General features: G+C 38.6%; 1 pseudogene; it reads left to right on the forward strand.

Moving 5' to 3' along the window:
- Window positions 1–10,899: 10,899 nt before the first annotated feature.
- LOC149263953 (protein NRT1/ PTR FAMILY 2.13-like) lies at window positions 10,900–51,573 on the forward strand (annotated as a pseudogene).
- Window positions 51,574–72,089: the final 20,516 nt, after the last annotated feature.

Genomic DNA, 72,089 nt, shown 5'->3' on the forward strand with positions numbered 1-72,089 from the left:
TCATCATATAAAAGGCGCCAATTTGCAAAAAGTCCATATTTTAGCCAAAAAACGCGTTTTTTCATACTTTTCGCCCATTTGCTATTGTTTCCTCTGCATGCTATTTTACGTTCTGAACTGCGCCACCTGCGGGAAACGTCCGGAAGACCTCCAGAGCATCAATTCCACCCACAGCTACGACCTCTGTTCGCGGTTAGCCAGGTATTTCTCATAGTTCATCCTCCATACGCCTGAAATTCACTGTAAATTGCTCAGAACGCTTAAGGAACGCTGAAACTCACCATTTCACCGACAGTTTTCCTCTGCAACACTTCTAAATTACAACTGCAACCTTGAAACCTCCGGCTGAGCCTTCATTTCCCGAGTTTTGGTCGAAAAACTGTAAACTGCTCGCGCAAACGTGAGACAGTTGGTCAAGTTATTTTAAACCTGCCATAGAAGACAGAGGGAGACCAGGCATTGGTCTTATTCATAATTCGAGCAGTATTTCAATTGCTGCGTGTCCACTCCACCCTCTGCTCCCCATAAATCACAGTTGCATTGCAAAAACTCACCTCTGTGCTGTACTGCTCACTTGAAACTAATTCACCTGCAAGACAGAAATTGAATAGACCATGGAGACTCCAATTGCACTGAACATCAAGCCTCTCAATGCCCCTCACCAGGAATTAGAATGGAAAGCCCTGGGAGATATGGATTATCAAATGTTAGACTGGTTTCCATTGGGCTCCAAATATAATATTCAGATGCTGAACGAGTTGAGAGCCCAACACCTTAGTGGAGCAGACATCTTAGGGATTTGGGACTCAAACTTGCCCATCTACAACCTCCCACAGGTAAATCCTATGCCAGAGTTGATTTACAGATGCCAGGAGTGCTATGACCCAGGCCAAAGAGCTGTCATCAGCCCTACAGGCTCAGTCCTGTTCCATATCACCCCAGAGAGTATAAATGAGATGCTGCACTTCCATACTGCAAAGCCATTGACCCCCCTTCACATGCAGGACTTGATAAAGAAGGGGAACAAGTTGTCAAATGACCAAGTCATCAAAATCAACCAGCTGTTTGTAAAACCAGGCTCTGAAGCCATCAGAACTCCTCCTATTGGATATCAGTACTTGAATGAATTGGGGAAAATGCTAGTAGATTTGATCAGCTATGTCCTAGGGTTCAAAGGGCTGGAGGATGTGGATGAAATCATAATGGCAATGCTGTCTATATTCTCTCCTGGTAAGCCCCCAGCTGTACATTATGATTATGCTACATTCATTGCAGATAAGATCCATGACCAGCTTATGAATTTGAAGAGGGAAAGACTGTTCAGGTATACTTCATACATATACCACCTATTCTTGTTTTATCAGCCAGCCAGCTTCTCTATTCCCTTGAAACAAGTCAATGCCCAGGGGAATCCAAGGTCAGTTGTGTTTTGGACCTCTATCTTTCATTGTGCCTCTGTATCACCATATACATACTCTGAGTTCATTGACTTATTCATTCATCCAGCCATGACAGTATTGTATGGTGTTCCTCCTCCAAGGTTAACTGATGACATGAGGAGAATTCTCCACCTGAACAAAACCTACAGCATTGGTAATTGGTACCTCTACCAAAACCACACAGTCATCAGAATATATGGCTGTGAGTTGAAGCCTTTTAGGTTGCCAAGGTATGTCCCCATGAGGCTTTTCGCCTTAGAATATTTCAGGCAGTTTGGGAATGCTGATTACCTCCACTTTCAAAGCAAGAACAAGAAATCACAGTTAAAGGTAAGGAGCCAGCTGGGCCCTTTCCTATACAACAGAAAAGAGGAGGGGTGGAAAGAGGCAAACAGTATCCTAGAGGCCCTCAAACTGCAAACTAGCTTTGAATGGATACCCTATGACCCCAATCACTTTGTCTCCCTCAGAAGGATAAGATACAAATTGGGCAGCTATTCACACGTGAGGCAGCCTGAGATTGAGCAGTATGCCAATGAATTAAGCTGGGAAGAAGGTACCCTAGAAGAGGAAATAACTAGTGAAGAGCTGCTAGAGAGAGAGGCTAGAAATATTCAAAAGGAAGCTGACTTAGAAACTTGTGGACAGGTTCCCCTCTCATACAAAAAACAACTTGGAGCAGCTACTTCATCATCGACAACACATCAGCAAGCTGCCGGGAATACTGCAGAGACAACCAGCAAAGGCAAAGAAAAGCAGGTGGAACAGCCACCTCCTTTGACAGAAGACCAAGTGGAAACATTGCTGCAGCAACAAGAAGAGATGGAGAAGCAGGGGGAAGGGCAGCAACAAGAAGGAGAGAAACATGACAGACAGCAGCCCCTGCAACAAGAAAGAGCAGTTGATACTCCGAGTTCCACTGAGCAACAGGCCCAAAATATAGTGCCTCCTAGGCCAGAGACTACCTTTGATGCCTCGGTCCTCCAAACTCCCCAAAAGGAGGATACATTTGTTTTTAGAAAAAGGGATAGAGAAACTCCCCTGACATCACCTATAAACCAGGGAGAGAAAAGGCAGAGGTTGAATGACTCTTCTGAAGATGACATAGCAACAAGGCAAGCATTGGGCATGGGCCCACCCAGCAGAGAAGTTTCAGCTAGTTCCTTCCAGCAGGAACAGGACAGAGCTATAGGAGGAGAGGTCAGCTCCTCCAACCAGCAGAAAGAAGGACAAGTAAGCATCAAACATCAATTTATAGACATCAAAAGGAGGAGTGATCCTATCAAAATACAGCTGTACAATCATCTGCTAAACTTGGCTCCCACCAATCAGCAAAGACTCATGTCTGCCTTTGATGTAAGTGAAGGAAAAATGGTCATGAGTCATTTTATGCCCACAGCACTGCATCCCCAATCTGCCTCAGATTACCTCAGGACCAACCTGGAAGTCATGGCCAAAGACATACACCCAATGGACAAAATTGAACTACATAAACAGACTGGTGAGATGGTGTATGCCTCCTTGGCAGATGAAACATTAGAAAATTACAAACTAAAGAGCAGCCTTAATGCTACAGCCTCTCAGCTAGAATTGGAGAGAGCATCATCACAAGCTAAGGACAACAGAATCAAATCCTTGGAAGATATAATTATAGAGATGGGACATGATCCCAAGGATGTTAAGGGTATCCAAGAAATATTGAAGTTGAGGGATGCAGATTTGGCGGCCTTAAGGAAGAAAATCAAACTCCCAGCCACAATCCACCCTCAAGCAGATGATGTTGCCCAACAAAGGCATGATCAAGAGGCCACAACCCTGTTGATATCTCTATACAAGGAGCTAATCCGGACTCAAGACAAACTAGGAGAATCAGAGGCTGCAAAGACAGCACTACAGGCAGCATTGAAGCAAAGAGAAGAGGGTCAAACCTCCCAGCCTCCTCCTGAAATAATCAATCTTGAGGAAGCTCCTCCAACAACTGCCCCTCCTCCTCAGCAAACAGGGCCTACAGCACCAACTACATCAACAACTGCACCAACAACAGAGCAGACTCATAGTCTGGATATGCAGAAGCTCCGAAATGAAATTCAAGTCCTGGAAGCTCAAATGTTGGAGCTCAATTCAGCCAAAGAATCTTTGGCTAAAGTAAATGAGAGATATGATAAGAGCAAACAGAATGAAGCTGTAAAGGAGCGAGAAATAAAAGCTCTAAAGAAGAGGATAACTGAGCTTGAGAAGGAGCTCACACTGGAAAAGGTGACAGCAGAGCTAAAAGCAGTCCTTTGGGGCAATATTGGCCGGTCTATCACCAATCAGTGGCAGTATATTGAGACCATGGATGAACAATCAGTACTCATTGCAAAGGCAAACAGGGAAGTGCACAGAGCTAGAGCAAGCCTTGGCAACATGCCTGATGCTGCCACCAGAATGATCAATATTTTAAATAATAGGACAAGCTCTCAACTGGCCACCATGGGAATTGCTCACAGGACTGAGACAATCTCAATGGTTAAAAGGGTCCTCACACTACGAAACCTGGTTGGAACATTGGAAAGAAGAACCCAGGATATGCAGACTGAAATCAACAAGTTCATGGACAGATTTCAGGCATTACAGAATAGAGGCCTCCCCAGCATATTAAGCAGTGTAGGAAGACTGCTTACCCTTGAAAACTACACTAAGAGGGTTGATGCCTATGCCGCAGAACAAATTGCAAGACAGCCCAGCACTTCAGCAGAATCAGGGCCAGCATCAGGGCAAACTTTATACAATAGGGTGGACAACCTATTTTTTATTATGAATGAGATCAATCATCTGTTTGATGTGCCTCCAAATTTCTTTAAGTATACAGAAGCAGATGAAACCATAGAAGCAATTGTGAAGCACCAATTGCCCCCACAGGAAGTCTGGAAAAATTTGACACAGATAATATTATCAAGCCAGAACCTGTAAGTGATAATTCTTCCAGTTTATAAGTAATTCATACACAGGTAGAATTTTGATATATAAGCATACAGAGCAAAGATGTAAGGTTGAGCCAACTCAGCAAGGCTATTCGGTCGCCACAGCAGCAATCACAGTCACAGATGGCAAACCTGAGAAAATACAGCGCAACAGACATAAAGACGCATTCGCCAGCATTAAAGCAGAGCGGCTCAACCGACTCAGTGATCTCCAAAGGTCAAATTATCCTCTGACAGACATAAAAGGCATTTATGCGGCATTTAAAGTTGTAATAACTTCTTCTCTACTTTCTGAACAAACTTATGAAGATATTTTCTCTCTCAGATGACTCAATGCCTGAGATATTTTGTATACGCATTCCTATAAAGACCCCTTCGCATGAGCTTGCAAGGGTTGTTGTTGATTTCTCCTGAAGAAGTTCTTATGCTGTAATCCTTTCAGAAGTTAATAAAGAAAGCAATGGAATTTCTCGGATTTCTGAGGTGTTGGATGCGTTCTGGTGTCTGTTGATAACTGCTGGATTCCTGTGTATTTCACTATACAATAAGTCTCTGTATCTCTCTCTGTTAATCAGTTGTTTTGTTAAAATCCATATATGTTATCTGATTTCAATACTAAGCAACAAAGAAAAAGAATAGCTTTCAGGATTTATTCGCTGAGTACCCTGAGTTCAATCTGTGTTGTTTATGAATGTTTTCTTCAGCTGTAATCTAGATAAGTGTAATTCTTAATTGCTGCACTTTCAGAATACACCTTTCACAGTGACCTTTGTCACAGGAATTCAAGTTTTTGCTCCTGTGCAGTGTGTTCACCTTCACCCCACCAACTTAATAGAAAATTCTTAATTGCTTTCTGTTGGTTGACATACATCACCATTTGATCTAATTTTGTTTGTCTAAAATACACAATAGGCCCTGCAGTTTGAACACCACCAATCCAGCGTATCAGATCATTTCACAACTCCAGACTCCATTGCCCAATGGTATTATACTATCTAAACACTATATCATAAGACCTGAAAGAAATCCTTCAACCAAAACATAAACCAAAACCTGAGCATAATAGCTAGCCTAAAACACCATCATAACAGAGACAAATCATAAAGAGAGAGCCCTCTCTGATCACAGTTTGGCTAGAAGCTGCGATCCAAAGATTGGTTAGTGGTTACCCCGGCCGTATTCCCTTGGGAGTCATAGGGAACAACCTGGGTGTTAACATGTGGACCCTACTAAAATAGCAGCAATCATCCACATGGAACTGCCCCACAACATAAATCAATTAAGAGAAACTTTAGGCCATACGGGGTACTACAAAAGATTCATCAGAAACTATGCAACCATAACAGCCCCAATGGAGAGATTGCTAAAGAAAACAAAGGAATTCATCTGGACAATAGATTGTCAAGCAACGCTCGACAAACTAAAAGAAAGGTTAGTAAGTGTGCCCATCTTAGTATACCCTGACTGGAACAAAATGTTCCATGTACATATTGATGCATCTGGAATAGCACTAGGAGCAGTCCTGGCACAACCAGGAGAGAAGATGGATCACCCAGTATACTACGCAAGCAAAAAGCTCTCCACAGCAAAAAAGAATTATACAACAACAGAACGAGAGGCTCTAGAAATGGTCTACTCTCTCCAAAATTTTAGGCACTATCTGCTGGGGGCACCATTCAAATTTTTCATAGACCATTTTGCACTAAAATACCTAGTAAACAAGCCCGTACTCGAGGGAAGGATATGCAGATGGCTATTGTTGTTTCAAGAGTTCACATTTGAAGTAGTTGTTAAGTTGGGCAGACTGAATGTAGGCTCGGATCACCTTTCTTGTTTGGAGACAGGGGAGAGTGAGAGAGAAATAGACGACTGGTTACTCGATGCCAATTTATTCAGGATAGAAGCTATACCCGACCACTTGCAGGAAATTGCTACTCTGCTCACAACAGGAAATTATCCATAGAACTATACTGCAACGCAGAAAAGGGACTGGTGTTCAAAGCAGCGGATTACCAACTCATAGCAGGACATATTTACAAAATGGGTTTAGACCAGATACTCAGGCGATGTTTCCTACAACATGAAAGGGAAGATATCTTATGGGAGTGCCATGCAGGGGTTGCGGGAGGACACCTTGTGGGTAAGGAAATGACAAGGAAAATACTACAAGCGAGACTGTGGTGTCCTACGGTACATAAGGATTCAAAGGCATTCACCAATAAATGTGATGTCTGTCAAAGAGTTGGAAGGCCTTCCCGATGCGATGAGCTACCACTACACCTAATCCATATAGTACAAATATTTGATAAATGGGTGGTAGACTTCACTGGTCCAATATCCCCACCAGAAAATCACTCCAAAGCCCGATACATAATTACTGCCACAGAGTATCTGTCAAGGTGGGTAGAAGCCGTGCCAGTAAAGACTGCATAGCAGAAACAACAATGCACTTCATTTTTTGAAAATATCATCTCAAGGTTCAGATGCCTAAGAAGTCTCATAAGCGACCAAGGTACACACTTCCTGAACGAGATGATCTAGGTACTATTAACAACTTTTATGGTACAACATCACAAGAGCATCCCTTACCATCCACAAGCAAACAGTGCAGTAGAAGCATTCAACAAGATACTAGAAAAAGGGCTAACCAAAATTGTATCAACCAACAGAGATGACTGGGATGAAAGAATTTCAGCAATGCTCTGGGCATATAGAACAATAGTTAAAAGACTACACAAACAAACTCCATTTTAGCTAGTATACGACAAAGAGGTGATGGTGCCAGCAGAGTTTGTACTACCTAGCATGTTCATTTCAGAAGCAACAGAAATGGAAAATATCAGTGCCTTGTGGGACAAACTGAGCCAGCTGTTAGAGCTTGACGAAACACGATTCCTGGTGGAGTTCCATCAATCTGTCGAGGAACGAAGACAGAAGGCTTGGCATGATAGGAACATCAAGAAGAAATCGTTCAGCGTCGGCGACCAAGTGCTCCTCTATGACAGTAAGTTCCTCAAGTTCCCAGGAAAATTACAGATGCACTAGTTAGGCCCGTTCATAATTTCACATATAAAGGAATTAGGTGTGGTGAGACTCGCGCAACTAGATGGAGTCCTACTGCTAGGATGGGTGAATGGCGCATGCTTGAAACCTTTCCGTAAGTAAAAAAAATAAAAATAAAAAAATTCCTTTAGTATTCCTAATAAGGTTGTGATCAGTAGACAGATACGCTACCCATTTGTGGTCGAGGGGAGGGTATAGTGCCAGTAGAGTCAGCAGGCCTAGTTGGCAAGAATAGTAGCCATGCATGTCAAGCACTATCAGCAAAATCCTCGTAGGTTCGAACTTTTTCCAAAATTGATGACCGCGCACGCACATGTCCCATCCATCGTACCAGTAGTTATTTCATGATTAAGTAATCAATAAGGCAACTGTCATGATAGCATCGAAAAATATTTCCCATTAAGCATAGAATTAGCTAATAAATAAGCCCATCATGACAGAATAAATACGCCATGCAGTCCACTCTATACTTGCCAAGCCCACATCATTGTTGGCACGTACCAATCAGCCGGTGGCGACAAAAAGATAGCTAGAATACATGGAAAGTTTGCTGGAGTAATTAGTTGATTAAAGCCTTGTCAGTCAGGGCATGTCATGTCAGAACTGGCTACATAACTCTCAAAAGAATGCATGGAATAGTAGAATTTCAAACACCGGAAGGATTTCAGAAGAATGTGGAAGAACAGGGGCAGGACAAAAGAAACAAAAGACCACCAGTGCAAATTTTCTATAGAAAAAGGGGAAAAATGGCCAAGAGAATCACATCAGTCCCAAAAATTTCTCTAGATGCAAGAATCGAAGTTATGGATGACCTGTATGGGAAATACGACTGGTCGAACCTCATCGACAATGACTTCACAGATGGGTTCCAATTCCCGGCCATGAAGAGGGAGGTATATGCAGAAGAATTTCAATGGGAGGACGACACCAGGGCCTCCAGAATCAAGGGAGACTTCAAAGGGCTACAAAAGTCCACACTATTCAACTTAAGAAATCTTCTTGTGTTCGACACCAAGTTGGCCGCCATGCAGTGTACCAAGCTGTTGGCAAGCAGGATGCATGGAGGTTCCCTATGGTTGGACAGAGAATACCCAATCCATGCCGAGGATATCTACCGATTGACTAGGCTGGAAAACATGGGGAATGCAGTCAGCACAACATTCCAGGTTGGGGCCAAGCGGGGCAAGAAACCCACAGAGGACAACATCTACACCCGATATGGAATAGAGTGGGGGGGAAAGGTGCAAAGCTAGATAGAATTAACAAGGATAACATTTGATTTTCCTGCTACCTGATTGCAGGAAAGACGATGAGGCACTTCACAAGAAAGGAGTGCACCCTGGACACAGTCTCCATAGTAGAACATTGCTTCCAGAGTGAGATACTCAATTAGGAAGCCTTTGTACTCAATGAACTCTTTGAGGTGTGCAAAGACGTCTATTGGCAGAGCACTGGATTTGTGTTTGGATATTTGGTAATGACTTTGGTGATGTGGAAGTGGAGGCCACCCCCAGAGAGGCAGATGGCAACCATTGCTGAAGATCAGCCAATTGCACTCAGATATGAACCATGGAGGGCATCGGGAGATCCCAACATCAAGGAAATCAATGAAGTGGCCTTCAGGAGCTGGTACGCCCAGATGGTGGATGCCATTCAGTCTACGGAGTGAATACCCAAGACTCTCCTGGATGAGTTCTCAGGTGACCTCTGGTTCGGGGCTTCGCACGTGCATACGTACCTCTAGCCACGGTGTGTCAACCCCACCACATTTAAGTTAAGGCCACAAAGATTTGGTCTGACAGAGGAGGCTTTGCATAGAGAAGTAGAGTCATGGCCGGGAGTGGCCTGCGAAATAACGAAGGGAAAGCCCAGGTACTTATTCGGAGCTATGGTGCCATAGAGCAAAGAAGAAGAGGGGGCAGAAAGCATCAGAAGGGTGGTAACAAAAGTACTCCAACCAATGCTACTCCAAATGGAGGAGAGAATGTTTGAGGTAAGGAGGACAATTGCAAGCTTTGAGCCAGGTGAGGGTGAATATCCCGAACATTTTCAAGGTTCAACTATGTTGTTCCCAATTATCACGCCACCCCTCTCAGTGACTCCTCCCATGGGTGTAGCCCAGACGCCATCCATGACCCCAGTGTCCAAACCACAAAAGAAGCGGGTTATCCACACCCCCCAAGTCAAAAAGCTGGCTACCAAAAAGCCAAAAGTTAGCACCCCAACCCCAGTTGGTTGAACATCAAATTCCCACAACTACCATAGTTGAGGAAATCCAAAATATCGCAACCACTGCAATACATCAGTTGTGGGAGTCATCCCCGCAAACAACTTCCACCTCTTCAATGGTGTCCGAGCTCTTCCCCTTTGGCCACAACAGAGTAGCTGTGGACGCAGAAGTTCAATCAACTGGCTGGAAGGAAGGTGCCACCTCGACTTTAGAAATGCTACCTACTAAGAGTACAACACCAATGCTAGGACTAGACCCACTGACTAGAAGACGCATGGATTCCATTTGGTAGGGAGAAAGGAATGACCCATACCTACCCACGCCCCCTATAAAAATCATAGTCCCCCTGAACCCTAGTATCACCCCAACCACACTACAGTTCACCTCGCCATCACAACAACCATCCTAGCAAGAGCATTCACATGCCTCCCATTCTGATAAATCCATTGCAAGTGGCCTACCCCTCCAACAACAATTTCTGGAACTAGACACCATGAGGACTAATACGCTGTATCACTGGTCATCATCCCAGTTATTTTCTTTCATTCAGCAAGCCACCCACAAGGTCGAGGGTCTGCATGAGAAATTGGTTAAGGAGCACGAGCAACATACGATGTAATTTCTCACAGTGACGGAAGAACGCAATCGCGTGAAAGAGGCAAATACAGGGTTGCAAGCACAAGTGCAACAACTTACACATCGATTCCAAGCCATGTGGACAACAATCGTGGAAGCCAACATGGAAGCACCAATGGACATGTCCACGCCCTTGATCGACTGTTGCACTCACATACAGATGGTGTGTGTATGCCTGGAAACCACAAATGCAGATATGAAGAAGAAGCTAGAGACCGTAAGATCTGAATTGCTAGACCCTGTGGAAATATATGCACATTTAGTTGAAAGCAAGATGCGAGAGCTAGAGACAAAGAAACAAGCACTACCTAATGCCCCCAACGATGGATACGCCTTAATGGGAAAAGTCCACGACCGGTTGGGCATTATAGCTCTGAAGAATCACCAAGTATACCCATTGCGAGAGCAGATTCAGTTTCTATTTGCCAGCACAAGGGCATGCACCGATCTTGTTCAGATCCAGCAGCTAACCGAACAAATTGATGTCCTCCAAGCCCAAGTTGACGCAATTGAGGAGGAGTCGGCCATGACAAAGAGGGTAATCTGAGACTTACGACCCCCAGTGCAGATGCAGGTCCTGCAATTGAAAGAGGCATGCGACTCAAGCAGCCAACAACTAGACGACCTACAGGTCCAACGACCGACAACCCTGACATCACAATTAGCCAAGACATTTACACAAAGGGCAGACACGATCCTCAAAAATTGGAACTTGGCTATCCAACGATATAGCGAGTTCAGGCAACAGACGACAACAACAGTCCTCGAGTTGGAGCCTTTGTTTGGGACAGAGGAGTCACAAGGTCAGGAAAGGGGAACGAAAACAAATGCCACAGCACAGGCTAGGTTGGAAACGGAAGGAATGATTATTCCACAAGAAGGTATTACAGCAACAGAGGTGCTGGCACAATAGACAGAGGAAATAACACTAGTAGCAACACAACCGCCACTTGTAGAATCCTTGGAGACAGCACTAGAGCCACCAGAGGTCGAAATGACTTGACTCGGGAATGAGTTAAGAAATTGTGGTTGGGGCCTGTTGGAGCCTTCGTTAATTTTGAGGTGATTTGACCAGTTTTGACCAACCGTAGGGTGGGAAAGGACAAATGGTAGCAACGGTTGGGTGGCAGAACTATTAGAAGGTGATGGCAAGGTGGCAGTGGAAGGCAAAGGAAGCCGAGGAAACGGGAAAGCGCAGAGGCAACCAAGGAAGCAAGCAACCAAGCGAGAACTGGCAGTCTAGGAAGATGAGAAGGATATAAAGAGAGGAAGAACAGAAAGGAAGGGGAGGACGATGGATTGTTGATGGTGTTGCTATTATTGTTACTAAGTTTCATTGATCATCAGGGCTGTTGCCGAGACACTGAAGGATCGAGCCATTGAGGAGGTACACAGATACCGGAGTTGGAGCAGGAAGGGCTAAGCACTAAGGAACTGAGTTGCGGAGCAGATCTGGCCCGAGCTACTAAGTCGAGTATTCTCTGTATTGTTGATGGCCAAGAGCCGAATTCTAATGTCTTCTGCTCTAATTGTAGAATTTCCCACTGTAGATCAACAGATTATGCAATATACTAAAGCAAAATACAAGATCTACTTCTACAACAAACTTTGTAGAAGCTTAATTGAATATGAGCAAGATTAATAGAACACATATAATTGAGAATGAGAAAGCAATCACACATGAACACAAAAGAATACTTTGGGGAAAGCCTCAGCCTAAAACCCCAATCTCTGTATTATCATACAAGTGGAAAATAGCTCGGATTACACAAAGCCTTAGCTCGGAAGCTATCCAACTCTTAGTACAATCCCTCTACTACTCATAGGCAGTCAAAGGCTTCTCACAAACCTTCTCCTTTGCCCTCCAAGCCTCCTATTTCCTTGCGCAGTTTCTCCTTGGTCCTCAAGCTACCACTTGTGTGTAATAAACCCTCACACACTGCTATGACCTCTAAAATAACTGCACAAACCTGAAGGAGATCATTCCTTCTACATGGATGAGTTTCCTATATAGGAAAATTCCTCCAAATGATAGTACACTGTCCCTTCCTCTGGTCTCAACTGGGTCTCTGACTGAACTGACATGCATGAGTTATTTATGAGAGAATATTCAGTTATTTGGAGAGCAGTAGTTACATGCATGCAAGCATTAACTAATTGGACTCACAATTAATTCTACAAACTGTTAGAACTAATCTAACTAGACTTAACTCAGATAACGGAGCTAACTAATTACAACTCATCCTCATCTCCTTAACTAAGGGATAAATTCCTTAATCAATGGAGAAACTGTTGCATGTATTCACATAGACTTCATGTTTTATTTTCTCTAATTAATTAACTCAAGATGAATTAATTAATTATTAATCAAATAATTGCTAAGAACAAATCCGAATTTTACTTCTCAATTTTAGTTCAGGGACTAACTAAAATTGGAATCCATCCCGAAATGCTATTTATAGCAAATCTATTTTTAGCACTTCCATTTTTCATTCCTTGTTGCTATGTCCAACACTGGTACCTGAACTGCTATTTATAGCATTTCTATTTTTAGAATTTTTTGTTTCCATTTTCAACACTCCCTCTCAACAAGAAAGGCATTCAACTCGAACCTGATCCTGAACCTTTGGAATGTTCTGCGTGCAACACTTCTTCCAAGTGTTGTTACTCCAGCAACTCTAGAAACAAAAAAAACTCCCAACTGACCTCTCTGTTGGGCTAGAAACATACTCTGATGTTGAAGCTTCCTTTGCCGCTGACAAGTGCTCCCTCTCTAACCTCTGAGCTGCTGCAACACTCCATGCATCTCGCACCATTGCACACCTCTCTGTGCCATCCTGCACTGGTGCAACACTCCTGTGCCTCTTGCATTGTTGCAACCTGCTAGCTTTGCACAGTCTTGGGACTCCTGCATTGTAGCTCTCTCTATCGCTCCATCCGCATCTGTCTCTACCCACTCAGCCAGTCCTGCTACTCCTTGTTGGGGCTCCCGTAGCAAGGTCTAATCAAAGAGGTTGGGTACCTCAATGATCCTGCCCCTATTCCAGCCTTCTTGGGACTGTCACTCCACATCGCCCCACCTCCGACTTGGAGGTATGGATGCATGTGATCCCTCTACCCACTTGGCTCGAAATTTCCCCCTACTGGAGGTCTTTGAATGAGTAGATGTCTCTACTCGATCTCCTCTCGGCTTCTCTAGTTGTGGTTGCTCCATAACCTCCTGAAGCTACTTCACCAATTGTGACTCCTCCACAATTGTCTGAGACTTCTTCTGGCTCTGCATGTTGAGAGCTAATGTACTCTCCCTCTCAACCACCAAGCCTCCAACAGTTTCCTTGCTCCTAAAGGCTTTGCATGCATCTTGAACCTAAAGAGCATACAGGTTCTTGACTTGTGAACTGAAATGCTTCACTTGTCTCATGGTGATGTGTCGAAGGAAAACCTTTCCCTTATTGAAGAATACATCATAGCCTTTGTCTTCCAGCATGGCGATCGACACCAAATTTTTCCTCAATACTGGTACATACTTGACATCAGTCAAGGTAATGCGAGCTCCATGCGCCCTCTGAAAAACAACCATACCTACACCTGAGACACTATACTTTTCATCATTACCCATCGCTATGAGTATCTGGAGATCTTTCTCCTCCAAGGTACTGAACAAACTCTTGTAACCGGTCATGTGGAAAGAAGCTCCATTGTCAAGAAACCAACCACATCCCACCATGGATGAAACCATGCGTTCGAAGAGGGGGAAATCCAACTCGAACTGTGAAGCCACTGCCTCACCTTCAGATCCTTCCTTGGATCCCATCTTGGATTTCTTCAGTGGACAATTTGTAGCAAAATGGCCCACCTAATGACAATGAAAGCATCACACTTTCGATTTGTCAAACTTCTTCCCACCATGGGAAGAACTCAATTTGGTATGAGAATCCTTCTCCTTCCCTTTCTTCACCTTACTCTCTAAGGTGCAATTTTCTTCATCCTCCTTGGATGAAGAACCATCTTTGGTGCTTCTTCTTATCTCCTCCTGCATCAAATCCGACCAAAGTCGTTCCCAATCTGGTAGTTTCTCTCTTCCATTTACCGAGTCTTGGTAGCTATGCTAGCTTTTAACAAGATCGAGGAGAGCAAGACTCACCATGTCATCATCGGCTGTCGTGATCCCTACACTTCCAAGCTCATCCCTGTAGGTGGTGAGCTTGTTCAGATATGTAGAGATTGTGTCGCCCTTTTCACACTTGATTTTCCGAAGCTTGTCTTTCAGCGCCAGCTTCCTCTGATCGATGCTGTTCTGATATAGATCTTTCAATCTTTTCCACATCAAAAATGGTGTCTCCTTCCCATGGAGACTCGAGACTATGTGGTCTTGAACTCCCTGCAGAAGGATTCTCCTTGCTCTAGCCACACATTTCTTCCATTCCACTAATTTTGTAGCATTAGCCGCTGCAAGCTTGGGGACTTCTTGATCAATGAAGTCGTTTAGACCGTTATCCTCTAATACTACATCCATGAGATCCTTCCAGGCTATATAATTCAAGCCTCCACCAAGGTCATACTCGAGTCTTAAACCGTTGAATGCCATTGGTGAAATTGAGATGTGATAAGAACTCGATTTCTATATTCAAAAACTTCAACCTTCGAACTTCTCCCTTCTTTGTATACTGTTCTCTCCTTTGATCACCTTTGCTCTGATACCATATAGAATTTCCCATTGTAGATCAATAGATTATGCAATATACTAAAGCAAAATACAAGATCTACTTCTACAACAAACTTTGCGGAAGCTTAATCAAATATGAGCAAGATCAATAGAACACATATAACTGAGAATGAGAAAGCAATCACACATGAACACAGAAGAATACTCTGGGGAAAAACTCAGCCTAAAGTCCCAATCTCTGTATTATCATACAAGTGGAAAATAGTCTGGATTACACAAAGCCTTAGCTCGGAAGCTATCTAGCTCTCAGTACAATCCGTCTGCTACTCATAGATAGTCAAAGGCTTCTCACAAACCTTCTCCTCTGCCCTCCAAGCCTCCTATTTCCTTGCGCAATTTCTCCTCGGTCCTCAAGCTGCCACCTGTGTGTAATAATCCCTCACACACTGCTCTGACCTCTAAAATAACTACACAAACTTGAAGGAGATCATTCCTTCTGCATGGATGAGTTTCATGTATATGAAAATTCCTCCAGCTAATAGTACACTATCCCTTCCTCTAATCTCAACTGGGTCTCTGAAAGAACTAACATGCATGAGTTATTTATGAGAGAATATTCAGTTATCTGGAGAGCAGCAGTTACATGCATGCAAGCATTAACTAACTGAACTCACAATTAATTCTACAAACTGTTAGAACTAATCTAACTAGACTTAACTTAGATAACTGAGCTAACTAATTACAACTCAAAGTACAACTCATCCTCATCTCCTTAACTAAGGGATAAATTCCTCAATCAATGGAGAAACTGTTGCATGTCTTCACATAGACTTCATGTTTGATTTTCTCCAACTAATTAACTCAAGATGAATTAATTAATTATTAATCAAACAACTGCTAAGAACAAATTCGAATTTTACTTCTCAATTTTAGTTCAGGGACTAACTAAAATTGGAATCCATCCCAAAATGATATTTATAGCAATGCTATTTTTATCACTTCCATTTTTCATTCCTTGTTGCTATGTCCAACACTGGTACCCAAACTACTATTTATAGCATTTCTATTTTAGCATTTCTTGTTGCCATTTTCAACACTGATACTTTAATGTGATTCGAAGTTGATGACTGTTAAGGCCCATAAGCATACTGCACATCTTACTGTATGGCTTGTCAAATTTTTAATTAGTCCCCTTGTTACATGAGGATGATGCTTGATATATCGACACTAGTATATTGTTAAGTTCTGTGGCATACATGTTAAGTCTCTATGTATGAGTTGATGATATTATTATTTTTGTTCCATGTCGTGTGTCCGCATATGTATATGACTGCCTATGTATAGCTTAGACCCCTTCAATCCTATTCTAAGCCCTTCTCCCCTCTTGGTCGCGCCGTGCTTCAGGTGAGACTCTTTGCAGTTCAGGGTAAGGTGAAAATGCCAATGCTATCCTAGACTATAGCGTACCATTGTTGGCCTTCCGTGCCTGAACCGGGGGTCTTTTCCTTGATGACTCATTCAAGCCAACACTAAACTAACATATTACTTGTATCTTATGTACCAAGGTACATCTCTCTAGACACACTATTAGATCAAAGGTGTTTCTCCCATCTCCTAAGTAGAGTAATTAGGGATTATTGCATCCTCCTCCTCCATGATATAATATTGGCTCCAAGCTTTCAATTATGTCAATCAAGATCATCATAATATTTTTGTGTTGTAAGAGAGAATAATCCATCTCATATATGCTTGAATGAACATAACTCATATGTTGATCTACTTGAGCAAAAATACAAATAGAATTCATCTTGGTAGTGAAGTCATGGCTCTTCTCAAAGTCCTCATTACAATAAGATCTAGTCTTGATATAATGAATAGACATCCCATGTGTTGATATGTTACTACTTTATTCACAACGAAGAACTATTATCCCAATACAAACTCATAGTCATTCAAATGCACAATGGTGAAACATTCTCTTCCTTTCCAATCACCAATACCAATGGGAACATCATCAACCATCCAAACCAAATGTATCCCTCCTAAATTAATTTCCTTGAATAAATATGGGGTTGGATTAAACCTTAATCCAATTTGTATAGCCACATCATATCTCATGAATTTATAGCTCCACTCTCAACCATAGCTACCATCTAAACCCCAATGACATTTGTGCTAAAAAAGTTAAGCCAAGTCCTCTCCTAGTCATGTTTTGCAATAACCTCCCTCATAGAAGCTACTCCAAAAACCTACAGAAATCCAATTGTTAGCACATCCTCTTTCACCATAGAAAATAGGTTTTACTTTAATAGGAAATTATTTTCCAAATGATCCTTTGCACATATCCAACATGAAAGAGGACTCTTCTCCCTTGTGGTACCTATCTACTTCACTTTATCTTACTTTAAAGACTTGAGTTTCCCTTGGTCCTTCTTCTTCTTTCCCTTATCACCAAGGCCACCTTCTTGGTTCTTACTTCCAAAATTATCTTGACTCAGAGAATCCAAAAGTTTATCTACTGCAATGATAGGCTCTACTACAAGCTTCCATATATTTTTCCTTCTCTACTTAGTCTATGCCCATGGTTGCAATCCATTAACGAAATGGTACAACAAATATTCATCCATCTCTCTAAAATCCAATGTAAAGCTCAAAATCTCTTTAATGTATGCTTGGATCCTCCTTGTACACTTTAAATAGATAAGGTGATTCCTAGAAACTCATGCTTAGTGTGAGGTAGGAAAGTGTTCCCTTTGCGGACAGAGGCAACCCCTCTAGCCCTAGAGTGGGTCTAGTCACAGCAAAACAAAACAACAATCGATTTCCTTAAATAGTCATCGTTGGAGGCCTACCTCAAAACCGGTGTTTGGTGAAGCTTTCGTTGCACTGCTCCAGTTTCTGTTTCTTTCTCCTTAATGAGAAATTGACCTGAAACACCACAAGAAAACAATAGAGCATGTAACCGAGAACAACAACGATCTATTTACTTATAAAGTCAAGGAATTATAAGCTACCAAGTAAATTGTACACAAGATATAGGAAATCATTATTGATTGTATTAAAATAAATCAAGAGCAAAGCTTACAACCAAGCCTTGATGTCGCAAGCCTTCTAAGAGGATCCAGCCGGTATGTTCCTTCAAGCATTCACTCTCAAGAATGGGTCTCCCAAATGGGTAATCTCTCTCTCTCACTCACAAACTCTAATGCAAGTTTTGTTGGAAATAATACTGAGAGGTGGGGTGAATCAGTATTATCAAATCAATTATTTTTCATTTCACAATCAGATTTGTATACGCTACTTTAGTTATGGGAAACTACATATATACGCTACTGTGTCTAAGGCAACCAACGTATATCAGTAAACTTATGATTCATTAAATGTTGATCTTTAATCAATGCATCAGAACTTCATTAACCATAAGAACAGTAAACAGGTGCAGTAAAACAGAACAGATCATCACACACATGGACACAAGATATAAGGTGGAAACCCAATGTGGGTGAAAACCACCTATTGCAATTCGTCTCTATCTTCTTTTAATAAGAAACTTCTTTTTACAATATTTCTGTACTGGTGCAGTCTTATACCAGTACACAGGCTTCTACCTGCAGAAGGCTACAACCTTCTCTCATTCTCCAGCTTCTCCTGGAAGGGAGCTACAACCCCCTTAGCTCTTGTACTAGCTGATGTACTAGTACGTAGGTGCTGATCTACAAAAGGCTACAACCTTCTCTTTTCTTCAGGGACCACATTTCATAAATTTTTAGACTAGATCCATCAATAAAATCAACTAAACATCAAGTATATCTACATCAACCAATCTCCTTTGTACCAACCAAAAACTGAATCAAACAATCACTTCTCTGAATGCTGTAACCAGAAAACAGCAACGGTAACCAGACACCAATCCTGAACCTAGAATACTGTAGCAATAAACAAAAGTAGCTAAAACATATTTTATTAGACGTACGCTACTTCAAGATGAAGAACCTGCGTGCATACACTTCTGTATTAAGGAAAACCAATGTATACGCTGCTTTGAATTACTGAACCGGCGTGTATACGCGCCTTTGCTGTGCCGAACCTGCGTATAGATCTATAAAAGACAATTTGCCCTTTTAAAGTATTTAGACATCAGTTATACCCAGATTATCAGATTTATAGATCAAGTCATGCACGAAATATAATAGATCAAAATCATACAAAGATACTACTATTCAAGCCTTAAGATCTTGACCCATCAATAGAACTTATCCTTCTTCTAGCGCTCAGGTTCCTCCTTGATTCAGATCCAGCTATGCACGATTACCCAATCACCAGTATTCTAGATCTTTCTCTTCATTAGATATTCAATTCTTGAGTGAATACCTTTGCCTAATGATCTCCTTCCCCTTTTATAGTCTTATCCCTTACTCAATACCATGGTCCAAAACCACTTAGAACCAATACTATGGACCCAATACCTAGGTTCAATACTTTGGACGAGATACCATGGTCCAAAACCATAGGTCCAAATACCAAGGACTAAATACCATGGACCAAAAATAAGTTTTCCCACATGTACACACTTTTCCTTGCATGAAAGTGCGTGCATACGTATACATGCCTTTTTATCGTCGAACTTGCATGTATGCACGACTTGGTTAAGAGGAACCTACGTATATCTCTTTTTCTTTCATTCTAAGAGCCTGAACTAAGATCTTCCATCTGGGTGAGTTGCCATCAAGGACAACACCTATGCCATAGTGCCAAACCTGTGTCATAATGCCAACAATCTCCCCCTTTGGACTTGATGGCAACCCCAAGTCACTCAAAGTCATTCTCCCCCTTTGTCATCAGGGGAAAAGGGTTATGCTCCCCCTGAGTACATGCTAAAATCTCTGTTCTGTTGTGCTATCCATGCTCCCCCTGACTATAGGCAAGGTTTGCAAGAAGATGTTTTACAAGAAGAAACATGACTTTATACATCATAAATGACCTTCCTATCATCAAAGACTCATACATACATCCATCTCCCAACTAAGTGGGGATATACCAATATTGACTCATACACCCAACCAAGTGGGGATACACCAATAGTTTACACATGATGAAACAAGAACATTACATCATCCATCATAGGCATAGTGGGGAAACCAAAATAGGCCATTACATGACCTTGATAATAAAAGAAATACATGACATAGAGACAAAATATCTACAACAAGACTATGATAGTCATCAACAACTATCATCAGCAACATCTGTCAATCATCATTCAGACCAGCAACCATGTTCTCCCTCTGCACCTATTCCACCTGAAACAAAAAACAACTGTGAACTTGAACCAATATCTTCTAAGATAATGCCAACAATGCATTATTAGACGTATATATGTGCTCCCCCTGAACCTGTGCCAGATGGTCTCTGTCAGACCCATATCAGACTCTTTTCATTATGAGCCTAGCCCATTGTTTGTCTTTAAACCAACATATACGCGACTGTATCCACAGAAACTAGTGTATGTACGTGGATTCTCCACATGAAACTTGCGTACAACCACTTTTCTCTGAAACGGACAAGTTTCAACAGCAAGATGATGCACCAACTACTCCTAGCTTCTATCTAAGGTATTCAAATGTCTCCCTGGGCAATGGTTTGGTGAGTATATCAACAACCTGTTCCTTGGAGGGGACATACTCCAATTTGACCTTTTGTTCAAGCACTTGTTCTCGGAGAAAATGATATTTGATAGGTATGTGCTTGGTCTTTGAATGCATGATAGGATTCTTTGAAATACTTATCGCACTTGTATTATCACATAAAATGGAGATAGGTGGAGTACAAGTGATTTGAAAATCTTCCAAAGTTTGCATCATCCAAAGGAGTTGTGTGTAGCAAGATGTAGTAGCCACACATTCCGCTTCAGCTGTAGATAAAGCAATTGAACTTTGTTTCTTGCTGAACCAAGATACTAATCTGGAACCCATAAAGAATGCACCACCACTAGTGATTTTTCTGTCATCCACACTTCCTGCCCAATCTACATCTCTATATGCATGAAGTGTGATAACTATATCTTTAGGATACCATAAGCCATAGTTTTGTGTTCCTTGAAGATATTTGAAAATCCTTTTAACTGCCTGAAGATGTACTTCTTTTGGATTTGCCTGGAATCTTCCAACTATTCCCATTGCATGCATGATGTCTGGTCGGGTACCTGTCAGATAGAGCAGACTACTAATCATGGATCTATAGGTTGGTTGATGTACTGCTGCTGAATCGTCATTTGCGCTGAGGCTGCATCTTGTTACCATAGAGTTACATACTGGTTTCAACTCTTCCCTGCCATATTTATTCAAGATTTGCTTGAGGTACTTGGTTTGTGATAGAAGGATAACGTCTTTATTTTGTTGGACTTGTAAACCAAGAAAATATGTCAGCTCACCAAGCAGGGACATTTCAAATTCTTTTTGCATCACCAAAGCAAAGTTTTGACTCATGGCTTCTTCATTGCTACCAAAGATGATATCATCAACATACATAACAAGTATTAGCAATTTATCATTATCAATTTTTATATATAGATTGCTATCTTCTGATCCTTTTGAAAAACCTTGTTGAATGAGGTATTTGTCCAGACGATAATACCAAGCCCTTGGAGCTTGTTTAAGACCATAGAGTTCCTTCTTAAGTCTGCATACAAGTTTTGGATCATTTCCAAGAATGAATCCATTTGGTTGCTCAATATACGCTTCTTCTTCTAAATCTCCGTTTAAAAAGGCAGATTTCACATCCATTTGATATACTTTGAACTTCTGAAAGCTAGAAAGAGCAAGGAACATTCTTATGGCTTCAAGTCTGGCAACCGGTGCAAAAGTTTCTTCAAAGTCTATACCTTCTTGTTGAGCATACCCTTTACAAACAAGTCTGGCCTTGTTTCTAATAACATCTCCATTTTCATTCAGCTTGTTTTTGAATATCCATTTTGTCCCTATGACATTCTTATCATTTGGTCTAGGAACCAACTCCCAAGTGTTATTCTTTTCAATCTGCTTAAGTTCTTCATTCATGGCCTTGACCCAGCATTCATCTTTGCATGCTTCACTTACATTTCATGGTTCAGTGGAGGAGAGAAATGCTAGATAGCTTGAAGCTTATGAAATAGTTCTTCTTGTTTGTACACCTGCCTCTTTCTACCCCAAAATTTGAGTTTCTGGATGATTCTTTTGAATGTACCTGGATGGAGTCTTTTCTTCTACCCTTATCTGTTCTTTTGGTGCTTCATAGGTTTCTTCTTCATCATAAGTTTGATTTGGGAAGAGTAACCAAGGAGAATGCCTTCATCTGCTCTAGGTTCAAACTTTCCAGGGTTTTCATCAGTCCTTTTGATGTAACATTTGCTTCCAAAAATTTTGAAGTATTTTACCGTAGGAGTCTTACCATACCAAAGTTCATGAGGAGTTTGAGTGCTGTTCACCCGGACATTTGTCTTGTTGAGAATAGTAACTGCAGCAAATGCAGCTTCACCCCAGAAGGTTGCGGGAGTTCCAGACTCATCAAGCATAGCACGAGCCATTTGTTGAACTGTTCTGTTCATCCTTTCCACTACTCCATTTTGTTGAGGAGTCCTTGCAGTAGAGAATTCCCTTCTTATTCCATGTTCTTCACAAAAATCGAAAAATTCATCCAAGGTAAATTCCCCTCCTCGATCAGACTTGAGGCATTTGATTCTGCGATCTGATTCGTTTTCAAACAAGGCTTTGAATGCTTTGAACTTTTCGAAAGCTTCATCTTTGTGCTTCAGAAGTCCTATCCAACACATCTTGGAAAAGTTGTCAATGAACAATATGAGGTATTCTTCTCCTCGAGGTGACCTTTTCCTGGATGGACCACATACATCAGTATGGACAAGTTCAGGTGGCTTACTAGCTGATCCTTCCTTCTCAGGGAAATTAGTTCTGGTTTGTTTGCCAAACTGACATGATTTGCATATTGTATTGTCTAGAATTCTGATGTCAGGGAGATCACGAATTGTCTGATATTTGCATGCTTTCCTTATCTGAGAGAAACTTAGATGCCCCAATCTTCTGTGCCATAGCCAATGTTCATCATTCTTGCTTAGATAGCATTGTTGTTGTCCTCCCTTGAGTATGTATAAATTATTTGGAGTTCTTATGCCTTTAATCACTATTTCTCCTGAATCAAGCTCATGAACAATACATCCATTTGATCAAAATATTACCTCATTTCCTTGATCACACATTTGACTAACACTCAATAGATTATGCTTTAAGCCATCAACATACATAACATTTCCAGCTTTGACCTTTTCTTTTAAAAGAACAGAACCTTTACCTTTTATGACTGCAGGGGTATCATTTCCAAATGAGACCTTCCTTTCCTTTTCTAAGGCACTATATGACTGAAGTTTTTCTTTATCACCTGTCATATGTTTTGAGCATCTACTATCAATGTACCATTGATTTTCCTGTCCTTCTGCATATAAGGCTATACCACATCTTTCTGGTTGTGGATCTTTCTTTCTCCATGTTTTGGGACTCAATGAAGCTTGCTCCTTCTGAGTTGTTTGCCGAAACCTACTCCTGCATTCAGAATCTTCATGACCAAAGTTATCACAAATAGAACATTCTATTTCATTTTCAAGAGCAGAAAAGTTATTGTAGGTCCTTTTCATGATCCCAGTCACACTCCTTTGATTTCGTTCTTCTCTAGTCATGATGGTCTTGTAGGCAACACATTGAGCAGCTTTGTGTCCAAAGTTATGACAAGAAAAACATTGACCATTGAAGAAATTTCTGTGATTATCAAACCTACCGTCCAGGTGATTGTAGTTTCCATAGGCAAATTGAGAATGATTTACCTGCAGTTGGTTGTAACTTCTGTTCATCCTTGAAGTAGATTGCCCCTGATTTACTTGGTGATCTATGTTCATCCTTGAAGTAGATTGACCTTGATTTACCTGGTGATCTGCTTTATGCCTTTGCTGTCGATTGTCAACCTGTTCACTTCTCCTTGCTGCATCTAGATAACTTTTGGAGGTGGATGGCTTCTGTGCTTGAGATGCTTCTTCAGAATATCCAAGACTTGTCTTAATTAGAGGAGAATGCTACACTTTGATAATCTCATCTAAAGTTTCAGATCCTTTAGCAAATCTAAGATTAAGTGCTTTTGTTTTCTCAATATCTTTTCTAAGTCCCACAATCTCACATTCTAACTTTTCATTGTGTTTTTCCCTTTCAGCAAGTTGGAATGTCAGGGTATCTATGATCATACTCTTTTCTTCTAAACAGATTTTAAGTTTAGAAATTTCTTCATAGAGATCATCTTCATCTATAGCATCCAAGAAATCATCATCTTCGAAAGCCATCAAAAGTCTATAATCATTACATTGTTCATCTTCATCACTAATTGAAAATCCATCACTGTCTTCATGTGTATAATAGCTCTTCTTACTTACATTTTGTTTTTTGTTCCATCTAACTGGTTCCTTACCTTTGTCAAGCTTATCTTTATGAGGACAATTGGTTCCACAAGCAAAGCATTTGAAAGGTAGCTTACCTCTGAATCTTCTAGAACCCCATTGAAGATTCTTGACAAAGTTTGATTCTTCCTCTCCTTTTGATATATGTCCCGACTCATTGTTATCTCCTTTTCCTGAAGCTTTGAATGCAGCTTCTCTCCTGTTTGATGGTCCCCCTTTTCTCATTTCGAAAGCAGTTAGGATTCCGTGCAGTTGTGACATGGTAATGCTCTGTAGATTCTGCTTTTCTTCTATGGCAGAAACTTTTGATTCAAACTTAGAAGACAAAGATCTTAGAACCTTTTCAACCAAAGTAACTTCTTTTATCTCTTCACCCAAGTTTTTCATATGATTAACAATCTCATCTATACGTAAGAAATAATTAGCCACACTTTCATCATTGTGCATTCTGAGAGTTTTTAGTTTTGCATGTTTTACCTGATCGTCTCCTTCATAGCTCAGAATGATCTTGTCCCATATTTCCTTTGCGGTTTTGAGCTACATAACCTTGACAAATTCTGATTGAGATAAACTCCCTAATAGAGTATTGACAACCTTTGCATTTGTTTCATACTGCTTCTTACCAGCCGTATCTGTAGGAGTTGCTGATGGAAATGTGTATCTTGCTTCCACAATATCCCAAACTTCTGTACCAAGAGATTGAAGATAGGCTGTGATTCTTACCTTCCAATAGATGAAGTTGCTCCCATCAAAGATTGGTGGCTTGATCGATGCCTCTTTTCGTAGTTGCTCATGATGATAGATCTTCCTTCAAGCGATCAAGCTTCTTCTGAAGGACTTGCTCTGATACCAATTGTTGGAAATAATACTAAGAGGGGGGGTGAATTAGTATTATCAAATCAATTATTTTTCATTTCACAATCAGATTTGTATACGCTACTTCAGTTATGGGAAACTGTGTATATACGCTACCGTGTCTAAGGCAACTAACATATATTAGTGAACTTATGATTCATTAAATGTTGATCTTTAATCAATGCATCAGAACTTCATTAACCAAAAGAACAGTAAATAGGTGCAGTAAAACATAACAGATCATCACACACATGGACACAAGATATAAGGTGGAAACCTAATGTGGGTGAAAACCACCTACTGCAATTCATCTCTATCTTCTTTTGATAAGAAACTTCTTTTTACAATATTTCTATACTGGTGCAGTCTTATACTAGTATATAGGCTTCTACCTGCAGAAGGCTACAACCTTCTCTTGTTCTCCAGCTTCTCCTGGAAGGGAGCTACAACCCCCTTAGCTCTTGTACTTGTTATGCTCTTAACCTGCAAGATGATACAAGAATACCAAATATGCGCAGAAATATACCCAGAACATAGAACCATGAGAAATAACAGCAGGTATTTTATTATTCAGAAAGTAATGTTCACTTGCCTCTTCGAGGGGGCAACCTCTAATAGAGCAGAGCTTGATTACAAAATAAGACATGATGCTCCTCGCAGGGAGTCTCTATCCTTTATATATGACTCATACATGTAATACCATAGAGCAATACCATGGTTCTTATTAATACCATCTATCTAATACCATGTCCCATTTGCAACTAACTGTGGTCCCGTCATTAAATGCGGGTTAAACACTTACAATTATTAATATGGGCTTTATTGACTCTTTACTTAACTATAACTATGACTTGATCCTACTACATAAATAAGGGGGTTAGGGTGGGACCCTAACAGTACTAGCTGATGCACTAGTATGTAGGTGTTGACCTACAAAAGGCTACAACCTTCTCTTTTCTTTAGGGACCACGTTTCATAAATTTTCAGGCTGGATCCATCAATAACATCAAATAAACATCAAGTATATCTGCATCAATCAATCTCCTTTGTACGAACCAAAAACTGAATCAAACAATCACTTCTCTGAATACTGTAACCAGAAAACAGTAACAGTAACCAGACACCAATCCTGAACCCAGAATACTGTAGCAATAAAAAGAAGTAGCTAAAACATATTTTATTAGATGTACGCTACTTCAAGATGAAGAAACTGCATGCATACGCTTATGTATTAAGGAAAACCAGTGTATACGCTGCTTTGAATTACTGAACCAACGTGTATATGCGCCTTTGCTGCACCGAACCTGCGTACAAATCTATAAAAGACAATTTTCCCTTTTCAAGTATTCAAACAATAGTTATACCCAGATTATCAGATTTATAGATCAAGTCATGCACCAAATATAACAGATCAAAATCATACAAAGATACTACTATTCAAGCCTTAAGATCTTGACCCATCAATAGAACTTATCCTTCTTCTAGCACTCAGGTTCCTCCTTGATTCAGATCCAGCTATGCACCATTACCCAATCACCAGTATTCTAGATCTTGCTCTTCGTTAGATATTCAATTCTTGAGTGAATACCTTTGCCTAATGATCTCCTTCCCCTTTTATAGTCTTAGGCCTTACTCAATACCATGGTCCAAAACCACTTAGAACCAATACTATGGACCCAATACCTGGGTTCAATACTTTGGACAAGATACAATGGTCCAAAACCATAGGTCCAAATACCAAGGACTAAATACCATGGACCAAAAATAAGTTTTCCCACATGTACGCAATTTTCCTTGCATGAAAGTGCGTGCATACGTATACGCGCCTTTTGATCTTCGAACTTGCGTGTATACGTGACTTAGTTAAGAGGAACCTGCGTATATCTCTTTTTCTTTCATTCTGAGAGCCTGAACTGAGATCTTCCATTTGAGTGAGTTGCCATCAAGGACAACACCTGTGTCATAGTGCCAAAAATGTGTCATAATGCCAACAAGTTTAAGACACTCCACAATCTCTTACCAAACTATTAGCAATTCCACACTTGTCAAACTCACACAAAAGCTATCTAATCTGCTTCAATCCAACTAGCAACCAGTAACTAGAAACTAGTAATTAGCAACCAGCTGATCATAGCAATGGTGAGTGCTTTTATAGGAGGAGGAGCCTCCATGAAATGAGGGAGAGGGAGCTTATCCTCAAGGGAGGTTTCATAAAAGGTGGAACTACCATCCCAGAGGAGGAAAGGCGAACCAATCTAACCCAACAACCAGTTCTAGAATCACCCAGAAGGTCGACTGTTTGAACTAATTCGCCAAATCTGGACCGTCGCAGGTCATGAACTAGGTCTTAGTGATGACATCGCAAGGGAGCAATGCGTTTGGACCAATCGTTGCAATAAACCTTTGGAAGGCTGGCACTGAGCCCTATAATTCAACCATCGCAAGAAATAGGTGTACACTTGCGACGACGTCGCAATGATACAGTTCATGACAAGGAATCATCACACTTTTTAAGGGTTTACTTGCGACGAAGCAGAAACTTAGGCAAAGAGGGTCAATCTTCAACATTAGAGAGCACTTTCTTAATCTTATTGGATGAGTGGGAAGATATGGACATGTTTATCTGATGTATGACACAGCAGAGGGACTGAGATGAGGTCAGTGACAAATTATTGTGTAACAGATGCCCTCTAAAGCATGAAGCCCAAGAAAGTGGGAGGGGTGAAATGCTTTACGAAATCATAACCGGATTGGAACACCACCATGAAGAACCTGCAGGCGAAAGTACAACTGATATCTCTGATAGCGAAATATATGTAGTCTAGGCATGGGCGCAGCCATCCAAAATACATATGAAACTTGGTCTGTGGTATGGATGTAGCCACCCAGTTGATAAGACCATATATAATGACAAAGGTATGGTCGCAACCATCCATGAAGATTCAGGTATGGTCGCAGCTATCCAATCAAAGAGTCATGTATGTAATCACGAACCAATCCACGCAGCCCGAACATATGTAATCTTAGTCCGGGTCTTGAGACCCTAACCGATCATAGTACAAGTTCAAGCATGTGAACAAATGTGCTAAAGTCGAGCATGATAGAAAGTTGCTTGATTACCGGTCAATGATGGAAACTGTTAACAAGCATGAGAGAGACCACCAATAATGTCAATGGTTCTCAAGGCACTGCCAGTACAATCCACTAAGTGTGAAAAATGATCTGAAGTCAAACACTCGTGGAATCACCCAATCGAAGACCAATGATGAAAGTCCATCGTCAGGTGCGAAGAACTTGCCATTGAGGCATGCAAGCTCCAAGGTACTGAAAGGGATCTCTAGATCAACCTCCTGGATAATGAGCTGATGTCGACAGGAGGCGATCCGTCGTAGGAGGGCCATAATGTTTCCCCCATCAACGACGCGAGACAAGGAACAAGTGGTAGACAGTGAAACAAAGCATTAGAGGAGGAGGTAAGGGTGTGAACTGTAGGAGGATTATACTCTTGAACATATAGGTGACACGACTTCGGAATGTGGCAACATTTTGGTACCAAGGGATCGGAGGTCTGGCAGAGACAACATGGATCAGATGGAATGAGGCAAAATGGCAACCCAAAACCCCGGAAGGCCAATGATGATGTGAGGATATCCCAACCTGACAAGAGGCAAAAGTGTTGATGTTCAAGAGTGACTAGCTACCGTAAGTAACCAATGACGATTTCCAAATTTTCCCCCACCATTGCTAGTGAGTACCCCAATTATTTTTGAAAAACAAGCTTGAAGGGGATAGCATATGCTTGTGATATAAGTTTGATATTTGGATGAATCCAACCTAGTGATAGTTTAATGAGCCCTAGGGAGGAGAAGCTCGAGTCTCGTCATGGTGACGAGTCCAATGTCATTAGGGTTTAACGAGTTCGACATAGGTGAAACTCGAAGTCTTTTTCATATTTAGAGAGTTTGAAAAAGACATGGAAAAGAAAACTCCAGGGGGGTCCTTTTTCGTAAATTTGTGTCCCTCGAGAGAATCGCTTGACCATTATGACCAAGGAGTACTTTTCGTGATTAGTGTTCCTGACCCGAAAATGTAAAAAAGTGATCAGAGACACGACATTTCATAACCAAAATCGAACTTGAAACGACAAAAGCTCGGCCATCTTTTCGCATTTATACAGTTGGAAAAGAGCTGAAAGTGGACCGCCTTTTTATTCCGTTTAACGAGTCAAAAAGGAAAACTCGGCAATCTTTTCATCTTTATAAGTTAGAAAAGAGCTTAAAGAAGACTTGTCCCGGAGGAACGAGTGGTATAAAGGGTAGCAACTGGTTCCGGCAATGGTGGAACTGCTCAAAACATGTAATGGTCAAGAAGCTGGCTAATAAAACCACTCATCACTGCAGTCCCTCAGGAAAGGACAAACAACCAAGTGAAAGCATACGATCGGCCAAAGAGAGGGTGGCGATGGAATAAAACAACCAAGGCTCATCTAGTGGAATTTAGTTGATAAAAACAGGAATCACGAGGTGTAAATCGGGTATGGGTTCATGTTTACACAAGCTTGAACGATGGAGAACTCTGCTTGGCTTCGGTTTCATGTTTACACAAGCTTGAAACGAAAAACTATGCTTGTTATAAGTTCGCATGCCCTCAGCATAATGACTCAAATTGAGGTACATGCCCCCCAAGCTTCATTGCGTTCAACGAGGTGGATGGAATGAAGGTTCACTTTCGAGATCTTGGAAAGACTCAACTTGGATTTTACGAGATCTTAAGCAAAGACTCAATTTGGAAAAGGGAGTTGTTTCATTTTTTAATGAGGTTGACACAATAAAAGAACTATCCTCATAGCCCTTGTTTCATTCTTTAACGAGGTCGACACAAGAAAAGAACTATGCTTAGGACGCTTGTGTCATTTTTTAAGGAGCTTGACACAAGACAAAAACTATGCTCAACACACCCGATTTCATTTGTTAACGAGGTTGACACAGGAACAAACTATCCTCAAACTTCTTGTTTCATTTTTTAAACAAGGTTGACACAAGATCAAAACTATCCTCGGGACGCCTTGTTTCATTTTTTAAACGAGGTTGACACAAGATCAGAACTATCCTCATAACCCTTGTTTCATTCTTTAACGAGGTCGGCACAAGAAAAGAACTATCCTTGGGATGCTTGTGTCATTTTTTAAGGAGCTTGAAACAAGACAAAAACTATGCTCAACATGCCTGATTTCATTTGTTAACAAGGTTGACACAAGAACAAACTATCCTCGGACTTCTTGTTTCATTGTTTAAACGAGGTTGACAAAAGATCAGAACTATCCTTTGGATGCCTTGTTTCATTTTTTAAACGAGGTTGACACAAGATCAGAACTATCCTCATAACCCTTGTTTCATTCTTTAACGAGGTCGACACAAGAAAAGAACTATCCTCAGGACGCTTGTGTCATTTTTTAAGGAGCTTGACACAAGACAAAAACTATGCTAAACACGCCTGATTTCATTTGTTAACGAGGTTGACACAGGAACAAACTATCCTCGGACTTCTTGTTTCATTTTTTAAACGAGGTTGACACAAGATTAGAACTATCCTTGGGATGCCTTGTTTCATTTTTTAAACGAGGTTGACACAAGATCAGAACTATCCTCATAACCCTGTTCATGGGCCATATGAGAACATGGCTCCCAAGAGGTCTTCACTGGATGGAAGAAACACACTCTGGGAGGAATACATGTCATGAGGCACCAACGACAGGTTTGGTTCTAATGCCCCAAGTACATGATGTACAAGACCATTTGCATGATCATCAATAGATGCAGAGATGGAATGGGTGGCCACATAATTGACCTATGGCTGGGAAGGTATTGCATCAATAAGGGATGATGGTTGTACAGGAGGCACCAGGTGACTAAAGAATGAAAATTGATCTATGGTCACCATTCTTCCATCGTGCGGAAAACAAACCACACGGAAAAGCGAAGAAACAAGAGCCCCCATGGCATAAATATAATCACGACCAAGGAGAAGACTAAAATCTAAAGCACCTTGGACAACCATCATGTCTATATAGATGGTTTTGCCTCCCAAAGTAACAGGGAACTTTGGAAGGATCCTGAAAGGTTGACGAGTTCCTCCGTCAAAAGCTAATAGATTCTGAGTGACAGGCACAAGCTGTGGGGAACCCAAAGCTTGCCAAGTAGTGGAAGGCATGAGACTAACAGATGCCCCTTCGTCCAAGAGAGTGCCTGGTACTGCCTTATCATAGGTGTGTACTGTAATCTGGAAAGGCACGTAGGATGGAAGGCGGAATGCAGTCAAATGACTCTAGTCGAAGGAAACGACTGAACTACTTGGTGGGGGTATCGTATGATTGCCCCCTGCTCTACAGGAACCGAAGAAGGACTCCCTTGATCAGCGGGGATAGGAGGGTCATTCTTGGACTCAGTAGGATCTGATGAGATGAGAAGAACATGAGTAGAATGATCATGATGCTCTTCTGGAACAAAGTGAACAACTGGTGGCAAACCCAAGTCGACATTTTGTCCAACCAATGGTTGGTCAGGAACAGGCTTAGCATAGCCAAGCTAAGGAAGAGGAGGACGGACAAGAGAAGAATATAAGTCAATCTCTTTGTCAACGGGGAGAGGGTCTGAAGAGAGCCTCTGATAACCAATGCGAAGTCAGGGTGAAGAAGCTATAAGACTTTCCAAAACGCTGGAAGCTTTATCCATGAACGGACAAAGTTGAAGGGGATGGTTGCCTTCACACAGTCTACAGGGGAATCAAATCTTCCCTTTCTTCTTACTACTACTAGTTGATAGGGTAGCATTGTCATGAGCTTTATAGGATGACGAGGGGCGAGCCGAATCGCGAGACCAAACTTCTAAAATCCTAGGAATGCCAGGACAATCATGAATAAGATGGTCGCCCTTACACAATTTACAAGGAAACTTAACCTTCCGCAGAGGATAAGAAGGTGGCACGATCGGTGAGGTACTCGGGACATGAGCTGGATGGGTGGCTGGACGCTTATCCAACTTCTTCTTCTTCTTCGTCTTATTCTTCTTCTTCTTAGCCTCCTGGTTACTGGATGTAGAACTTTCACTAGGCGAAGGAGGAGAGGAGGAGGAAGAAACAAGGGAAGAAGGTGTAGGCTCAACCTTGGAATCATCATGTTGTGATTCAAACGAAGGAGACGGTGGGATAGGAGTCATGATGCTCAGGACCACCGAGGTTTAAAACAACCAAACGGGCAAACTGATGGTTAATCCAGGTAAAGACAATGTTGCCATATATGGAGCATCGACATTTCCAAAAGGAGGAAATGGACCAGGAGTTCCATCTGGGGGAAGACCTTGGCCGGTAGACTCGGGGACTGTTGCCATCAGGAATGAGCCTGAAAAACACCCGTACTGTAACCAAGAACTCAAATTGTTACTAGGAATATTTCGTGGGCAGTACATTTTATGACACAGGAACAAAACTTAACCTTTTCATGTTTCAAGAGTCGAGAAAAGGACGAGAAGGTGACTCTATCTCTTTTGAGGTTTAATGAGTCTAAAAGGACAAGTGCTTAGATGATCCTTTTCTTTTAAGGAGTCGAAAAGGAACAAAAGTGACTACTTTGGAGAACTAGGCAAAATGTTTACTAGACAAACCGTAAAACTGCATATACACCTTGGTGATCAAATGAAAGAGAAATGACCAAGGACTTTCTGTACGGCAGTCAATCTTCCCAAACGCTGTGTTCGGTGCATTACGGTTTGTAAGGTGGCAGACTTGGCTTCCTATGGATGCAGGATGATAACCTAGTGGGGTCTCCCGACATATAATCGACGATAGGGGGAGCACAAGTCCGTACTAGAAGCTATTGGATCACAAAAGGAGGAATCACCCAACCTTAAGTGAAAACTATAGTGACTAGGTTTAACGACGCCGAAGCACGCCTCTAGCCTAGACCTCTAGATAAAGTGCATTAAGTTCCAATGTGTTGTTAAGTTCATTCAATTGATTTTAAGAGTTAATCTTGGATTAAGTTTCGGTTTTCAGGCCCTACCGAATGTATTTCAACAATTCCTAGGATGCAGCTACAATGAGTAAAACATTATCCCTTTCGATGAACAACTACCTAAATGAGGGTAAGGAGTTCATTTTCAAGTGAATGCAAACCACAACAAGCAAATGTAAGAGAATCAGTGCACGCAAGCAATCTAATCACTAGGAAACACAATGCATTAATACACTGATCTGTCAATGCATCGATACTACTAATGAAAGATTTAAAGTTTGCCTTCCAATTTCTCAATCATGAAAATTTGCAATGCACATGTACTTTCACTTTTGTATACTAAATGAATGCAATCTCTTGATTTTTTCTTTTTGAATTTAAGGAGACAAACAAGCAAGTGTCAACATGATTGATCCAAACAAATGTGATCTATGCTTGGTAGTGAAGAAATCGAATCAATATGGGAGACCAATTCAATAATCAACACCAAAAATCAACTAGTAAGAAAACAAGCAGCAAAAAGCCTTAAGAAAATCAATAAGACGGTTGCAGATGAACCTTGGATAGACAAATAACCCAAGCAAACGACTTCTCAACGAAACTTTTAAAGAGCTAGGTCACACGGTCTAAAAACACAAGACTCACTCAATGAAATCAAAGAGACAGTACCTTAACCAAAAGCAATCAAAACAAGCTAATGAGAGATAAGAAACAACAGGGATAAACAAGACTGATGGATTCAGGAGGTAAAGTTGTAAAAACAACTTTACAGGAATCGTCGCAGGTGTTACACTGACAACCTGAGACTAGTCGCAAGAGTACACCTATTTTCAGAGACGTCGTCACAGGTGTTACACTGACAACCTAAGACTAGTTGCAAGAATACACCTATTTTCAGAGACGGTCCGATTTCAAGAATCGTCACAGGGATTAAACTAGCAACCTGAGACGAAAGCCAAATCATCGCAGGCACAAAGCTAGAACATCAGTGACGTTGTCGCAGCTGTTAGGCTATCTTCAGTGACGATCTTACTTAAAGCAAAAGACAAAGTAAAATCACCTAAATGACACCAGATTGATCTTCCAAACAGTCAGAAGGACTCCTAGATTGACCCAGGTAACCTAGAAAACTGATGGTTTAACCCCAAAATCAAGAGACACTAAATCAAAAGACAAACCAAGAGTAAACAAGAAGAAAACATACAAAGGACTCCCCAGTGGAGTTGCCAACTTGTGAGGTAGGAAAATGTTCCCTCTGTGGACAAAGGCAACCCCTCTAGCCCTAAAGTGGGTCTAGTCATAGCAAAACAAAACAACAATCGATTTCCTTAAATAGTCATTGTTGGAGGCCTACCTCAAAATTGGTGTTTGGTGAAGCTTCTGTAGCACTGCTTTAGCTTCCGTTTCTTTCTCCTTAATGAGCAATTGACCTGAAACACCACAAGAAAACAATAGAACATGTAACCGAGAACAACAATGATCTATTTACTTATAAAGTCAAGGAATTATAAGCTACCAAGTAAATTGTACACAATATATAGGAAATTGTTATTGATTGTATTAAAATAAATCAAGAGCAAAGCTTACAACCAAGACTTGACGTCACAATCCTTCTCAGAGGATCCAGCCAATATGTTCCTTCAAGCATTCACTCTTAAGAATGGGTCTCCCAAATGGGTAATCTCTCTCTCTCACTCACAAACTCTAATGCAAGGTTAAGACACTCCACAATCTCTTACCAAACTATCAACAATTCCACACTTGTAAAACTCACACAAAAGCTATCTAATCTGCTTCAATCCAACTAGCAACCAGTAACTAAGAACTAATAACTAGCAACCCGCTGATCATAGCAATGGTGAGCGCTTTTATAGGAGGAGGAGCCTCCATGAAATGAGGGAAAGGGAGCTTATCCTCAAGGGAGGTTTCATAAAAGGTGGAACTACCATCCCAGAGGAGGAAAGGTGAACCAATATGACCCAACAACCAATTCTAGAATCACCCAAAAGGCCGTCTGTTTGAACTAATTCGCCAAATCTGGACCATCGCAAGTCATGAACTAGGTCTTAGTGACGACATCGCAAGGGAGCAATGCGTTCGGACCAATCGTCACAATAAACCTCTGGAAGACTTGCGTTGAGCCCTATAATTCATAAGTCACAGGAAATAGGTGTACACCTACGACAACGTTGCAACGATACAGTTCATGACAAGGAACCATCACACTTTTTAAGGGTTTACTTGCGACGATGCAGAAACTTAGGCAAAGAGGGTCAATCTTCAGCATTAGAGAGCACTTGCTTAATCTTCTTGCATGAGTGGGAAGATATGGACATGTTTATCTGATGTATGACACAACGGAGGGACTGAGATGAGGTCAGTGACAAATTACTATGTAACACTTAGTTCCCTAGACCAAACTACACACACACAGTTGCCTTCATCTCTGTCTATGTGGAAATCATCTATGTGATAAAACAAGATGCCAAATCCTCCACTCGGGTCCTCCACAACAACTTGGTTGTTCCTGCCAAATATATTGCTCTAGTATTAACCTTAACCTCATATGAACATTTGATTATATAATTGAATTGATGCTCCAAATATTAATAGAAATTCCCAACCACTTTACCACTCCTAATCCATAATATGGTTTTTGTTCCTTAATATTCACTTTCACTAAACTAATTGATGAAACTTGTACTACTTCCTTCCTAAATATTGCAATCATCTCTAATTTCTCTAGAGTTAGGGCTATGGGATAAGGCACTTGATCCTCCAATTGGTTCAGATGATCACCCTAGGGACCATCTCAGACTTGCTTCATTGTGTGAGAAACTCCCTCAAGCTCATAATTTCTTTGAACAAAATCTCCCCTGATAGTTTCCATATCACTCCTTATCTCATCAAACTCATTCCCTTGCTTCTACATAACATCCATCAAGTCGGCCATACAATCCTCAATAGTAGAAACTCTCTCCATAAACTTGTGGTTCCTATGAATTTTTGACTCACTCCCTCTTGGCTATGAACCTACCATATTACTGGATATTCCTACACAATTGTCTTAAATATATCCTTGCTAATAAACCTGCACCATGTCTCACCCAAATGCTAACTTCCTTGCTCTCTACTCAGAACATTGCACTGGTAAACATTGATATCCACCTTGATAAGCCAATTTCATGGGGATTAACTTTGATATCACTAGTTACACCTCTATAGGCTTCATTTAGTGTTAAGTGCCCCATGGTCTCTAGTTGTGTGACACTAGCATGTTTCCCACCAATGGCTCAACCACTTTGGTAGTACTTCACGTGGACTATGCCTCACAAACACATTCTTTAGTTGGAATGCCTTAGTTAATTATAGAAATGGAATTACTATTAACTTAAACCTAAGTAATATTTGTCTCACATATAACATTCGCAAATCACATTACATATATCATCATGACCATCAATATAACACATTCATTTCTTAAACATGTCATATATAATTTATATCATGGAACACTAAATTTACGAAGAGTGGTGCATAACCTAGCACTCGTAAAAAATTCATATGCATATGTTCCAAAATATAAGTGCTACAATTTTTTGGTTCAAGTCACCTACCGAAAAAAATTGTAACAATATAAGAACCAACCAAGAATTTTCATTTCATGCCACCTACACACAAGAACTCTTGGTCCAAGTGCAACAATATACACCACATACAACAACCTTCTAATATATCCAAACCCTTAGGTAGCACACCATTTAGTGCACAAGGACCATACCTAAGGGTTGGGTCTATACCATTTAGAATAGCGCGCCATTTAGTGCATCCCTTTCCCAAGTGAAACCTCAAATTTGGTTGTGATGGCAGTCATATCACATCCCTCACTCTATCTTCTAGTGATGCAATATTATATAATATTTTGTGTTGCTCCTCTTCACCTTCTCCACATGTCTCAACCTTTTCTTACTTATATGTTTCATGGTAGGGGAATGTGAAGGGTCACAAATCTTTGGAAACCCTTTAGGTTGAACCATTTGACACAATATTAACCCAATTGTCTTTCCATAAATCCATCTTGGTTAGTTTGCTTGAGAATTGACCCACTCACTTGTCAAATCATCTCGCCTTTCTCAAGAATGTCAACTTTCCCCACAACTCATTATGTCACCTCAATGCACATTGGCTTCCCCTGTCGCATGTCATGTCATCTCAACCGATGTCTTTCCCACATGTCATCTCATCTCACATCGTATGCCAAATCATATAAGTGTGTGGGTCTAATTCACACTCGTCACACAAAACCATGAAATCCCATCTCTACTTATATCATGCATGCTACCTAGCCATGAATTTAACCACATTCGTCTAGGCTAGCCATCCCAGTACAATCCATCCTGTTTTTTCCTGATGTATGCTCACCATGCCCCCATCTCAATAAGATTTCCAAACCATCTTCGTGTGCTCATGCTCCCATGACTCATATTAAGTGCACCTGCCCATGGAAATCTCAAATTTCCACCAAGTGTCATAAAAAACATCAAAAAAGCTACCATGGTAATGTCACTATGATCTCTACCTCAATTATGGACAATATGCATGCATGGCTCACCATGAGGGTCTAATAGCTATGTTTCACCAAGCTATGATTCAAGGTGGCTATGGATTTTTGGGTGTAGATGATGCTCTTCACTAATGGAGGATGTTATCTAGGGGACTTAGGCATTCACCTAAGAGGATGAAGATAACAATGTGTCATGGTTAACATTTTCTCTATCTTGTGCAAACCCATGACAAAACCTTAGAATTCACCAATAGAATAGTAGTTGACATGTTGACCTAACATAAACTCGAACCATAATTTCCTAAGAAAATACAAAGGAATCTCCCTATTATTGAAAGGAGGTTTATTAAACATCATAAACCACCTATCCATCCAATGGTCTGTAAATGACTAGTAGGTGTACCAATCTATACAATTTGTCTCTTTGTGACCAATGGTTGTAATTGGATTCCTGGGTTAATAAAAAATGTCATAAACTGTTATTTTGAAATGTTTAGGTATCTAAATTGGCCATTATTTAGACGTGTCCTCTAAGATTCAAACATTATGATCTTATAATAAAAAAATATGATTTAATTAACCTCAAGCATTTGCACTGGAGGACATCATTGTGTCTAGAAAAATTGGCTAGAGACAAATGGGGAGACTCTTTAGGTTTTCACAAGTCTTGTAGAAGGATTCTAAGAGAGAAAAATCCCATATATCCATTTGATTAAATTGGCTTGAGCATTGACTTGCCCATCCAAAAAGTCGTCTCACCTCACTTAAGAATGTTGGTTCGCCCCACTACATGTCATCTTAGCTTGATGCACATCGACTTTCCCTACCACACATCATGTCATCTTAATGCATGTATTGTTTGCACGTCATCTCATCTCACATCACATGTTGATGCATCTAAGTGTGTGGGACTTGTCCTAGTTTTCATGACCAAAATTAAACTCCCATGTCGACTTATATCATGTGCACTCCCTAGTCGTACATTTATCTACACTTATCAAGGTTAGTCGTCTTGGTACAAATCGTCTTGTGTGCACCCAATGTGCACCCACCATGCTCCTAAGTCACTAAGATTTACACACCATCTTAGTGTGCTCATTTACGCATAACTTTTCTCAAGTGCACCCACCAATGGAAATACAAAATTTCCACCTTACATCACAATAAACATTGCAAAATCTACCATGTCAATGTCACTATGATTTCCATCATGATTATGGACAATATGCATGCATGCCTCACAATTATATTGCACCAAGCTATGAGTCAAGGTGGCTATTGATGACTAGGTTTAGAAGATGCTCTTTACTAATGGAGGATGTTGGATAGGGGGTTTAGGCTTTCACATAGGAGGAAGAAGATAGCAATTGGTGATGCCTAACATTATCTCTACCTTGTTCAAACCCATGATCAAATCCAAAAATTCACCAAAGGAAAAGTAGTTAACATGGTGACCTAACATAACTATAAATATAATTTAGTAAGAAAATACAAAGAAATACCCTATTATTGAAATGTTGTTTATTGAATACTGTAAACCACCTATCCATCCAATGGTGTGTAAATGGCTAGTAGGTGCACCAATCCATACAACGTGTCTCTTCATGTCTAGTGGTTGTAATTGTATTCTTGAGTTAACAGTGAATGTCATTAAATATTGTTTTGAAATTTTTAGCTCTCTAGCTTGCTCATTATTTAGATGTGTACAATAATATTTAAACATTATGATCCTATAATAAAAAATATGCTCTACACTTTAAAAATATTGTATAAGGATTCTAAGAAAGCTCAAGCTCCCATCAATTTCTATTTTAATGTTTGTCATTTTTTTATTGGGGTTCTGTGTCCTCCTATGTAGGTGTTTGATTTGGGTTTTGTGTAGGTTCCATATTAATTATGTATGCAATGGTTTAATTAAAAAAATAAATTTAGTTTTTTTTCCTCATTTCTGAAAATTTGTGAAAAAACAAAACATATTTAGTTAAGATTGAGAACAAAGTTTGTTAACCTTTTTGTGAGTTTCTATGCCAATTAAGTTTCAATTTACTCAATTGCAACCAAAACATGCCGCAAAATCTATGGGAGAAATAGACTAGGATCCTTTATTATTATGACGAGGTTTTTTATTTTATTTTTCCCCATAAAAGAACATGCATGCTTTTAAGCATGTGTGTACACTCTTAATAGTATTTGCGCTCCTGCCAATGCCATCATTACAATGAGTTGGCAACATTGGTGGCAGTCTTGAAAATCCCAAAGCTAAAAAATCAAGAATATGTGGATATTCATACGTACTCTTGTTCAAACAAACCCATTACCATTTTTTTACTATAGTCTTCTTACAAACACCATTACACATAAAATTGTTTTTGTTAGACAACTAATCATTGGGATTAAAGTTGGATTAGCTTTGTATTATTGTGAGTGGTTATTAGAGTCCAAGAAGACCTGGAAACAGATTCAATGGTTTCTTGTATGTATTTATATGTACACATTATACATCATTCGTTTAGATCAATTAATATACGGTTGTATTTGGTTTCCAATTTGTGTGTTTTACAATGGTATTGGAGCGCAAGTTGAAAGATCATAATCATATCAGGGCAGAAGTTATCTACTCTTATGAATAACTTGAGTCATTGGTTTTGTGACTTCCTGGTTGTATGGTCTTCTTAGAGAGTGCTTCTTTATGAAAGAGAGGGTTCAAATCTGACATTGGTGGGATGGAAAGTTGGTGGAATAGAGTGCTAGTTGTCAGAACAATGGATCTTCACATCACACTTCAGGTTTGAAAATCAATTTGCATATTTATTGCATACGTAATTGGAATTTATTGCATAGACGCAATAGTAGAAACCATTTACAGTTGTTTTCCTCATAAACGGTGATGAGAAAACATAGCCATTTTCCACTTTCTCAGATTGAGGACGTAATTCTCAGTTTATACCAAACCCTATAGCAAATCGTGTGTGTGGAATTAAATTTATTAAAAATTAAATTGAAATTTTTTGTTGGATATGTTAAAGCATGGTGGTTGGCACCCAATGGACAAGTCTTGCTGAGCACAAGATACGAAATCAAAATTGTTAAATTTAGATGTTGTTAGAATTTTGTTTGCATTAGAAAGAAAGGGAAAATTCTCTATGCATTCAGGGAAGAGGATCAATTTTGGACTACCAACAATGGAGAGTTGTTGTTATATTGCACTGGGGTGTTGTCAGATGATTTAAAAAGGAGATTTTTTTTTTTTTTTTTTTTTGAGTATGCATCCTCTGCCAAACTTCTACAGAGAGAGATGTTATGTCGCATAAATGTATGGTCTGTGATGAGACTCAGGGGCCAGTGCAGAGGTGCTGAGAGAAAGTGGGAGATACGATGGAGCCGCTCCCAGTAGTTGTAACATATGGAATATTGTTAGACAAATGTCGAATGGCAGGACATGTATTTCTTTACCTATATATATATATATATATATATATATATATATATATATATATATATATATATATATATATATATTTGAATTATATGGTTTGGAATTGGTAGAAAACATTGAAAGAAATTGGATTTGGTAGAGGGAGGCGATATCACAAAAGTTTGAAATTTTGAAAATAATATGCATAATTTATAGCATACAATACTTACCTGAAATATTCGTGGATCGACATTAAGGTGAATCTATAGCTAATATTGTTTGTTGGCACATTTTTTAAATATCTATTATCTGGATACGTTGGTTTCTCCACCTTTACACATTCTGTTGTTGTTGATTGTTGAGACTAGAAACTAGAAATTGTAGTGTTATACAAAAGCGTTTGATTGTGGAACAAATGGTGCATGTCGAATTTGGTGTTGTTGTTGCATTTATGACTGAGAAAGATTTGAGAAAACAGAGAAAAATAAAAATCTTTTAATATTTTTCCAATAAAAGCATCAAAGAGCTAGATTTTTACTAGATTTCACTAACAATTAGTGGATAGAGTAATTCAACCAGTGACAATGGAGGGTCTGGTCGAACGAAATGTCTACTTCACTCTAGGTCAATCTGCAATAAACTATATTTTCACTTGCATCTATTCCAGCATTGTGGTGCTATTATTGTGATCCAAAACAGTGTGTGTTGTTCTGGTTGTGTAGACAACGACGTGAAGCATTATGCGATTGACACATGGGAAACTTTATTATTTAGAGAATGGAGATTGATTGATGTAACTGTGCTTATCTTAGGGAACCTGCGGTTGTCATTCAATTGGAATACCATGATAGCTTGTGCGTTTTCCAAGGACAAAAGATTGGAATTTCAAAATTCCTATTTTCCTCTTGAAGACCGTGTTGCACTGCACATGAGGTTAACATCAATTTTTTTTTTTTTTTTTTTTAGCATTGATTTTGATTTGGTCAACTTATTAAATATATGTGTAAAAGAAAGAAAGGAAAAAGGAATGGAGGTTAGAAGAGCTCATTTGGTATGTTAAAAACTACGAGGCCACAAGTTCAAATCTTTATGTTGATAATTTTATTTTTATAAAAGGGAAGTTAATTTTAGAAGTTGTGATACTCACTACACTAACTGGGCAGCATGAAGCAAGAAGATGACATTTAATTTGCAGCAATTCCACTTTTATTTGAGCATGTTACTATTTGTTATCTGAGAAATTCTTATTGACTTTTCATTGTAAAAGGGTGCATTTTTTGTGGTAGCCGACACCCTTTTGAAAGTTACTTGCAAGTTTTTCTCTAATAGGAAGCTAGAGAAAATGACGAGAGTCAATGATTTGTTAGAGATGTTAAGTAGTCTAATGTCATTTAGTGTTCATAGCAATGTTCAAATCATTAAGGACATGCTTTTTGAAATTAAAACATGTTTACAAACTACACAAGAGAAGATCGATTTTCCGCAACTCGAATCCCAATTATAGAGAGATGAGCTTCAACAAAAGCGTTGTGATTCTGAACTTGTTTTTGTTCAGAACTTTCTTTTTTATTTTGACTCTCATCAATAGTCAAAGTTTAATCAAATTTGTAGACATTCTGGGAGAAAATTTGGGTACAACAGAAACTCATGTTTAGGCAAGTGTATGTGAGAATCATTTGCATACAACAATCAAGCCTATAGTTCCCAAAATCTTTATAAGACCATGGGAATAGATTATTCATAATAAACACAAAATTTGTTTGGGGTATAACAAAGATGTCTTGGATATATATCATTTCGTCTTCTTGATTTTTTTAAACAAATACAATTTTGAAGTGCTAGATTTCTGGATGATGTTGTTCCAAAACAAGTTGATCGATGCCAACGGTGTAATAGAGTTAGACATGTGAAAGATCAGTGTTTTGATCTTTACCTGTGTGAACATTGTGGAAAGCATAATGACCGCTCAAATAAATGTTCCAAAAAGAAGACTACTGCAAGAGAGAAACTAAATTTTAGATGGATTGCTTCCTGGGATTGGTCGAAAACAACCAAGAAGATTTGCATGTCATACCGCAGGATATGTTCGAGAGTGTTGACCAGTCTTGTAGTGATGAAGAATACTTCTCACCGTGTATCCAACAAGGGAGGAATTGTTGATGGTCTAGTACAAGTTCGAGATGTCACACAAGCCTGAGTTAGAGATCCACTGAGCCACAACTTGTACTAGTTAGAGCTAGAGAGACTTTAGTTTTTGCTGAATGAGTTGTTTGTGAACAAGCACTTCGAGATTCAGAATTGTTCGAGGAACTACATTGATAGTTCCGGAGTTAGTGGTCACCTTAAAACCAATTTTTTTTTTTGTTCTGAGAACTGCTATGAAGGTTCCAGAGTTGGTGTTGGTTGAGACCTTGAGTCCCGCCACATTGGTTTGTGGTCATCCTTAAAAACCATTTATGAGAGACATTCCGCTCTTGGCTAAGATGCATTTTTGCATTTTGAGCTCTCATTCTTAGACTTTAATATATCCCTTCATATTAAGGGTGGAATGTTAGGCAACTAATCCTCAGGATTAAAGTTGGATTAGCTTTGTGTTATTGTGAGTGATTATTAAAAAAAAAAAAAACCCAAAAACTAATTTACAAATTTCTTGCAATATATATTTATTTGTAGCCATTGTACATCATTCATTGAAATCAATTAATATACAATTGTATTTAGTTTGCAATTTATGTATTTTACAAATTTAAAATATGTCATCCTAAATATAAATATATTCATTATTTATTTTTTCATCACAAATAAAATAGTTTTTAAAATAATATCACCACACATCACTTTTTTTTTAATAATAATAATATATTTTAAACATATATTGTAACCATCAAAATCACAAATAAAACCGTTTTTAAAATAATATCATCACATATTACTATTTTTTTAATAACAATAATATATTTTAAACATATATATTACAGTCATGGTCAACATCAAAAAGTCTTCACAAATAAAACCGTTTTCAAAATAATATCATCACACATTACTATTTTTTTAATAACAATAATATATTTTAAACATATATATTGCAGTCAAACATCAAAAAGTCTTCTGGCTTATTAAGTGATACCCCATCTTACTTCACTTTTGGAATCTTGACATTTAATTGATATTTAAGGGTTTTATTCATAGGTCATTGTCAACATCAAAAAGTTTCTTATCAAGTGATATCCCATTTTACCTCACTTTTCGGAATCTTGACATTTAATTGATATGTAGGGGTTTTATTCATAGGTCATTGTCAACATTAAAGTCTTCTGGCTTATTAATGATACCCTATCTAATCTCACTTTTGGAATCTTGACATTTATTTTATATTTACTATTGGATAATGTATTTGATTAAATTTAAGAGTAGGTCTATATTGCCTCGAACATTAATAATATCATTACTATTTTTTTAATAACAATAATATATTTTAAACATATTTATTGCAGTCATTGTCAACATCAAAAAGTCTTCACAAATAAAACCCTTTTCAAAATAATATCATCACACATTACTATTTTGTTACTAACAATAACATATTTTAAATATATATATTGGAGTCAAACAACAACATGTTTTCTGTCTTATTAAGTGATACCCCATGTCACCTCACTTTTGGCATCTTGACATTTAATTTATATTTAGGGGTTTTATTCATAGGTCATTGTCAACATTAAAGCCTTTTGGCTTATTGAGTGATACTCTATCTAATCTCACTTTTGGAATCTTGGTATTTATTTGATTAAAGTTAAGGGTGGGTCTATATTATTTTGAGCATTAATGAATCAATAATAAATTAAATATTGGTGGATTAAATCTAACTAGACCTATACAGCCTCTAAACATTATTGATCTGCCTCTGAACATTAATGGATCATTATCACAGTAAATATTAGTTACCATCTTATTTTACTAATCTGGTTATGCTAATCTTCGGCCTCCAACCAACCAAGTATATTCATCTGGTTGTGCTAGCACAGTAAATCTAACTAGGTATATACAACCCTGAGCAATAATAAATCAATAACACAGTTAATTTGGTTGCCCTCCTATACTCATTATATATGGTTGCTTAAATCCTCTTCCATGTCGAGCCAACCAAGTATTTTCATCTGGTTATGCTAATCTTCTGTGTCGAGCCAACCAAGTATTTTCATCTGGTTGTGCTAATCTTCCACGTCCTTCCTCGTTGGTCACCAGCGTGCGTAGCCCTGATTGTCCAGAACCCGGTGGAGTTGGGTTCTCTACCAGCTGTACCTAAATTACATAATCCAGACGATTTGACAATTGATCAGTTCAGAACCAGTCCCGATGGTGTTAAAGGAAGGGGAGAAAGATGTGGAGGGGTCCTTTGATGACAGCTAAAAAGGAGGATGGAAAACTATGCCTTCTATCCTAGGTGACTCTACCATTCCATTGTCGTAGCGCTTCATTCAATATTACCTTCATTTGTGTAGACATGGAAATAACAACGTAGCTAGGCATGAGTTCTTTGCTTCTATTTTTGGGCTTTTGATAACGATTTCATTGGAAGTTTTGCTATCCCTATTTAACATGTAGTTATGATCTGATTTTTCAACTTGTACTTACGATGAACCACACTAGTTGGTTCGAAACGTGTTGACAAAATTTTTCTGATGTGATTTTTCCAAAAATATTTTTATCAAATGATTTCATGTTAATTGGCCTGATATACGATTGGTGTGGTGTGTTGGTTTTTTTGTTTTTATTTTGGTTTAACTTTTTGGAGGAGTCACTTATACACCTATAGTGTAGAAAGATACAAATAAAAAAAAAAAAGTCTCATCACCAATTCTAGTCTCTAGAATTTTGATATTTGGAATCGATTAAAATTTTGATATTTAGAATCGATTTTTAAGACTCCCACTGTTATGGTTATTATTAAGATGAACATGTTTTTCTCTCATTGCAAGCTTTGTTTGCCAACTGTGTTTGTATATGCTATTAATTTGGTGATAGATGTATAAGAATTATATTCGTGGGTGTTGAAATGGCAGGAAACACGGGTTGTGAGTATTTAGTAACTGTGGGTTTGTCCTCCAATCTCATCATCTACTTGACAAAAGAATTCCACATGCCATATGTGACGGCTACATACGTTATTAGCTTGTTGATGGGAACGACAAACTTTACCCCGCTTCTAGGTGCTTTTATCTCTAATTCTTATCTTGGAAAATATTGGACTATTGCTCTTGGCAGCGTAGGGACTTCAATCGTAGGTTGCCCTTTCCATGGATCACTTTATTTGCTTATCGCATAAAAACAACAAAACATTTAAAGATGCACAAAGTCAGAAATCCATTATAACCACTATTGACTAATTTGAAAGAAGTGTCTTCACTGGTTTTTTTTAAAGCAGTTTAAGTTGAGATTGCGGGTAGTAACTATAATGATGTTAGATCTGAGTGTTTTGTGATTTATATTGTAGATAAATATTTTTTTAATAATTATATTATTAAAATTTGATCGACATTTCAAATCAACCTGGTTCTGAAAATAAACTATATTAGTTGGTTGGAAATGAAACGTCACTAAATCCTAATGATGTAATTATTCCCAATAACATTTATCAACTCTAATGTTTTCACTTGTTTGTTTTTATTTTGAAGGCAATGGTTCTTCTCTCAGTTACAGCCATGTTTACTCAGTTCAGGCCGCCTCCCTGCAACGCTAATGCAGGAACCCCGTGTAGACCTGCATCAGGACATCAAATTGCCTTACTCTATTCCTCCTTTATAATGATGGCCTGTTGATGACTCGAAAATCGCTGCAACAACAATGAGGGATAACCACCCGGTCCAGACCTTAAAGCAACTCCTTTTCCGTTTGGTGTGGTGGCTCCGACTGGTTTAACTAGGTCCAGTTACCTTCTCCCTATCGCTATTGGTTTATTATATATATTTAACTACCAATAGACAGGGATATCAGATCAATTCTTCTTGCTGATCAGGCAAGAGAATGACCCTTAAGCTAATTTGGGTTCAGCCAAGCCACAACTAAAGTTTTGCCTCTTTGAGAAGAGGACTTAAAAGAATGTAGAAATTACTCTAAATGCAAGCAAAAAGAAACTAATCTTAATCCTATCTTAATTAGGCAGATATAGATCTAACCCAACTAAGAGCAAAGATAATTAAAGTATTGAGATTTAAATATGTCTTGCTTATAATGAATATCAAGTTAATGAAGTAGTTCAATTAACTGATATTATGGATACCAAAACACATCCTATTGAGACCTCTTAACTGAAATAATAAACCAACAACACTCCAGGAAGTAGTTCACAAAAATGATATTGATTATCAAATCCGTAAATCCAATAATTAAACAATAATATGTGGAAATAGTTCACAACACATTACCATTCAATAAATCAGTTTTATAAGACAGATTTATGAGCAAATAGTTACTCAGAAATCAGAATTTAATCCATAAGAACAGAGATACATAATAACAACATTGAGACAAATTACCCATATTGACAATAGTGCACAAACATGAATAAAATGACACATTCCTGTTACCATAAAAATGAAACTGATATTTGAAATAGTAGTATTAAAAATACCAATTTATTGCTTCCATTTCTCTGACCTTGGTCTCCAACAGTCCTTTACATTGCTTGAACTTCTGCCTTCAAAACTAGAGCCACAATAGTGCAAACTCTGCCCTTCATACATAATTCAAGATACAAAGGAAAAATCCTCAATAATCCCCAGATCTGAGATTTTATCTCCTCTCTCCTACAACTCTAAGTTCCTATTACAGTAGTGCTTTTAGAAGTCTAGAATTGCAGATGAGAGCAGCCCCTTATTACATTCAGCAATCTGCTATTTATAATATTTGTGAAGGAATTCTTGAGAGGAAATTTTTTTGAAGAGAAATCTGCCAAATCCAATTTTATTTGCTCAAAATTCCAATCTTTAATTGCTAGAGCCTTCTCATTGATTGAGATCCTTTTCTCCATATCTCTTCTACTATTTTCCTGTAAAAAGAAATAAAAAATGAATTAAGATGCAACAATAAAATCAAATTATCATTTCTGGCATTAAAACAAATCCAATCAAATTTAATTTAAATAAATAATTAAAAATAAAATATAAGCTCTCTATTGATGTCTGGGATGTTTTAATTGGCCAAGGATATCATTGACAAATGGATCTGCAATTAAAAGAGGCTTGGGCAAATGAAAATGCAGAAAATAACTCAGAAAATTGATTTTGTTTTAGAAATTCGTAGCTTGATCTTCTGCTTGATTTTTGACCCAATAAATGACCAAATCTGTTAGTGAAACCTCCTCAGAAATATTCTCCTTGATTTTATCTTTCCAATGAGCCATCTTGGGCCTCATTTGGCCAAGTATAACTAAATCTATGAGCCTCCAAAGTTGATGGATCAAATCTGACATAAATCTGGAAATTCTGTCGCTGGGCTAAAAATCAGAATTTTTAATTAAAAATCTAATCCTAATTTAGAATTCTAATTTATTTGTTAATTATAAACTAAACTAATTAATTAATATCTAATTAACTAAAATATTAACTATTTATAAACTAATTAATATTAATATAAATAATATTTAAATTTTAATTAAATTAATTAAATATTACATATTATTAATTAATTTAATTAATATAATATATTACATATAAAATATTAATATAAAAACTAATATTAAAAATATAAATATACACTAACCTCTATTACCTTTATTCGTTCCATTCCTTTTAACTCATTTACTCACGTATGAGTCATGGCTTGAAGTTTAAAAAGAAAACCAATTGAATAACCAAAGTGTCATGAGACTTTCGTTTGCTTTGACTTTTAATGATCGGCATCGGGGTATGGTATGTATCGGGGTTTCAAAAAATGTGCTCATTCAAAAAGTCCCGATGCGATAAACAATCTCCGATATGATGTAATAAAACTTTTGTTTAATCGGTGATCGGCATCGGGAGGGGAGGTGTCGGGGGTTCATTAAACTTGTCACATATGAAACCTCCGATGCGATCAAAGCCTCCGATGCGATTTAAAATCTCTGATGCGATCGGAAGAATTTTTATTATATTCATTTTTTATGTATTAAATTTTATTTTAATTAAATTAATTATATATTAATTAATTTAAAATTTAACATTAAATATCAATTTTAATTTTGGTTTTATTTTATGAATTTTAGTTTCTAAACTACAGCCACTTGGAAAATAAATAAAAAGAATAAAAATAAACTACAACCACTTGGATGTTTGGGTTTTCGAGATTAGTGATCTATTTTAAAAATTGGAATAAATTACTAAAATCCCGATGTTTCATGATTTGGCTGCATAACTAAAAATGGAAAAATGTTAGTAAAAACTCACTACGGGTTAATATTTAAAATGAATGCATTATTGAACTAATTTATTTACAAAATGCAATATTGTACATTTTATGCATTTTTAACCCAGGCTACATAAATGATGAGACTTCAAAGGAGTACCATTTTCAAACCAGTTGACCAAATGAGACGAAACAAGCGTCAATGGGAAGCTTATAAAAAATTGATTTTAACAAAGCAATCAAAACAAGAATCCAAAGAAAATGAAAAATTAACAAAAGCGTAGGGCAATCAACTAAATAAAAATCCAAAAAGGTGTTTAGCCAAAAATTTTATAGAAAGGGTCCCCATTATTTGAGTTGAGCAAGTCAATAATGGGGGGGTTGTGTTTTCACCACAACATGGCCATAGGAGTAGGTGGAATCAAACCATGTTCGTTAGCATTTGGAGCAGATCAATTCGATTACAAAAGCGAAAAGGGGAAGAGAAGTATCCAGAGTTACTTCAACTGGTCTTACTTTTCAATCATAATGTCGGTCATGTTCGGAATTACTGTCATAGTGTACATTCAAGATTATATAAGCTGGGGTTGGGGTTTTGTTATCCCCACCATTTTGATGTTTCTTTCTGTCACAAGCTTTTTTCTGGCGACGAAGCTCTACATTCGTGTTACACCAGAAGGAAGCTCATTCACCAGGTTGCTTCAAGTATTGGTTGCTGCAGGAAGAAAACACCATTTATCGCTGCCTTCGCAGACATCCGATTACTATGACCCTCCACAAAACATAGTTCTCAAATCAAGGATGGCTCCAACAGACCAATTTATGTAAGCTTAAATAACCAAAAGTGGGATTGATTCAGTAGTATATGTCAACTATTCGTGCTTGTGATTGGATTTTCAAAAAATTATAGAACTGTAATCACTGTTATAGAACACAATAGTTGAATTGATGAAAAATTGGTAACTAATTTTTAGGTTTCTGAACAAGGCTTCTATCAAAATCCCACAAGATTTTAAGGAAGACGGATCCGTGGCCCATCCATGGAGACTCTGCAGTCTTCAATAGGTGGAAGAGCTGAAATCATTGATAAGAGTAGGGCCCATATGGTTAAGCATGATTAGCCACTCCGTGTGTCAGACACAGCTACACACATTCTTTATTTTGCAAGCAGAGACAATGGATAGACACGTGGGCAAGCACTTCCAGATCCCTGCAGGATCATTTGGATTCTTCAGCATTCTAGCGCTCATCTTGTTTTTGCCCATCTACGACAGACTTATCGTGCCCTTCTCCAGGCGGATGACCAAGGAAGGCCAGGGGATAACAATTTTACAAAGAATGGGGGTCGGATCTACCGTCGCCACTGTCTCGATGGCAGTCGTCGCGGTTGTTGAAACCAAGCAGCGGAACGTGGTGTTAAGCCACAGTTTCATGGAGAAATCGGGAGACATGATTCCGATGTCAGCACTGTGGCTGGTTCCTCAGTATTCTGTGTTCGGTGTGGCAGAGACGTTCAGTGTAATCGGAGGGGTCGAATTTATGTACCGTCAATTCCCTGAGAACTTGAGGAGTCTAGGGAGTGCACTCCTCTTCTTGTCTTTTGGTGTGGGTAATTATCTAAGCAGTCTCATTGTCAGAATTGTGCAGAACACACAGGCGGCCCCAGTCACAATAACTGGCTGCCACAGAATCTGAACAATGGCAAGCTCGATAATTTTTACTGGCTACTAGTGGGATATAGCGCTGTCATTTTGGTGTATTTCGTCATCGTTGCTCGTTGGTACAGATATAAAGCCACCGTTGAGGATCAAATAACTGAGGCATCCATTATTGGGCAAGATAATCAAATCCTTCCTGATTCATAACTATACTTTTTCATGCAAAGTTGCAATTGCCTAAAACACATACTCCATGTCCTGTTACAGTCATGCTATTTCTATCTTTTAAACTAGCCCAAGATTGATAGCCTTAGGAAGCATCTATCACCATCCATCACAACGTCTTTGAAACGTAGACTAGAGTGATACCATTAATAATTTTGTTGATTTTATGAAGTAGAATATTTATATTCACGTTTATGGAGTAGAATATCTATATTCACGTGAAAATATTAGGAGTTGTTAGTATACATCTTGCTTATATGGATTGTAGAATGAGTTGCTTGACTCAATTAAGATGTATATACTGGTTTGTAGAATGAGCTGTTTGACTCAATTAAGATGTAGATTTTTATTCTACTTTGATATTGAGAGAGATATTTATAAGCGCACAGGGCTTTGGATTGATGGTAAATGGGTGCACTATTAAGACACTCCTTGCGATAGGTCATTGGTTCAAATCCCCAGAGGGTACTTACCTACCAAAAAAAAAAAGAGAGAGATATTTATGAGTTGATGTTGGGATTTACACACTATTGTTTGAAGATATTAGAAACTGATAATCTAATTATTATTTCATATGGTGATGACTCTTACTATTCATATTTTGATTATAAAGATATATCATATTAGTGGTTTGATATTTATTGTTGATACCAATGACATTAGAAAAAAAAAAAATATTCATGATTTATGATTATTAATCTTTATGATAGATGTTCTTGATGATTCTCCGAGTGTGGCAGTAGACCACAATGGACGCGTGATTGAGTAGTGATTCTAATTAATCATTAAGTACTATTTGATATCAAATTTGAATTATTAATGATGAGTATGTTATATAATATCGATGATATGTATAGTGGATGCAAACACAAGGTACATGTTTACTGACAACTCACATATGGTTGTGATTGTATGAAGAAAATTATATTTTCTCTAGAGGGGTACAACGACATCCTCAATTCTACCAACTAGCACTCTAGCCATGGCTTAGGTCAAAAAGTGTGGCTCACTTTCACCTTGAATTTGCACAATGTCATGATGGTTGAACGATGAATTCTATCACTCACGACATTAAATTGAGAGGCATGCATTAAGGTAGACACCTGAATCCTTAGTTATCATTAGTCCCACAACAAATGTTACCGTAGAGATTACAATTGTCTCTATTAATGCACCTATGTTCTCCTGAATTAGTCACATATACTTAAAGGAAAAGAGTTGTAGAACCTTGGAATTTCTTGAGGTAATTCTTGAAGGGAAAAATCAACTTGAAACCCTTAACATCAGGAAAACAAAAAAGATAATTGAACTTCAAGATAAATGATTAAATACTTAAAGCTAATCTGAAAGAATGAATGAGATGATTTTTTAGTGAAATTGTTAAATTGTAAATAACATGAGAAACATAGGGTACAGTGGTAAAATGATATGAAATTAAGGAAACTTAAACAAAGTAATGTAACTAAAATTTTTTAGCTATTATAAAATATATTGGAAAGACATTCTATTTATGTAAAATGACAATAAAACTTTTAATTAAATACTAACACTCAAAGAGAGGTGTGTATAAAATAATTATAAAATAATTAAAAAATACGAAAAATAATATTCGTGAGAAAACTGCATGCGAGAGAACCTCCATTACCTTCATTTCATGTTCCATCTCTACCAACCTGTCCAGTCCTATCAGCAACATGTTCACTGGATCACTCCAACTGATGGAAGTTTTACAACTTCGCCCATACACTGCCTCGAACAGACTCATCCTTAGTGACTCCTGATACCCATTGTTATAAGCAAACTCAACCAACAAAAGGTACTCCTGCCATCTCCTTTGTTGATGCATCACATACATCCTCAACATGTCCTCCAATATCTTTTTGACCCTCTCTGTCTGTCCATCTTTCTGCGGATGATAATTTGTGCTGAAGGCAAACTTTGTACCCAAACCTGCAAACAACTCCTTCTAGAATATAGAAGTGAACTTAGCATCCCCGTCTGACACAATCTCCCTTGGAACACCATGCAACCTCACTGCATCTCGTATGAAGACATATGCTACATCGGCTATAGTAATCCACCAAGATGCTTACATTATGCTTTTACCAGTTGACAATTTAAGCACCTAGCCACAAACTCTACCACTTCCTTCTTCAGATTCGATAAATAATAAAATTTCTTCACCGCTCTCAATGTGTTTTGGTATCCTGGGTGCCGTGAATACAATTTGCATGGAATTATCGCAACATAATCTTCTTGAGCTCACTATGATTCAACAAATAGATATTGTCCTTAAATATGACCAAACTGTCCGTTGTGAGATGATAGTCCTCATCCTGATCACCTGTACCTTGTTGTAACATGTGCCTAAGCTATATGTACCTGTCATCATGTTGTCATGCCTGTAAAATAGAATCTTGTAATTTTGTCCCATAAGACGTCATAGATGTTATATGATTCACCTACACTTTCCTGCTAAGAGCATCTGTAAATATGTTTTCCTTTCCCTTAATTTACCAGATCTCAAATTCAAACTCGATAATTGTGGCCAACCATCTACCTTTCCCGACATTCAGATTCAGTTGGTTAAACAAATACCTCAATCCACTGTGATCGCTCACCTATACAAATGTCCTGCCGATAAGATAGTTCCTGCACATATGCAATGCATGGACAATCGTTGCGAGCTCAAGACATGTGTTTGATAATTCTGCTCATGCTCATTCAACTTCCATGACTCATAGCACACTACCTGTCCTTCCTACATTAATACTCCATCAAGTCCTCTCTTGCTGGCATCTATACACACTGCAAGCTCTTTGTCTAGATCTGCAATCTTTAAGACTAGAGAATTTGTTAACAACTGCTTCAATTTCTAAAAACTTGCTGCACATTCTTAGATCCATTCAAATTTATTACATTTCCTTTGCATTGGTGTAATAGGATATTTAATCCGAGTGAAGTTCCTGATGAACCTCCTATAATAACCTGCTAGCCCCATAAATGATCTTACCTCATCCATATTTCTAGGAAATTCCCACTCCATGATGGCTCTTATCTTCTCTGGGTCCACTACTATGACTTCCTTGGAAACACAATGTGGCAAGTAATGTACCTCTATCTGAAAGAAACTACATTTTCTAAGCTTGGCATATAACTGATGCTCTCTTAGCAATCTCAACACTGTTGCTAAGTGTTCAACATTCTCTTCCTCATTATTAGAATATATCAATATATCATCAATGAATACAATGAAAAACTTTTCTAGATAAGGACACAACACAATATTCATCAAGCACATGAAATTAGTTGGAGCATTAGTCAAACTAAATGGAAATACAACAAACTCATAATTCCCATACCTAGTCCTAAAAGCAGTGTTGTATATTTACTCTTCTTTAATGTGTATCTGATGATATCTGGATCTCAAGTCAATCTTCAAGAACGTTGTTGTTCACTTCAATTGGTCAAAAAAGTCATCAATCCTCGGGATACTTGTTCTTGATGGTCACCTTGTTCAATTGCCTATAATCAATGCATAACCTTAGAGTACCATCCTTCTTCTTCACAAACAACACTGGTGCACCCCAAGGTGATACACTTCGCCTAAATTATGTATCCCTTGTCAAGAATTTGCTTCGACTACAACTTCAAATTTATTAACTCTGGTGTGCTCATCCTATATGGTGCCTTTGATGTTGGTGTTGCTCCTAGTACCAACTTAATCGAGAAGTCCACTTCTCTATGAGGTGAAAACTCTAAAATATTTGCTGGAAACACATCCTAAAACTATTGCAAGATCGAGTACCTCTTCATAACTTTTGCATCCTCAATATCCTTACCTTTATCACTAGAAATATGCACTACAAATAACAAACACCCTTTTCTGCGATTGCGCTTTTCTAGCATAGATGTCACCATTCTAATTGATGTAGCTTTCTCCTTACCCTACATTATTCTATGTTCCCTGTTGTCATCTAAGGATTCAATAGCTTTATCATAAAAGTCCACCTTAGTCCTGTGAAGATATAGTTAGTCCATGCCCAAAAGCATACTATATGATCCCAACGGCAGTACATTCAAATGTGCTGAGTTAGGCATACCATCCAACTCAAATGCTCAATTTCTTACCCAATGATGAACTATCTTCTTTATTCAAACCACACTTATCCATCAGGTTGGGACTTATATAACTATAATTATATCTAGGGTCAATCAAAATAGAAACAACCCGACCACAAAGTTTGCCGTCCATCTCAATAATATATGGCTAAAGATCTTCCCTCTTGTTATCCAACGCTGCATAAATCCGTGGAATTCCCTTCCCAACATCCCCAATTGTTTGCGCTTCTTGTGGACTATAAATCTAAGGCATACCACCCTGATTTTGTGGACAATCCCTCTTGAGATGCTCCTTGCCACATATCCAACACTGCAATTTTCCCTTACCATCACCTTTATGTTGCTGCCCTCTAGGCTATGACCCATTGAAATTCTTGTAAGGTGCAACATTTTCTTTCTCTCCTGCATTCTGAGGTCTTGTTCACTTTAGCTACCATTTACCTTTAGATTTTTCTTTCCCTTTCCAACCTTGCTAAGATTTTGTCTTACACTTTGATTTCTCATAACAATGCTTCAATTTCCCAATGACTTCTTCAAGATTTTTACTAAACATTACTCTAAAATAAGCCTTAACCCTACCAGTCTTCATTGCAATGAGGTATGTGAAGTCATTCCTTGAAGTCTCTGAATTCCTAGGTTAATAACTCCATAGATAACCAAGTTTCTTGAGTGAGTGTTTCATGTTTCAGTGTTTGTCAATAAGCCTTAACCCTACCAGTCTTCACTGCAATGAGGTATGTGAAGTCATTTCTTGAAGTCTCTAAATTTCGAGGTTATTAACTCCAGAGATAACCAAGTTTCTTGAGTGAATGTTTCATGTTTCAGTGTTTGCAGGTCAAGGTAGTTCTTTCTCATTTATTTAGTTAGGTTCTCTCTACTCCAATGGGTACCTTAGGGTTTCGAAGGGTTTCTTGCCGTAAGAACTTCCGTCAGTGTCCTGTGGCATGCATAGGTTTGCCACACAGGTAGACAAGTCCCTCTTCAAAGTCTTAATGTTGAATAACAATGTTTGGATTTGCCTCTTCATTGGTATTTGATTCTGAGCACATTCGTTGATTTCATAGGGTATCCAGAACAATGGTGATTTCCAGATTCCTATTAATAGGTGGGTTTGTTCTCTTTTCTTATTACATTTCCCTTTCAAGTATCGTTCTTTAATAATGTCACATTATTAATGGATTTCTCTTATTCAATACCTGGTAGGCCAATTCTCCCCTTTACAGGAATGGATGTCCCTTGAGAGTTTTAATGATTATTTAATCTTTGGAGTTCGATCGTCATAATTTAGGTTCTTATTAGTTTTCCTACTTGTTTGTTGTTCGAGGTTATGTTGAGGAGGTGACCTGTGGTCACTTACTCCTTCTCAATTATGGCTAAAGCAATGTCTTACCCGGTCATTTTCATTGGAACATGTTGTTCTTAATTTTATACTTAAGGTCATGTGGCCTCGTAGGGCTTTCGACCACTGTCATTGTAACTCGAAAATGCCGACTTTCCTTTCCAGAATTTTTGCAATAGTTTAATAAAGTGTGAATTTTCAACATTTCACTTTAATTTATTTGTTATCACATGCATTCAAATCCTTTATGGGCTGAACAAGAAACAACTTATTTTCTTCATAAAGAATGGGTCGTAGTTGTTCGCACCCTTTCGTTGGCTGCTTGTATATTTAATTGCTAGTACTACAATATTTATTTTTAGTTTTGCCTTGAGTTCGTTCTACTGCACATTTATACAGCTATATCTCAGACTCTTGTATCTATGTGATATTAAGTTATATTGTATATTCACACTTTATATTTAGGTTTTTGGTCTTTACAAAATGTCGCTCCATTTACCACTTAAAGAGTTATTTATTGGCAGTTGCTTGCACTATTTATAATTCAGCGGTTTGGAGACCTGGGTGGGAACTGACTGCAAGACCTACTCCCTCCTTCCATACCCCCTTTTCAAGTACAAGATTGTCACTAAGTTGTTGGGTACTTGTCCAACTAGGCTAGGTGACTAACCTAGCTCACAGTTTTATAATGATTACTTTATTATTACATTTTGCAAATTGTTAACATAGCCATCTTTATACATGAACATGAACATCACTTTAGCAAGAAAGAAACCATCTATGCACATGAACAAAAGAAACATACAACAGTAAATTATTTCACATATCACTTATTTGTTTAACTAGTCCAAACTGCCATGAAAATCAAAGTGGGCGGAAGACTATTCCTTCCAACCACGAGAAATGGTTCCTCAAACCAAGTGTCCGCCACGAGATTTCACTAACCATACAAGGTTTAGTCTAGTATTTCACTGACCATATAAGGTTTGGTCTGGGATTTCACTGACCATACCAGGTCCAGTCCAGAAATTCCTCTTGCAAGTATCATGCCTCCCTCAATAGCATCCTGTCATGAGGGATTTTAAGTTAAACAACCTTTATTTATCCTCTCTTAGGCCTCCTCCAATAGGCTCCAAGTCTACTAGGTTGCCTTAGGCGTTTTTCCCCTTTCACCCTCTTGGTCAACTTGTTTCCCTAACTAAGATATTTTATCTGTGGGGAGAGGAATATGGGCAGGAAACTAACTCTACCCATAGCCCTTCTTGGGCTTTTCTCAATTGTCCTTTTAATTGTATGGAATGTGAAATTCTCCTTTCAGCATCTTTTCCCACTGTAATTTTCATGGCTAACTAGATGCAACATTTTATTAATGTAAAATTAGAAAAACATATATGTTTGTCATTTATTCATACCTGGCCCTTAGCATGGTCCATAGTCTACAAAGTAGCTTCAAAACAAAGTAAATAAAATATTTACAATTCACCAGGGGCGTTACAAGATGCAAGTTTCTTTTAGAGTGAAAAAAGATTTGATCCCTCTCGACACTTGGTAGATCTAGAGTTAAGATGGATCCAGGTTGGTATCTAAGATAACATAAATGCAATTTTATTTTTTATTTTAAGATTATAAATGATTTTAACTTGGTGTCATATACTTTTTAATAACTCAGATCTTATACATCAAACCACATGTTATCCATGATTGTAGTTTAACCTTTTATTAAAGAGAAAATAAAACTTGAGTTATACACTTTTACTCTTCTTATTTATAGCTAATTTAACTTTTATTTATTTAATTAATTGTAATTTAACTTTGAAATGGGATTCGATGTCACTGTGAAATTTTGGTTGTTATTATGTCCAAAAGATCAAATTATATATTCATTTTCTTGTATGTTCCTTGTGAACTAGTATGCCTACTCTTTAAGTGATATTTTTGTTCCTTGTGAGTAATAGGGCTCCTTGATTAGTATATCTTGTCATAGTTATTAAATCTAATTAGAAGTTGCATGTCATTAACTATAACATTGCATCCTACTTGTCATGAGGTTAGACTTTTTGTTCCTCTTGATTGGAACATGCCCCTTGAGAAGCCTAGTCAGCATGTGGCACCAACATGGCCTTGCTAGTTAGGCATGACCATTAATCACTTATTGGAATATACCTAACTGACATGTCTTAATTGAACTCAAGCCAAACAAATTCAATTGCATGGAATGTCATAATGCTTGTTTCACTGTGCATAATGTTGCATCATCACCGCCCAACCATAAGCAACCTATTATTGCCTCTACCAAGCCAAACATGCTTGAACAACTAATTACCTAATGTGAGACCATATTATCATTCATCTAAGCTAACACATGATAGTTAATGAAGATCATGTCCTTCCTTTTCCAAGCATCCACATATCTTTGATGCACTTATCAAAATCATTGCTTTGTCATGGAAAACACGCACAATCTATCACATTACCAAGTTGCATTGTCCTCCACCAAACCCTACTATGTGGCACCTCATTGGCCATTCATCGTACTCGACAATATATCCTTGATCATCCTAGCTTATAGATTAGTACATCATCCTAACCATCTTGCAAAATACCATAAGTCAATCACCAAGGCTATCAAAGCATATGAACTAACCATGCAACTTGCCAAGTATGTCAAGTGCACCCTCCATTGTGTCATTACCTATGGCGCCTCTAGTTGAGTGCTTACATTATACGTCACTTGAATTGTTGATGTTCTCATCAACATGACCCCATTATCTCCTTCGGTGAAAGGGGTGTTGGTAGTGAAAATACACTTCATAATTTCCACATTCAAATGTGCCTCTAATAACATTTGTCATGAAATTAAATATTTTCTTATACTTGATCATCCCATACCACTTTAGAATCTTAGTCATTGTGCAACACTAGCATGACCATACAAGTTGAGCATGACCATCAACCACTTGTATCACCTAAAATACACATAAGTCCTAATCAAATCCAAGCCAAGCATCTTCCATTGGGTGGAATGCCAAAGTGATTATCTCACCAAGTATGATGTTGCATCATCACCACCCAATTGCATGCAACCTACCATCACATCCTCCTGGACAAGCATATTTAAACATCCAACTATCTAGTATGATACCATGCTATCATTTATCTACTCTAACACATTGATAGTTGTTGAAGATCATGCTCCTCCTTTATGAAGCATTCAGATATATTAAATACACTTACCAATAATGTTTCCTTGCCAAGAAAAAAAACACATAATCTATCACATTTCCAAGTCACATTGTCCTTTATCAAAGCTTGCTACAAAGCACCTTGCTAGTCATTAGTCCTACTTGACAAGACATCCTTGGTTCTCCTAACCTAAATGTTAGTACACCATCCTAAACATCTCACAAATCACCATGAGTTCGTCACCAAGGCCACCCAACGCATATGGACTCACCATGCAACTTATCAATAATTCTTGGCACACCTTCTTTCATGCCATTGCCAATGGCACCTCAAGTTATGGTGCATACTTTCTTCCCTCCTCAAATTGTTTATATCCTCGTCAACACAACCCCATTGATTCCTTAGATGAAATAGGTTCTGATGGTGAAGATACCCTTCTACAATTTCCACATTCAAATATGGCTTTGATACCATTTGTCATGAGGCTAAAGTTTTCATTATGCTTGAGCATTTTGTACTACTAAAGTAGCTTGGTAATAGCATGGCAATTACATGTCCTTGTTAATTGGGCTTGACCATCAACTGCTTGTATTGCCTAGAATACACCTAATTGACATATCCTAACCAAACCCAAGCTAGGAATCTTCAATCATGTGGAATGTCAAAGTTCTTGTTTCATCGTAGGTGATGTTGTATTACCACCACCCAACCATGGGCAATCTATTGTCACCTACCCAAAGCCATGCATACTTGAACAACTAACTACTTAATATGAGGTCATGTTATCACTAATATAAACCAAAATGTGATAGTCAATGAAGATCATGCCCCTCCATCAAGTTTTCACATATCTTCAATGCATTTATTAAGAATGTTGCCTTGCGAGGGTCAAAACACACAATCTATCACATTTGTAAATTGCATTGTCCTCCATCAAAGCCCTTTATGCAAAACCTCATCAATGCTTCGTCTTACTCAACGAGACACCCTTGGTCCTCCTAGCGTAGATGCTAGTAGACTATACTAAATGTCTCACCAATCACCATGAGTTAGTCACCAAGGCTACCAAAGCATATGGAATTGTCATGCAACTTGCCAAATATGCCCAACATATCATTTGGCAAACCATTGTCATTTTAGTTGGTATACATTTAAGAAAGTGTTGCAAACGCAATAACCACAAAAAATAATAAATCATACAAGATTTAGATAGCTTTAAACAATGTTGGTATTAGAGTGAGAGATGATGCTATCATGTAAACTAAACAACTTTTTCTCCAAAACCAACATTTGGATTGGCAAGAATTACTTCATAAACTTATATTCCATAAATATTATAAATGTGAAAAATAATATAAATAATATCTTATTTTTTTTTTGTGTAATGTTGGTAGTACTTCCTTTTCTATTAATTATCTATAGGTAGGTAACAAAAATATGTCTGGTGGCCTCAACCTACCCGAGGGAAACCAGGTTTGTTGGCCACCGATCAACATCATAAGCCGTCCAAAATTTAAACAGTTTAATCATAATCATCCATGCTAAGTTTGCTATTGTATCTACTATATACTTAATCCTTTGACTTATAAAGTAAATGTTATCCATCATAAAAACAAAATTTACTTTCTACTACTCTGCATTAGTCATCAGATGACTCAATGGGAGTCGGGTCCTTGGCACTCGACCCGGGCACTTCGTTCTGCAACAAGGTTTGGATTTGTTTTTCAATTCACCCAAAACAGAGGTTCTGATGGTATTGATGTACCTGCACCACCTGAATCTCCTTTTGTATGTCCTTCAGACTTGGCTCCTCCTGACGAGCTTGCACTGGTTCTTCTCTGTCCCTGTATATTGTCATTACCTTGGCCAGCAGGTTCTTCATGACCCAGTACTGTTGGATGGTCTGTTTGAACATTGTTTGATGACCTCTGGTATACCCCAGATCAATGAGCAGTAGCTCCCATTCTTCCATTGGAGGCTCTTTATTTTCCGCCTTAGCATTTAACTCTGCCTCCCAAGTTGATATTATAGTTTTTACATGTGCTAGAGTACCTGCATAGTATGCATGCATTATGTTCTACATGTTTTCCTCGCCCGTTTTCCTTCCCCTTTTTCGTTAGGTTTTGCTTGTTGAAGCCACCAGAGCCTTCATTTTCTTTTCTGCCTATTTTCTAGCATGCCGACCTCCTTTTCTTCCTTGCCTTCACCATATTTTCCTTCTACAATACTTTCAGCCCCCACCCCTCACTCGTTCTTACCTGCTTCTGATGTCAAAGCACTAGAGTCCGAATGGTGGCGAGTTAAATAAACTTGTAATGTTAACATAAGTGCCGACATTATAACCAATCCAAATTTCATTCAAGGCCTTCAGCTTTTTGTTGTGATTCATTTTTACAAAATAACAACTTTGAATTTGCTTTCGACAACCCAATTTCCCCCTATTCCCTTCCTGTCTTAGCTTGGTCCTTGTTGCGCACAACAGAAAGGGACTTGCTTCCCTCCTCTGCTCAATTCCCCCCTTAGGATCATCATACTGGGTTCCAATCTGTGGTCCAACTCCTCTCTGGGATGCTGGCAGACAAGATCTGGGGTGACCACAGTAAGAACTACAAGGGTTAAGCTCCGTTTCATGAACTAATGCAGACCCACTAGAGTTGAGTTGCCCCGACGCCTCCCTCTTTCCTTTAAGAGTTTTGGCCCGCCCCTACTGTCTACCTTGATTTAAGAAGACTAAGTTAGAGTTTAGATGCCTACACATAATGCCCCCCCGGTCCGGACTTTTAGCCCTCAAACCACCCATTCCCCCATTTCTTCTCGGGAATACTTGCCCTGATAGCCCTACCAGTCACTCTGGGATTCCAGACCCTCTCCTCCCTACTGATACCCTGTCGCCTCTCAGGATTATGCGATTTCCATACTGTGGCCCATTGGTCATTCTTTCCACAATTACTAATCCCTTGCATCCCTTCCCTACCCCATGGGGTTTGCATGCCCCCCACTACCCGGGCTAGTTAGGCTGAACCTATCTTCCATTTCCCATAACCCCCCTCGCACCCCCCACTGGTTCTAGAGACTACCAAACCCTAAAAGGCTGCCAGAAGAGTCATATCCTCTTCTCAATCCCAGACTGTTGATTTTTGCTATGGCAATTGTCAATTTCATTTCCCAAGACCTGAGAGTCCCTACTAACCCTCCATAGGTCCTCTCTTTCCCCCCCAGCCTTCCATAAAATGCAGCCAATACATATCCAAACATTAACAATAGGAAACTAAGCTAGAATTATTGTATTCTTTCATTTCTTACAATAATTAAGAAACTAGACATCAACAACATGAAACTGGACTAGCATTTTCCGAGAAATTTTGACACCACCCTCATTTGGTGCCTAACACGCCTCCAATTTTGCAACATTGATTCCAAATTGAGACTTATGTAGGCACGAGTTACATACCAGTCTCTTTCCAATGTGATGAAGGTGAAGTCCAAGTGTAGACGACAACCCCTTCTCCTGCAGGCTTGGTTCTCGTCCCGGCTTCCAACCTCGTCACCTGGCTCGCGTTCCCTTCTCCCACTTTGCATTCATTCAACAATCTCCCTCGCCACATTTCTGCCTCGAAAGTTCACCCACCAACCCTTTTGTCTTCTTGAAGCGACCTCCACTTGCCTCATTCTCTTGGGGCCTTCTACCGCATTCATGTGGGGTCCTTGGATGGGCTGCCCATGCACCCTCATCATGCATCCTTTAACCATGTGAATGATCCCTATCCGGATCCGATCTCCCTTCACACCCTGATCAGGGGTATAATATCTTAAATTATTTAAATAACTATAAACACAATTATATACCAAGAATTCCAAAAAATAAAATAAAATTATAATTTATTAATATAAATATTTGATGAGAATACAAATACTTAATAATAAACACAATTTTACTCTAATATTTAACATTAACCACTTAAAATAAGCACTTCCATATTATAAATTTCATACTAAACTTGTATTCTTCATCTATTACTATGTAATTTCTCACCAATACCAAATAAACACACCATTCTATTTCAATATTTTACATTAACTTATTTAAAAAGAAAAACAATAATAATAATAATTGCACTTCCCAGAAAAGATCTTTAATTGAAATTGTGATTTGCTTGTGTTTCAAAAACAAGTTAATGCATGAATTATTAGAACGAAACTTAATCACATAAATTGTAAAGCATGGAGAACTAAATAATAATGTTGTGCAAAATAATAGAACAACAAACATGTGCGAAAGAAAATGACACAAGAAATTGATAACGGAGTTCAGCTATCTCAAAGCCTACATCTCTAGGTCCAGTCTTCAACGGGGAGGCCTTTTATATTAATAAACTTAAGAAGTCATACAACATATCTTCTTTTCCCCTTGGAAAAATCATAATTTTATTCATGAGACAAAATTACATGCTGTAGATGCTAAAAAGCATATGCATATGAGTTGTTCCCATTTTCACAGGACACAAAATAATAATTTTTTTTAGCTAGCCTATTCTTTTATGCCTTTCTTCTTTTCCACTTTTCGCCAACCTCCATTGTTGGGAGTGGATGCTACAATGGCCAACTATTTTTCATTTGTGTTTATTGGGTGTTCTTTATCAGAGTCAGATCCTTCTAATCCATGAGCTCATTTGTGGTCGCTTACTTCCATTTGTATCTCTTGTTGTTGTAGGGGGTTGTAGGGATTGGTGTGGTTTTTCTCTTCCATTTGAGTGTTGTTCTGGTCCTTTTGAGTATTCGATTCTTCCTTGTTTCTTATTGTTTATGCTTTTTCTGCTTCTTCTTCCAGAGGGTCTGTATACTACCACCCTTTTGGATTTTTCTGTTGCTTTTTATTCCATTTGGGGTCTTTTTTGGCCTGTGGACATGCATTATGTAGGTGTCCTATTTGTAAACATCCACGACATTGAAAAGCTGTATTTTTGTAGTCTAATGGTTGTATCCACTGTGTACTCTTGAAGTTCAATGCAATACTGTTTGGTAGTCCCTGACTCAGGTCTACTTCTACGCATATCCTGGCAAAAGTAAGTATTTCCCTTGTAAGTTTGTCCTCATCAGTATTTAGGAACTTTCCCAGGGAGTTCCCATTGACAATTAAAACATTGTGATGCCAAACGTGTAGTGGAAGGTTGTGCAACCTGACCCAAACTGGCATTTTTGATACCACCATAGTGTTGGCATCGAACTTTAGGAACCAAGGGGTCATGAAGAGGCCAACATTGCCCTAGAACCATGGGCCCTTATTAAGGATGTGTTCCCGTTCTTGTGTTGTGTTAAATCTGACTATGAAAAACCCTTTAGGGCATAGGTATATTTCACATTTAGGTGACCATGCATCAAATATCCATTGGTGAAAAACATCAGATTTCGGCCAGAAACCATTAAACCTACATATTATTGTGTTGTTATAGAGATCTGTATATAAATCAGTTACCTTCGGCATTGAGACTATGAGGACAGGAGTCTCAGATTTTTGTTCCACGATGTAGGGCCCTGGTAATTCGGGCATTGTTGTTGGTTTGGTTTGGGCTCTTTCCTTTCCTTTGACTACATCTTTAAAAGAGCCTGTGCTCTTTGAGCTAGTTCCAGAGCATTCGCCCCTCAGACGTAGATTGATTATGATGGTTGAATCTTTGACGATGCCGTAATCCTGAAGTGTGTGGTTGTCCTGCAGACTGTGTCCTGAATAAATCAGATGTTGATTGTTTGCTGGGATTCCAAGGTGGAGTTGTATTTCATGCCTTAGGTCTTGGATCCTCATCTCCTTATGGAGCCGCCAATAGATATGTCTGCCCTCCACACTTTTGATGAAGATTTGTAATGGGTCTGCCTCCGAATTGCATGGATCTGTCTTAGTAGGTGCCCGATCTATTATCAAGGTGTCTGAATCTGTTAGATATGGACACAAAGCCCAGAGGTTCTTGGCCTTCTTTGCCACCACTTTCGCACAAAGCTTCAACACGATCTAGCTAATAGGAGCACCATCGATTTGCTTGCCAAAGGGGCCCTTTTGGTTCCTGAGTTCAATGGTTACCAGATCTGAGGCGTGTTCCCTTATTGCCAAGATAAAATGTAGCTCCATCCCCGCATGATCCGGTAATACCTGGAAAAAACCCAGATCCATCCTTGTAGAGAGCTGATCTCTCATTATGGGGTAGCGATAAGTTATTAAATGCCCTGTAATGTGAAGCAAAAGATCGAGAAGTAAACTGCCAGGATTTTCATGCATCCCTCTATTGCCTTTTAACTTAGCGTCAAAAGAACGTTATTGGGCATTGCTAGTTCGAGTAGTTCCTTCCGGATCTCGCCAGATCGAGGGCAGATTTGTCTTCTGGTTGATCGGATCTGATAAGATATGTCTCCATCCATGGATAAAATCCTGATCCGGCTCCAGAGCGATCAATCCTTGCCCATGAATGGGTCTGTTCGCCTCTGATAGATGGTTGTTTCATATCAGCATTTGTATGGTGTATTTTGCATGGCCGCCTTTGGTTCTATTACCTGGGGAGTGGAATCCCTTTCCGAGGCTACCATAGATTCCTAGGCCTCCGAGCGGAGAAGCTACGTCAACGCGAGAAAGTATTCCGGAAACCCTCACCCTTAGATCTCCCGCTCCTAGATTAATTGGTGGAGAATGCTTAGCTCGCAACGGTGATGTTTGACCTCTCCTCGCTAATGGCGTTGGGATTTTACTGAGCAGCGTAGGGTTGTGTCTCCTGAAACTGTCTCTGCAGGAAGTGAAAGATGAACTGAAGGGCCTTGACTGAGAACGAGGGCGTGAGCATGAACCTGAAGTGGAAGAAGATCCTGGATGTGGTGAGGGACCTAACTTCAACCCTAATGGGCTTGTCCGCTGTGGCCTGCTAGATCTCACCATGCCTCTGTCGTTGGTGAAGAACTATAAACCCTCAAAGCACATGTCGGTCACACTTCCAGCTTAGAATGCTTCAGCCCACCGTAATATTTCATGAATTATTTAATAAGTCTCTAGCAAGTCATACAACATATCAAAGCTACATCAATGGAATTTCTTACTGGTCTAGCTGTTATCTACTTGGCCTCAGGAATCCGACGCAATTGACGGCACTGAAAAAGACCTCTTACAACTCCCGGAATAAGCCTGCAAAGTTTCACCTCCAAGTCTCCAAAACTACTCTAAAAACTCTTCTGCTGCATAGAGTGTTACAATTCCTCTCAAGGAACCAAGCTCACCTCTTCAAAGAAAACCAAATTCTCCCTTCCATGGAATTAGATTACCATATTTATAAAGCTTTTGGCTTAACCAAATATAGCCTTATTAAATGGTGTATTAACTTCATAAGGTTTTTTTTTAACAATATATACCATATATAAATTATATGGTTGCTAACCACAACGCATAATACCATATCGACACAATTAGGACTATACACAACGCATAACAAATTTCATATGCAATGGGCAGTCAATACAGCTGTGGACCTGTGGCATGTAACAGTTGACATCTCCGGTGGAAAGCATGTGTGCCATATCCCTTTGTAGTCATGGTGGAGCGGTGGAACCATGTCAAAAACGTTGACTCTAGCGTGTATATCGTCGTTACCTTGGAGCGTTAACTCCGATGGTTCTCGTGGAAATTGGTATATAACATTATAACCAAATCATACATAGATCTTTTGACAGAGCCACCTTGTATTCGTAACATATAGTTCGCGATATATTGTTTGGTAATATACTTCATTCCCAAGGTTTATAACCCATCACATTTGCACCATTCCATATTTAATATATGTTGTGACTTAAATAATTTTATGCTAAGGTATGAATTTAATATCATAACATATATTTTAATATATGGTTTTTGTAAACTATGAAATTTATATGCCATCATGTATAGTAAGAAAATCACCTTTTAACCCTTTCAACCCATTATTTCACCTTGCAACCAAATTGAAGATATTACCACTGTAACGAAGTTGGAGATCTGCCACTAAGCTGAACCTGTACTTTTGCCATGTGTCGAGCAGTAAAACACTCGTTCGTCACAAAATTCTACAAGCAATTCCTCATTCATTCTGAGGTTAAATGCGCCCGTTCAAGTTGTGTTAGGATCATTTTTGCGAACTCTACGCAATGGTGCTACTTCCGCTTGATTCTAGTAACTTTGAATTTTAGGCCTTTTCAGATCCTTGATCAATTTCGGATCATTTCCTGATCATTTTCAGATCATTTCCTCCCTGCTTAGACCTTTTGGACCTCCAAAAGGCTTAAGTTCCATCAAATAAATTTGGGTTCCATTTTCCCACTTGGTTGGTATCTTTCCACCCTATTCTGAACCTATGCACTTTACTCGTCCATGAAATCGTCAGCAAAACACACAAACTACAGAATATATCAAGTCCTTTTTACCCACATCTACATTCATATTTGCTGCTAATATCAAGGCACCACTAAACAATAATAATCCGATTAACAACATTAAAAGTATTGACATAGTTGTAACCATACCCTGCTTTTGTTTCATAGCTGAAAAAAAACTCAACTTATCATGTTGCAACTGTTGTTGATGTACAATTTTAGATTCCTTAAGCATGTCTTTCTGTTTGTGATTAATTTTAATGATATCTTTCTTAGGTTATTTAGATTATACCACAACATATTTACTAGCATAAGCTGCTTGTTTTAATTGTTCAACTATAAAAAGAGATTTATCTACTTTTGTGTGATGAGAATGTACAACATATTAAATTCCTTTTTTTAACAAGTGATATTGATTGTGTTCCCTACAAAAGATCATTTATTTATCATATATATATGGGCTACCCAATACCATCCCACGTGTATCTAGTTTTACCACATCACACATCACCTTATCCTTAAATTGAGAAATTATTGCAAATGGTAACATGCATTGCTCAGTCACTCGTAATTTATGATTTCTTCTCATCCAAATTAAAGTATATGGTTTATGATGCTTTATGGTTTTCAATCCCAATTTCTTAACCACTTTTTCTGAAATTAGGTTAGCTTGAGATCCATTATCTAACAATGTGTTGATCTTTGTATGTTTCATAACAACCCTTATATGAAATAACTTGTGTCTGGAACTATTAGAATCATTACCTTCATCAGGTTTACCGGTCATAACCAATGTTGCGATCTACGTCTCGTCGCTTTAATTTGACCCTAGGTCCAACGGTTTTGTTGTTGCTGCAACCTTTGGTTTCCCTTTTCTGATCCACTTTGGTTTCATTTCGAGATGCAATTGCCAATAGTGATCCTTGTCATGGCCCTCTTTCTTTCAATGCTTACAAGAGATATTTTCAACCTCCTTCTTGCCGAATTTTACTTTCTTCACTTTCCCTTTTCCCTTGCTCTCCATTCTGGTTGTTGATTCTGATGATACCCCAACTCCCAACTTACCTGCTTCAATGTAAGTCGCTTGTACTGCCACTTCATCTAGGTTAGTAGGACTGAACATAAATACAATATTGCGAACATACTCAGGTAATCCTCTTATGTATTTCATTAGAGTTTCTTGAGTATACAAAGGAATATCTAACATCAACGCCTTCTTACGAAACTCATCTGTATATTCCTGCACTAAATGACCTTTCTTAACTTTTAGTCCTTGCCATTCTATTAAAGCTTTTTCCTTATATCCCAATGGATAGAATTGCTTTCTAAGTGCAGTAATAAAATCAAAACATGATGGAAAAATCTTACCGATATGTTGAGTACCTTTCTGTAACTTACTTTGCCACCAGATCAATGTTGTGCTTGCTAAACGAAGCGATGCTAGTCTGATTTTGACTTCATCTTCAGTGATTTGTTGCATGGTACAGTAAACCTCCACTTGCTTGACCCAATTTTCAAGCTTCTCAGCATCAACTTCTCCATTTTACATGGGTAACTCAAACTTAACATCGAGTTTCAACAACGTTTCGAAGTTTCAGATGGAATCAAGAGAGAAGCGATAGGGTCTTTCTGATCACCTTCATCTTCTTTTCCAGATTGTGATGGTTGTCCTTCTTCGTCTTTAGGCTTTTCGTCTTCATCTTTGGATTTCTTGAACTCTCAATACATTTCTTCGACCATGGCTTGTAAGGTCATGAAAGCATCTACAAAACCAACTTCAGATCATCTCTCCTCCTCGAGTTGTCCTTCTTCTCGAGCCAACTTCTGGATCTCCTGCAACAAGTTCTCCTTCACCAAGATTTGATTTGCTCCTGGTGATCATGCACACTTGAAATCACAATTATCAACACTCGCTCTGATACCAAATGATCCCCATAAAAGATATTTAATTGAAATTGTGATTTGCTTATGTTTCAAAAACAAGTTAATGCATGAATTATTAGAACACCACTTAATCACATAAATTGTAAAGCATGGAGAACTGAATAATAATGTTGCAGCAAAATAATAGAACAACAAACATGTGTGAAATAAAATGACACAAGAAATTGATAACGGAGTTCGGCTATCTCAAAGCCTACATCTCCGGGCCCAGTCTTCAATGGGGAGGCCTTTTATATTAATAAAACTTAAGAAGCCATAAAACATATCAAAGTTACATCAATGGAATTTCTGACTAGTCTAGTTGTGATTTTCTCAGCCTTAGGAATCCGACACAACTGACGGCACTAAAAAAGACCTCTTACAAGTCCCGAAATAAGCCTGCAAAGTTTTGCCTCCAAGTCTCCAAAACTGCTCTAAAAACTCTTCTACTTCATAGAGTGTTACAATTCCTCTCAAGGAACCAAGCTCACCTCTTCAAAGAAAACCAAAGTCTCCCTTCCATGGACTTACATTACCATAATTATAAAGCTTTTGGCTTAACCAAATATAGCCTTATTAAATGGTGTATTAACTTCATAAGGTTTGTTTTAACAATATATACCATATATAAATTATATGGTTGCTAACCACAACGCATAACAAATATCATAACCATATTGATGCAATTATAACTATACACAATGCATAAAAAATTTCATATGCAATGGGCGGTCAATAGAGTTGCAGACTTGTGGCATGTAACGGTTGACATCTCTGGCCGTAAAGCATGTGTTCCATATCCCTTTACGGTCATGGTGGAGCAGTGGAACCGTGTAAAAAACGTTGACTCCGACGTGTATATCATCGTTAGCTTGGAGTGTTAACTCCGATGGTTCTTGTGGAAATTGGTATATAACGTTATAACCACAACATACATATATCTTTTGACGGAGCCACCTTGTATTCGTAACATATAGTTTGCAATATATGGTTTGGTAATATATTTTGTTCCCAAGGTTTATAACCCATCACATTTGTGCCATTCCATATTTAATATATGTTATGTGACTTAAATAATTTTATGCTAAGGTATGAATTTAATATCATAACATATATTTTAATATATGGTTTTTGTAAGCTATGAAAATTATATGCCATCATGTCTAATAATAAAATCACCTTTTAATCCATTCAACCCATTATTCACCTTGCAGCCAAACTGAAGATATTACCACTGTAACGAACCTGGAGATCTGCCATTGAACTAAACTTGTACTTTTGTCATGTGTCGAGCAGTAAAACACTCGTCACAAACTTCCACAAGCAATTCCTCATTCATTCGGAGGTCAAATGCACCCGTTCAAGTTGCATTATGATCGTTTCTGTGAACTCTACGCAATGGCGCTACTTCCGCTTGATTCTAGCAACTTTGAATTTTAGGCCTTTTCAGATCCTTAATCAATTTCAGATCACACACCATTCTATTTCAATATTTAACATTAACCACTTTAAAAAGAAAAACAATAATAATAATAATTTCACTTCCCTATTATAA

This window comes from Pinus tabuliformis, chromosome 6, assembly GCF_031772625.1.
Source record: "Pinus tabuliformis cultivar Carrire ecotype Pingquan chromosome 6, CPIR1, whole genome shotgun sequence".
In the NCBI taxonomy this organism is placed as follows: domain Eukaryota; kingdom Viridiplantae; phylum Streptophyta; class Pinopsida; order Pinales; family Pinaceae; genus Pinus; species Pinus tabuliformis.